Consider the following 60948-nt stretch of genomic DNA (forward strand, 5'->3'; position numbering starts at 1 on the left):
AAAGCGAAAGGCGCTAGGGAGATGGATGATAGCTGGGATGATTGGCTGAAGCTGCAGAAGATCAGTGGATGGTGTGAGATGGAAGCTGGAGGATGGAGGATAGGTCTATAGATTGGAAGATGGAGTTGGATGTCAAGATGTGACCAAAAGCATGAGGATGATAAGCTAAGCTGGGGATGGCTGGATTACGCATGATGCTTGTTTGCCAAGTTTTCATCATGGTACTTGTCCAAGGTGCTTGAATTGCCAAGTTTTCACCAGTGGACGCTTTATTTTTTATTTTTATTTTTTTGACTTTTTGACTTTTTGAATTTGGACTTAGCTAGAATGATTTTGGCTTTCTTCAGCTATTTTTGGCTCTTTGGGATTTTTCACTGGCTATTGGAATGTTTAATTTTGTTGCTAGCTGTTGGTACACCGAATGTGTGATTTATGTAATAGATCGGATTAGATGGGATTGATGGTAGGAGATGGAGGGATGAAAAAGCTGGAAAGGAGCATGAGATGGAGATGCTTGTAGGATCAACATTGGTACATGTTGGGATGGGTGTGAAAAGAGTAGATGGGGAATAGATGGTAGACGGGGTCTTGATGGAGGATTTGTGGAAGTGTGCTTGGGGATATAGGCACCCAAGATGGAGTTAGGAGATGGGGGACACGAGTCACTAGATGGGGGATTAGCAATGGTGGATGCCATGATGCATTGGGTTTCAAATTTTTTCTTTGGGATCCACATGGTTTTGGATTTTCTTTTCATAGGCTTTTGCATTGTTTTGCATTCTTTGATTGGATTTTGCCTTTTTGGAGTATGTCTTTTAGAATAGACATATGATTGCCTAGGATGTGGATTTTTAGCTTTATGCATTTTGAAGTTTCTATTCACATTGTTGTGGCAAGCTTTGGGAAGATGGTTATGAGAAGCTTTGTGAGATGGAGAGGATATGTAGGAGCTTATAGTTGGAGGATGATGGATGATAGGTAGAGAGATGTGCCTTTGTTGATCCTAAATAGGAATGAAAGGAGTGGGAATTTTATGCTGGATAATAGGAGGATGGCTGATGGTAGATTTTGGTACATAGGGACCCAAAATGGATTTAGCAGATGAAGGGGGGATATGGTAGGTTGTTTTCAATTGCAAAGATGGTGGAGGGGAGATGACATAAGATTTCTTGAATGAATGATGGGAGGATGGCATGGTGGGCCTAGAGATAGGCTTGGTTTGGGGATGGCATGTACCAACACTTTTAGATGGTGAGCCTTTGGATACATATCCAAGACCATGAAATCCTGGATTCTTTTGTGCAATAATAGGCTTTATGATTCCTTGCTCTTGTGGTCCTAAACCTTGACCTTGATAATGCCATTGATTGAGCATTTGAACGAGCTGAGGAAACGTTTTTCTTGTAGAAAATGGTAGAAGTTCTTTATTAGATGTACTACAATGGGGAGATATTGTTCTTAATTCTTTTGCAGAGAGGGGGCCACCATGGATGAATGTAAGTGAACCAAGAGGGTAGATTATAGATGGTGGAATAGCTTGGATAGGTGGTAAGATGGAAGCATGGAGCGGAGGAGATGGTAGGATAGGATCTTGATTTAGCTGATGGGATGAAAAGATATCCTGCAGTAGAGGAGATATGACTTGAGGTTTTGGAGATGGAGGGGATGGTGATTTCAATATGGATGGGAGACATGGTATGATGATATCTTCATTTATTCTTTGGGGAATGTCAACATGCTTTTGGGTAAGATCTTGATAGGATTGGATTCGAGTGGATGGTGCGATAGGAGGTGAAGGGATGGATTCTTCAAAGGCAGTGGATGGATAGATGGAAGATTCAGTAGTGGAGATGGATGAGTAGAAGATGGATGCATAAGGGTCATTACGGGAGATTTGGGAAATACTTGGAGGTGATGTGGATAGGATTTGGAGGGATTTGATAGGCAATGGGATTTTGATGCTTGCAGGAAGTGGAAGGATTTTAAGAAATTTGATGGATGGTATGGGGATGATAGCTTTGGGAGATGGAGGTGATATTATAGATGGGGAAGCTTCATCACTGACTACTTCACATGGTTGGATTAGATAACATGGCTTATCGACTGTTGGAGGTGGCTTTTCTTGTATTTCCTCTAGGAGATTCTTGGGAGACTCATTTGTCAGAGGTGGAGGTGGTGGATTGATAGGAATAGCTGGTGTGATGGGGGTGGAAGATTGGAAGCTTGGTTGATTGGGTGATGGAGGAGAAGCTGGGATATGAGATGGCATGACTAGATAGTTTGGAAGAATTCTTGGATTTTGGGGGATGGTTGGCAAAATGTTTCTAAGGCTTTCAATATACCCGTCATAGTCAACAAGATTTTCATCATCATTGGAATAGGAGGTGGCGGGAGCAAGGACAATGTGACCAAACTCATCATGATAGAATTGGGACTTCATGCTTTGACGATGAGTTTGATGGGGATGAGGTCTTAAATATGGATGAAAATAGAAGCTCATGGTTGGATTTGGATTAAGCTCAGATTTTGGATTGGGCTTGCAAATATTTCCTAGGGAAAGTCAAAGCTGCATGAAAAACCTAAGGAGGATTGGATGGGGATTTTAGGCTTTTCTAAGGATGGAAGACTTCAAGGGCATGCTGTCAAAAGGTGAGGGTTTTGCTTTCCTATGTGCAGGATTGGTGGCTATGTTAACTTGAGGATAAACTAATGATACTATGGGTATGACACGAGATTGACCACTTGTGGATCCCAACCTTTCACTCAAGGTGATGAGGGATACAAGTGACAAAGTTGGATTACCCTAGACAATGCTCTGTTAGAGGGATAACCTTGGTGAGATTGGTTGATTGGTAGGATTGATTGGATAGCAAACTCTGGCAGAGTAACAACAATGCCTTAAAGGATTCGATGATTTTGGATTGGGTTGCTAGCTGGCTGGGGGATGATTTGGATGGACTTTGGATTTGGGATTGTTCTAAAGTAAAGAACTGGATAGATTCATTTGCGGTGGGGGATCTTGGATGATATTCTGATGAGGTAGTGACTATGCTAAGTATGCCTTGAGTTGGGATATTTTTGCTTTTCTAGGATTTTGACCAAAGTTGGAAAACATTCATTCAAAAGCTATGAAAAAACAAGTAGACAAAAGTTTGGAGCAAGCATGTCAAAAACACCGACATCCTAGGAAGCTTTCTACAAGGATGAAATTTGGTTTAGCTAGGGAGTCCTCGATATACACAAGGTACGTGAGGCCCAAATTTGTAGATGAAAACAAAAAGATGTCACATAGGTGAGAGGAGCGGTAACCCACTTCTCCTCTTTCACTTCTCAATGGTATAAAGTTCCTTGAGGCTTAGCCTGAGTGACAAAATCTTGATCCAAGAGAGGTGTCTTTCAATTCACCTCCCGATTCTTATACTCTGTCGGAATGCTGGAGCTGAGGTCATCCTAAGGGGTGATGAAATCCCCAAGCAGGCCTCCTAAAAAGTGTAAAACATGACCACATACATGATCTTGGTTTTAAAAGACACGCATTCATTCCAATTGATAATTTAGATTTTGTAAGCTATGATTGAAGACACTTGTGATTATGGCATATAATGTTCATTCCAATTTGACAGTGTCGTTAGCATAATGGAAGTCGAGAGATCGCCAACATAAGAAATGCGAGCGTCACTGAAAATGAATCAAAACCATGCAATGTTCATTGATTGTTAGGCATTCAAGATTGAGTGTGAGTTTATTTTAAGCCCAAAAAAAAATATGTGAAACTCGATTTGTCAAGCGCACGCCCGGAGGCCCTCCACATCAAGAGTTGTTCAAATTTTATGCCCAAATGAAGTGTTAGCGAGACTAATGTGCATTCAAGGAATTTTCTAACTTAGAAAAACCACTAAAAACCCAAGTGAGTGGAGTTTGATTTGCATGGAGCACTTAACACCCTCTTAGGTGGACCCATCCCCATAAATGGTGCTGAGATTGCAACCAATGGTTGAATTGATGGGTGATTAGAAAAGAGGTGAGTCCAAGGAACTACTCAAATTGATTTTTGCAAATTTGTATTTAACTTAACAAAGTTTCTTAAATGTCTAAAAATCAAACTTTACCTAAATTGCATGTGGAAAAGAGATTTATTTTGTTCAATTTTAGAAGCTCCAAATGAAGTGTTTGATATTGCAATGGTTAATTGATCCTTGGCATTCAAGATTGGATTTTTTTTTTTAATCATGCATTCAAGGAAAATTTGATTTTAATCCATGGCATTCAAGAGTGTGTTTAGCAACATGCATTCAAAGACAAGTGATTAAACATTCAAATTTTTTCCTTTGAGCATTTAAGATTGAGATTTTGTGTGTTGTTTTAAGAAGTTTGAAGTGCTTTGTTTTAACCTTAGATCATTCAAGATTGTTTTGGACTCAAAAGTGAAAATGACTCTTTGGACTTTGGGTTTCATTCAAGATTTTGTGTTCTAGTTTGCATATTTTAAGCCCAAAAATGATATTCCTAGATTGTTTTGATGCATGAAAAACTTAAGAAACATTCAAGATTTTGCAACAAGACATTTGTTTGGAACAAATAACAAAGCTTTTAGGACAATTTTTGGCAACCATTTAGGACTCTTAGTTTTCATGAGATTTTTAAAAGAACTTTAAAATATTTGCAAATGAGGTTCATTTTATCCTTGATTGATGCTTTGAGTTTGATTTAAATTTTAGTGTGCACTTAATGTTGATTTTGAACATTTTGAAATGGAAACTTGAAGTTCTTTTTAAATTTCCAAAAATGAAGTGTTCCTAACTTTGCATGAATGAATCTAAAACCTTGATGTTGCAAGGATGCAAATGATGGGATTGGTTTAGTTTCACTTGTTAAAAGATTTTTTCTTTTTTGCAAATTTTTAATTTTTTAATGGATTTAAGTATGATTTGGAGGTTCATTTTAAGCACTAAAAAGAAGTGTGTATGATTTTTCTTCCTTAAAAAAAAATGGCCAAGATCTCCCACAAGAAGAAGAAGAAGAAGTAGATGGAATAAGAAGAATATAGACAAGAAGAGGAAGAAGAATTCCAAGTGCTTTGTCCACCTATAAGCTTGAAAAATCTGCAAATACTATGAGATAGATTATGAGTTCCTTTGTCTTTTTCATGCTCATGTGGACCTACAAAACCAATTTATACAATCCTACAAATCACAAAAATAAACAAAATTAGCCAAAATTAGCAAATGACATACAAAACTTGACTAAAAAAGCTAATGAAGATGACGCATGCAGGGTCCCACCAAGCGTGCCAAAATGTATATGAGCAATGTTAGTATGCTAATAGAAACCAAATTTAAATAAAGCTTCTACAAACTAAACAAAATTCATAAACTTCAAGATAGACTAAGATGAGCTCTCAATTGAGAATATGAGCCATTAATGGGCTCTCTCAATAAGAAGCTCTCTTGTTGAGTGGCTTTGTCTAAATAGATAGGATGTATGCTCAATCTTATGCTTCAAAAAGGGCTTCAAATGGAGTTGTAATTTGGGTGCGAGTGTATGGTTTTGATGTAAAATGGCTTCTTAAAATGGCATTATGAGTTTACTTCATGGATTGTGTTATTTTGCAAAGGGGAAGGATTCAATTTATAGGCAAGAGGCTTGAGGGATTGAGGGCTAAGATGCAAGGATGGGAAAAATCTCATGGAGGGCTCAGATTGCATGAGAAGAGAGCACATTGATTGTGCTTCCTTACATCCAATCAAAGAGTGACACATGTCACAAGGTGAGAGGATGGAGGAAAGGGGAAGGATGAGTCAACAAAGGAGGCTCAATGGGATAAAATCTTCATAAAGACCCTCATAATGGCTTGTAAGAGCAATAAAAGGGCTTGGAAGAGTCATTTATGGCCTAGTGGGCTTCATAAAGTTTTATGGTTGAGATATTTTGAGGGAGATGAGAGAGTTTTCGACTTGGTCTTGATTAGGAGGGTTTTAAGCTTGCTTAGGATTGTGTAAATGATTAGAGGATGGATTAGGATGGTTTAGGATTAGCTTAGGGATAGGCAAGTGTATGGCATTTAATGAGGGTGGGTGAAGGAGGAGATATTTGTTAACTTTGGCCTGGGTTAGTAAGTTTTAACCCATGTTTAGGGAATTTGACAAGGTTAGGAGGGGATTAGGATTAGGTTTAAAGACATCTTCTAGAAGAGTCTAGACTTTGGATGAGGATAAAGACTTTCTAGAATAGTCTAGAACTTCCTAGGATGAAGATGAAGACTTTCTAGAAGAGTCTAGAATTTCTTAGGATGAGGATAAATTAGATTTTTAGGAAATAAATAAAGTTTTATTTATTTCAAGAGTTTGGGTTGAGGAGATATTTATTAAAACTTTTTTAATAAACATGAGGATTAATATTTAATCTTAATTAAATATTTTGAGTTGGGATTAGGGGTAGGAAATGATGGGATTAGCTTTTAATCAAAATTAAAGAAGGATTAGAAGATTTTGGAAGAGGTTAGTGGTCTTAAGGAAATTGGCCAAGTTTTGGGCAAAAAATAATTTTTTTATTTATTTTGGGTTTTTTGGTCAATTTATTAATTAAATAATTAATAAATAAAGAAATAATGTTTAAATAAGATTTAAACATTTTTGGAAGGGATTCCTTAATTAAATATTTTTAATTAAGATAAAGAGATTTAATGACATAAAAATAAATAAATTAAATAAATAATTAATTAATTAATAAATGATAATGTCATCAGGAATTTTTCAAAAAAGAAAAATACTTTATTTTCTAAAGGTTTTTAGGTGTCTACAGGTATTATTTAGATCACTAAACCAATTGTCATTCCTGCAAGTAGCAAGTTTGACATCAATGACAAAACAATGATTGAGAGCATTCTTTTCTAGTTTTATTACATTTCATTCTTGAGCTTGTTCAATCATTTCCAACAATCTCCCTCATGATCTTTTCAATCATTTCCAACAATCTCCCTCTTAGTTATCACCAAAATTATATGCATTTTCTGCTTCTTTCCTGACTGTTGCATCTTTACTACTGATCTCATATATCTCCCTCTTTCATATATATCTCTCTCTTACTTTGTATTGATCAATTTTCTGCATATATCTCCCTCCTTAACATAAATGCCAAAGATGTAGCATATTTAACATGCGAAGTATAAGCTTTGCATCTCATGTTTTCTCCCTCTATCACCATGCTTGTGACTGATTTGGAGTTTTTTCTTCTGCTATCATCCTCTGCATCATTCTTCTGATTTCAATGATTTGTTCCTGTTGATGCAGGGATGCTTCCTTGTTGCTTTAAACTGAATGAGTTAGGGGCGTTACTCACAACTTTCTTTGTGAGAATGTACTCCAACTTCACTTGTTTGTCTTCTACCAACTCTTCGACATAGTGATACTTAATTGCAATATGCTTGGTTTTTGCATGCATTATTGGATTTTTGGATATGTTTATAGCACTTTTATTATCACAATACAATATCAGAGGTTTGGTTACCTCTTCTTTCATTCCTTTCAATAGATGTGTGAGCCACACAATGTTTGTAAAATTGACTGCTGCTGCCACATATTCTGATTCTGCAATGGACTGGGATGTGCATGTTTGTTTCTTGCTGGTCCAAGTAACTAGCCTTTTACCTAAAAATAATGCTCTTCCACTTGTGCTTTTTTTGTCATAAATATTGCCTCCCCAATCTGCATCTGTATATGCATTGAGCTCAAACTTCTCATTGTTTTTGTAATATAGACCAAAGTTATCAGTTCCTTTAAGATACCTCATTATTCTTTTTACTGCTATGAGATGATTTTCTTTGGGATTAGCAGAGAATCTAGCCACTATTCCAACTACTAATACTATGTTTGGTATGTTGTGTACAATATATTGTAGTTATCTAATCATGGATCTATACATTGGTTGATTGACTTTAGCTAATACATCATTTTTGGATAGCTTATTTCCTGTTGCCATTGGTGTGCTGACTAGTTTGGACTCCTCCAATCCAAATGTTTCAAGTATCTCTTTGATGTACTTGGATTGTGTCACAAATATACCATGTTTTAGTTGATGTACTTGCAAACCAGAAAAAAATTTGATCTCTCCAAACATAGACATCTCAAACTCATGTTTCATTTTGTCAGCAAAACCTTTGTAAAACACTTCCTTTCCTCCAAAAACTATGTCATCAACAAAGATTTTAGATACAATTATATCCTTACCTTTTTTTGATTTGATGTACATGTTGTTATTATCATCAGTTCTTTCAAACCCTATTTACAATAGATATTTGTAAAGTCTCTCATACCATGCTCTGGGTGCTTGTTTTAGACCATAGAGTGCTTTATGTAATTTAAAAACCATATCCCTATTGTTCTCATCAACAAATCCCTCTGGTTGTTCAATATAGACTTCCTCTTCCAATATTCCATTTAGAAAAGTAGATTTTACATGCATCTGATAGACTTTAAAACCTTTATATGCAACATATGCAACTAAAGTTCTTACTCCTATTCTAGAAAAAGGGGCAAATGTTTCCCCATAGTCTAATCCTTATTCTTGAGCATAACCCTTGCATACTAGTCTAGCTTTGTTTCTAATAACCTCACCATTCTCATCTAGCTTGTCTCTGAATACCCACTTGGTGCCAATCACATTCTTGTCAACTAGTCTGGGAACCAAACTCCAGGTTTTGTTCTTCTTTATTTGATCAATGTATTCTTTCATAGCTTTATACCAGTCACCATCTTTTAATGCACCATATACTATCTTAGATTCAAATTTGCTGATCAGAAAGGATTCATGTCTTATTCTATTCCTTTTCATTGGTCTTGCATCTTTGTCACTAATTATCTGTTTAGGAGGGTGATGTCTTTTTACATATTTGGATAATCTTGGTTCTATCCTTGTTTCCATGTTTGATCTTTCAATTCAGGCTCACTATACACTTCGTTGTCAGGTTGTTCTTCATCTCTTTCATGTGTACTAACTTCAGGATTAGAATGTGCATTTTCTTCATTTTGCAACTTGGCTTCTGAATGTAGCTCGACATTCATTGGTTGTGACTCGACTGAAACAAAAATTTGTTGTTGAATCCCAATTTGATTGATAGCATCCTCGTCACTAGGCATTCCTTCATAAGAATACACAAAGGTTCTATATTCATCCATTCTCTTTGGTTCTTCAGCTTGGACTTCTAAATGCTCATCAAAGTTTACATTTGCACTTTCCACAATTTTGTTAGTGTTAGTATTCAAACACTTATATGCTTTACTTCTAGTGGAGTAACAAAAGAATATGCCTTCATCACTTTTTGTATCAAATTTTCCATTTCTAGCATCTTTAAGGATAAAGTATTTGCAACCAAATACTTTGAAATGTTTTACATTGGGTGAGTGACCATATCATAATTCAAAAGGTGTTGCACTTGTACCTTTCTTGACTTGTACTCAGTTCAGTGTGTGAACATCTACACTTACAACTTCTCTTCAGTATTTTAGAGCAATAGTCTTTTCCATCATTAATGTTCTAGCATAGTCAATCATAGATCTGTTTCTTCTTTCAGCAATTCCATTTTATGGGGGAGTTCTAGGAGTTGACGTTTGTCTCTTGATTCCTTTGTCATTACAAAATATCTCAAATTCATTTAATGTGAATTCACCACCTCTGTCTGATCTCAGGCATTTTAAAGTCTTTCATATTTCCTTTTCAACTCTAGCCACATACCACTTAAACATTTGAAAAACATCAATTTTTTGCTTTAAGAACATAATAGTCATCATCCTGGAATAGTCATCAACAAAAAAGATTATATATTTATCTCCTTTGTAGCTTTGTACTTCCATTGGACCACATAAGTCAGTATGAACTAACTCAAGTACTTCTTTAAATGTATAGTTTTTACTTTTGAAACTTGACTTTGTCATTTTTCCTAGCTGACATTGTTTGCACATGATATTGTTAGGCTTCTTCAATTTAGGTAAACCTCTGACTTTCTTCATTTTACTGATATTGACTGGATTGTCAAAGTTGACATGACATAGCCTTCTATGCCATAACCATTCATCATCAAATTTTACAACAAAACAAGAAACATCATCCATATCAAGGTAAAAAATATTACTTCTTGTTTGATCTCCTTTTCCTATCAGTTTACCATAAGTATCATAGATTTTTTCAATTTTGTTTTCAAATTCTACTTTGCATCCTACATTGCCTAACTGTGAGCAAATTGTAGTTTAGTCCTTCAACATAGTATGCATTATCACATTAAATTTTCTCTATAAGCCTAATGGAGCCTTTTCCTTTTATTTGACATGGAGCATCATTACCAAATCTAACACTATTTCCATCATACTGAGTAAAGTTAACAAACTTACTTTTGTCTCCTGTCATGTGATGTGAGCATCCACTGTCTGTGATCCATCTGTCATTCTTGTTCATACAGGTTACCGGTGATGTAGGTTTTTCTTCATTAGATTGGTCCTTCATGGCTACATAAACAACTTCATCATCATTATCATCAGAGTTCTCTTTAAAAATATAACACTTCTTGCCTTTGTCTTTATAATCTCTCTTATCATCTTCTCTTTTGTATTTGTACTTTTTTACTTCCTTGTAATCCTTTTTCTGTGTACATCTATCAACAATATGTCCTACTTTATTTCAATTGAAACAAATGATAGGCATCTTACCTTTGAATTTCCCTTTGCCTCTGTGAAATCTTCTAGCTAGTAATGCTTCCAATTGTTCCACATCTTTCTCATCAGTGCTACTGTCACTGGATACATATTTCATTTTTCTTCCTTTCTTTGATTTCACCTATTCAGCATCTTTCAGTGATAGCTTGGCCTTGAAAGCAGATTCAACATTTTCAGGTTTGTAGTTGTCAAAGTTAGATAACTCAAATGCAGTGAGTCTACCTACTATACATTCAAGACTTAGATTGTTTCCTGGTACACATCTTAGCTCTTGTATTGCTGATACTCTAATAGCATAGATAGGAAGCAAGGTTCTTAAGAACTTACTATTGACAATATCTTCATCCAATTGACCATTCAAACATCTTATTGCACTGATCACTTCCTTTATTTTGGCGCCATACTAAGCGTCATTCTCATTTTCCTCCATTTTCACATCATCAAACTTTCCTCTGAGGCTTTCTCTTTTTTCTCTTTGGACATTCTGATCTCCTCCATAGATGTATGATAAGGCTTTCCACATATTGAATCCAGTGTCACATCCTTTGATATCATTGAATTCAACATAGTTGAGTGCAGAAGCAATTCCTAGCATTTCCTGATTGTGTTCCTGTTTGTTTTTCATGTCTTCTGTAGTAAGAGTGCCAGTTGGATCAACATGTTCAATAACAATTGAATTTTGGGCATAATCTCCTATAGATCCAAGATGTAGCTTCATCAAACTTTTCCATGCAACAAAGTTATCTTTGTTGAGCTTGGCAACTTTTCTCTTAGGCATTTTGGTCTTTTCTGCTTCTAGCCCCTTTAAACTAAGTTAGCAGCAAGGCTCTGATACCAATTGTTAGAATTCTTTAGAATAACTAAGAGGGGGGGATGAATCAATTATCCAAGGTCTAAATTCCCTAATAATACTTTTTCTCAAATTATAGTGAGCCCATAAACTTTTCATCCATCCAAGCTTAAATCAATCATCTTAGCAAGTTACAACAAATCAACATGCAGGAATAAATTATGCAAGATCAACACATGACACAGTGATTTATGTGGAAACCCAATTTGGGAAAACCCACCAGTAAGATGCTACTTGATTTTCACTCTTCTAAAGTGATGCCCTGTTAAAGGCCTGCCTTGTTAAAGGCTTACAACACACTGGTAAATGTGACCTTGTTAGAGGATTTAACCATATAGTTAAGAATGGGCCTGGTAAAAGGACTTTAGAACATTCACTTGGAATGTCACCCTGTTAAAAGATTTACAACATGATTATTAAACCAACCTAATTCCATAGGGTTTAAATTATCTGTTACAATTGTTAGAGAGTAACAATAATGACTTTTTGATTTGATACAACTTACAACATATCTTTCAGATTTTAGATCACACTTCAGTTCAATCCTTTGCTTGGCTTTAATCACTTCAGTTCTGATAGCTTGTCATCTCAAGCTTCATCTCCTTGAGTCTTCTTACTCATCATACCAATGCAACCATATCTGTGGTCATCTATTGAAGTAGAGTAATTGTGTTCTCTTACTCCTTAGCACCTCCTTTAGCACTTTATGCTTTCATGCTTGACCTCCTCCTTGCTTTGCTTCATGACCTTATGACTCCTTAAATAGAAATCTAGAGTCCCTTTCTCGCTCGATTCTTCCTCTCCAATTTTAGGGTTTCAGGTAGATTAGGTAGGGTACAATGTATCTACCTCATATCTTGCTTTTATCTAGAAACTTCATCTAGAGTCCAGTTGTATTCTCCAAAAACATTCTACATGGTGTTCTGTGCCACCAGCTCATCACTCTTATCTTCTATTTAATTCATAGAATTCTAGATAACAACCTTGTTAGCTTAGATCTGATGAATCTTCAATTTTTGAAATAATGTAGCAACTTGGCACTAGTGATTTACTAATGCTGGGCACCTCTGTGTTACTCGGCACTTGTATTTTCTCAGCACCTGATCTTCGCTCAGCATCTGATCTTTACTTAGCACCTAAAGATCACTTGGCATCTGAAGATCACTTGGGATCTATTCTTTACTCGACATCTGAAGATCACTCGACATCTGTTCTTTACTCCACATCTGAAGATCACTCAGCACATACTCAAGTTGAACTTGCTCGGCTTCAACTAGGAATCTGTTCGGGACTAACTAACTTGCTCGGCTCTCTTTTTCTAATGAACTTAGTTAGGCTATACAAATGACTTAGCTAAAACCTTACATTTTTTATGTGTTTTAGTGTTCCCATTCTCTATGTCTTAGAGTATGTCATCAATACACTATTTCATCAATGGCTTAGCTGATCCTTGTACTTCATTACATCATCATAACTTCAACCTTTCTCTAGGTATTCTAGTTACATCTTATTGATTGCCTCCTCCTTGTCAATTAACCATTTGATAGTATTTGGATCACTAAAGCAATTATAATTCCTACAAGTAGCAAGTTTGACATCAATGACAAAACAATGATTGAGAGCATTCATTATCAATTTTATTACTTTTCATTCTTGAGCTTGTTCAATCATTTCCAAAAATCTCCCTCTTTGGCATTGATGGGAAACCAAACTGATCAATTGATCAACTTAGTTAACACAAAAATTATATGTGTTTTCTGCTTTGTTCCTAACTTCTACATCCTTACTACTGATCTCATGTATCTCCCTCTTTCATATATATCTCTCTCTCTTACTTTGTATTGATCAGTTTTCTGCATATATCTCCCTCTTTGACATAAATGCCAAAGATGTAGCATCTTTAACATGTGAAGTATAATCTTTTCATCTCATGTTTTCTCCCTTTGTCACCATGCTTATGACTGATTTAGATTTTCTGCTTCTGTTGTCATCCTCTGCATCATTCTTCCGATTTCAATGATTTGTTCTTGTTGATGCAGGGTTGCTTCATTGTTGCTTGAAACTGCTTGAGTTAGGGGCATTACCCCCAACTTGTCTCTAAGATATTCATAAGCATCCTTGGGCAATGGTTTGGTGAAGATATCTTCAATTGTGAATGTACTCCAACTTAACTTATTTGTCTTCTACCAACTCTCTGACATAGTGATACTTAATTGCAATATGCTTGGTTTTTGCATGCATTACTGAATTTTTGGATATGTTTATAGCACTTGTATTATCACAATAGAATATCATAGGTTTGGTTACCTCTTCTTTCATTCCTTTCAATAGATGTGTGAGCCACACAATGTTTGCGCAATTGACTGCTGCTACCACATGTTTTGATTCTACAGTGGACTGGAATGTGCATGTTTGTTTCTTGCTAGCCCAAGTAACTAGCCTTTTACCTAAAAATAATGCACCTCCACTTGTGCTTTTTCTATCATCAATATTGCCTCCCCAATCTACATCTGTATATGTATTGAGTTCAAACTTCTCATTCTTTTCATAATATAGACCAAAGTTATCAGTTCATTTAAGATACCTTATTATTCTTTTTACTACTATGAGATGATTTTCTTTGGGATTAGTAGAGAATCTAGCCACTATTCCAATTGCTAATGCTATGTCTGGTCTGCTATGTACAACATATTATAGTTTTCCAATCATGGATTTGTACATTGTTTGATTGACTTCAGCTGATACATCATTTTTGGATAGCTTATTTCCTATTGCCATTGGTGTGCTGAATGGTTTGGACTCCTCCAATCCAAATGTTTCAAGTATCTCTTTGATGTACTTGGATTATGTCACAAATATACCATGTTTTAGTTGATGTACTTGCAAACCAACAAAAAATTTGATCTCTCCAAACATAGACATCTCAAACTCATGTTTCATTTTGTCAGCAAAACCTTTGCAAAGCACTTCCTTTCCTCCAAAAACTATGTCATCCACAAAGATTTCAGATACAATAATATCCTTACCTTCTTCTGATTTGATGTACATGTTGCTATTATCATCAGTTCTTTCAAATCCTATTTGCACTAGATATTTGTGAATTCTCTTATACCATGTTCTGGGTGCTTGTTTCAGACCATAGAGTGCTTTATGTAATTTACAAACCATATCCCTATTTATCTCATCAACAAATTCCTCTGGTTGTTCAATATAGACTTCCTCTTTCAATATTCCATTTAGAAAAATAGATTTTACATGCATCTGATAGACTTTAAAACCTTTATATGCAACATATGCAAGTAAAGTTCTTACTCCTTCCATTCTAGCAATAGGGGTGAATGTTTCCCCATAGTCTAATCCTTCTTCTTGAGCATAACCCTTGCATACTAGTCTAGCTTTGTTTCTAGTAACCTCACCATTCTCATCTAGCTTGTTTCTGAATACCCACTTGGTGCCAATCACATTCTTGTCAACTGGTCTGGGAACCAAACTCCAAGTTTTGTTCTTCTTTATTTGATCAATCTCTTCTTTCATAGCTTTATACTAGTCATCATCTTGTAATGCAACATATACTGTCTTAGGTTCAAATTTTTTGATCAGACATGATTCATGTCTTAGTATATTCCTTTTCATTGGTCTTGCATCTTTGTCACCAATTATTTGTTCAGTAGGGTGATGTCTTTTTACATATTTGGATAATCTTTGTTCTATCCTTGTTTCCATTTTTGATCTTTCAAATTCAGGGTCACTATGCACTTCGTTGTCAGGTTGTTCTTCATCTCTTTCATGTGCACTGACTTCAGGATTAGAATGTGCATTTTCTTCATTTTGCAACTCGGCTTCTGAATGTAGCTCAACATTCACTGGTTGTGACTCGGCTGAAACTGAAATTTGTTGTTGAATCCCAATTTGATTGACAACATCCTCGTCAACATGCATTCCATCATAAGTATACACAAAGGTTATGTATTCATCCATTCTCTTTGGTTCTTTAGCATGGACTTTTGCATGCTCATCAAAGTTTACATTTGCACTTTCCACAATTTTTTTAGTGTTAGTATTCAAACACTTATATGCTTTACTTGTAGTGGCATAACCAAGGAATATGCCTTCAACACTTTTTGCATCAAATTTTCCATTTCTGCATCTTTAAGGATAAAGCATTTGCAACCAAATACTTTGAAATGTTTTACATTAGGTGAGTGACCATACCATAATTCAAAAGGTGTTGCACTTGTACCTTTCTTGACTTGTACTTGGTTCAGTGTATGAATAGCTACACTTACAACTTCTCTCCAATATTTTAGAGCAATAGTCTTTTCCATCATTAATGTTCTGGCACAGTCAATCACAGATCTGTTTCTTCTTTCAGCAATTCCATTTTGTGGGGGAGTTCTAAGAGCTAACCTTTGTCTCTTGATTCCTTTGTCATTACAAAATATCTCAAATTCATTTGATGTGAATTCACCACCTATGTCTGATCTTAGGCATTTTAAACTGTTTCCTATTTCCTTCTAAACTCTAGCCACATACCATTTAAACTTTTGAAAAGCATTAGATTTTTTCTTTAAGAACATATCAGTCATCATCCTGGAATAGTCATCAACAAACAACATTATATATTTATCTCCTTTGTAGCTTTGTACTTCCATTGGACCACATAAGTTAGTATGAACTAACTCAAGTACTTCTTTAGATGTATAGTTTTTACTTTGAACTCGACTTTGTCATCTTTCCTAGCTGACATTGTTTGCACATGATATTGTTAGGCTTCTTCAATTTAGTTAAACCTCTGACTTTCTTCATTTTACTGATATTGACCAGATTGTCAAAGTTGACATGACATAGCCTTCTATGCCATAATAATTCATCATCAAATTTTGCAACAAAACAAGAAACATCATCCATATCAAGGTAAACCATATTACTTCTTGTTTTATCTCCTTTTCCTATCAGTTTACCATCCGTATCATAGATTTTTGGAGTTTGGTTTCCAAATTCTACTTTGCATCCTACGTTGCCTAACTGTGAGACACTCAGCAAATTATAGTTTAGTCCTTCAACATAGTATGCATTATCACATTAAATTTTCTCTATAAGCTTAATGGAGATTTTTCCTTTTATTTGACATGGAGCATCATTACCAAATCTAACACTATTTCCATCATATTGAGTAAAGTTGACAAACTTACTTTTGTCTCCTATCATGTGATGTGAGGATCCACTATCTATGATCCATCTATCATTCTTGTTCATACATGTTACTAGTGTTGCAGGTTCTTCTTCATTAGATTGGTCTTTCATGGCTACATAAACAACTTCATCATCATTATCATCAGAGTTCTCTTCAACAATATAACACTTCTTGCCTTTATCTTTATAATCTCCCTTATCATCTTATCTTCTGTATGTGTATTTTTTGTCTTCCTTGTAATCCTTTTTCTATGTACATCTAGTAGCAATATGTCCTACTTCATTGGAATTGAAACAAATGATAGGCATCTTACCTTTGAATTTACCTTTGCCTCTCTGAAATCTTCTAGTTAGTAATGCTTCCAATTGTTCCACATCTTCCTCATCAGTGCTATTGTCAGTGGATACATATTTCATTTTTCTTCCTTTCTTTGATTTCACCTGTTCAGCATCTTTTAGTGATAGCTTGGCCTTGAAAGCAGATTCAACATTTTCAGGTTTGTAGTTGTCAAAGTTAGATAACTCAAATGCAGTAAGTCTACCTACTATACCTTCAAAACTTAGATTGTTTCCTGGTACACATCTTAACTCTTGTATTGCTGATACTCTAATAGCATAGATAGGGAGCAAGGTTCTTATGAACTTACTATTGATAGTATCTTCATCCAATTGACCATTCAAACATCTTATTGCACTTACCACTTCCTTTATTCTACTGCCATACTGAGAAGCATTCTCACTTTCCTCCATTTTCATATCATCAAACTTTTCTCTGAGGCTTTCTCTTTTTTCTCTTTGGACATTCTGATATCCTCCATAGATGTATGATGGGGCTTTCCACATCTTGAATGCAGTGTCACATCCTTTGATATCATCAAATTCAGCATAGTTGAGTGTAGAAGCAATCTCTAGCATTGTCTGATTGTGTTCCTATTTGTTTTTCAAGTCTTCTGCAGTAAGAGTGCCAGTTGGATCAACATGTTTAATAACAATTGAATTTTGGGCATAATCTCCTATGGATCCAAGATGTAGCTTCATCCAACTTTGCCATGCAAAAAAAGTTATCTTTGTTGAGCTTGGGAACTTCTCTGTTAGGCATTTTGATCTTTTCTGCTTGTAGCCCCTTTAAACTAAGTCAGCAGCAAGGCTCTGATACTAATTGTTAGAATTCTTTAGAATAACTAAGATGAGGGGGTCAATCAATTATCCAAGGTCTAAATACCCTAATAATACTTTTTCTCAAATTATAGTGAGCCCATAAACTTTTCATCCATCCAAGCTTAAATCAATCATCTTAGAAAGTTACATCAAATCAACATGCATGAATAAATAATAAAAGATCAACACACAACACAGTGATTTACGTGGAAACCCAATTTGAGAAAAACCACTAGTAACATGCTACTTGATTTTCACTCTTCTAAAGTGATGCCCTGTTAAAGACCTGCCCTGTTAAAGGCTTATAAGACACTGTTAAATGTGACCTTGTTAGAGGATTTCACCATACTATTAGGAATGGGCCTGGTAAAAGGACTTTAGAACATTCACTTGGAATGTCACCCTGTTAAAGGATTTACAACATGGCTATTAAACCAACCTAAGTCCAAAGCGTTTAAACTATCTGTTACAATTGTTAGAGAGTAACAATAATAGCTTTTTGATCTGATACAATTTACAACATAGTTTGAAAATTTTAGATCACACTTTAGTTCAATCCTTTTCTTGGCTTTAATTAGTTCAGTTTTGACAGCTTGTCATCGCAAGATTTGTCTCCTTGAGTCTTCTTACTCATCATACCAATGCAACCATATCTGTGGTCATTTGTTGAAGTAGAGTAACTATGTTCTCTTACTCCTTAGCACCTCTTTCATCACTTTATGCTTTCATGCTTGACCTCCTCCTTGTTTTTCTTCGTGACCTTATGACTCCTTAAATAGAAATTTGGAGTCCCTTTCTCGCTCGATTCTTCCTCTCCAATTTTAGGGTTTCAGGTAGATTAGGTAGGGTACAATGTATCTACCCCATATCTTGCTCTTATCTAGAAACTTTGTCTAGAGTCTAGTTGTATTCTCCAAAAATGTTCTACATGGTGTTCTCTGCCACCAGCTCATCACTCTTATCTTCTATTTAATTCAAAAAATTCTAGATAACAACCTTGTCGGCTTAGATCTGACGAATTTTCAATTTTTGAAATAATGCAGCAACTTGGCACTATTGATTTACTGATGCTCAACAACTCTGTGTTACTCACCACTTGTATTTGCTCGACACCTAATCTTCACTTGGCATTTGATCTTTACTCGGCACCTAAAGATCACTCGGCATCTGAAGATCACTTGGCATCTATTCTTTACTCAACATCTGAAGATCACTCGACACATACTCAAGTTGAACTTTCTCAGCTTCAACTAGGAATCTGTTCGACACTAACTTACTTTCTCGGCTCTCTTTTTCTAATGAACTTAGTTAGGCTCTAGAAATGACTTAGGTAAAACCTTTCATTTTTGATGTGTTTTAGTGTACCCATTCGTTGTGTCTTAGAATATGTCATCAATACACTATTTCATCAATGGTTTAGCTGATCCTTGTACTTCATTACATCATCATAACTTCAACCTTTCTCTAGGTATTCTAGTTACATCTTATTGATTGCCACCTCCTTGTCAATCAACCACTTGATAGAATTTGGATCACTAAAGCAATTTTCATTCTTGCAAGTAGCATGTTTGACATCAATGACAAAACAATGATTGAGAGCATTCTTCTCTAGTTTTATTAATTTTCATTCTTGAGCTTGTTTAATCATTTCCAACAATCTCCCTCATGATATTTTCAATCATTTCCAACACATAGTCAACTCTTTTAATGAATTACTTGGGACAAGCCCCCATAATAGTTGCAGACTTAAACCAAAAACAAAAAGAAGGACTAGAGTGTTCCCTCTAAAACTACCAATAGCCACTCAATTACAAGGTGAAGAAAAACTAAAATAGAAAATCACCATAATAACAAGGGAACAAGCTGAATCCATCCACACCTGTCACAACTCTAAGAAAAAACATAGGACCAAATAAGACTATATCTCTAGCCTTGGAAAACATAGTACATATACAACTTTTCTACATTCCACATCAAATCATTTAGCTATGAAGTTGTCCATTATTCACATGTTTCGCATATGCTCTCTCGAGCCATATCTCCAATGATAAGAAAGATATACACACAAATAATAGAAGGAGAGTACCTGCTAAACCCATTGACCATTGATTTCCCCTAGCAACAAACTACCTCCATAAGATTTACCCTCACCTCAATTGGTCCTCTAGTTCAATAGGAAACGAGAAAGTGAAAGAACAAAACATAGGACACCTTCATCACACATGCATCAGAAGACCTGAAATGACTACCTCGATCAACTACACTCCACCACCAAATAGAGGAAGCCTTCTCCTCATAACATAGACAACTAGAGGAAACCCCAAAGAAGAAAGAGGAAAGAGGAAAAAGAATACCCAAATGAGGAAAACAAGTGCATCCCACAATAGTTCCAAACCAAGGTGGTTGATTAACAATAAATATTTTTCTCTATATGATCTAGAATTTGAGAAGAATCTTTAAATTCTTTCCTAAAAATCCTAATATATATTTCCAACCAAATATTATAGATAAGGAGAGAAGGAAAAATATCCCAAATACATGCTAGTGTTTATGATCAAGATTTAAAAAGGCTAGCTTTGAATTGGAGAAGTAATGAAGAAGAGATGGAATAACACCATCCTAAATTTGTGAAATAACTAGTACAATGTTGCTATGCAAATAAGCAATGCAAGAAAAAATTATTGGACAATTCATGAAATAACCATAGAAAAAGAAGGGAAGCCTATTGTAATTCCCAATCTATCCAATCATACGCTAGTCAAAACACACTCTTGAATGGTAAGCCAAGTAGATTCCCCAACCTTGGTCCAGTGACCCCCAAAGTAATTTCACAAGCCAATTAGGCACAATATTAATCTAGGAATCAAGCCCTTATCTTGGCACCCCAAATTTTAACCTATATTGATGTTTTCTAAGGGCATCCTTAGCCACCATGACTTGGGAGAGGAGATCAAGGTTGGAAGAGTTATCTTGAATATTTCTTTTAACATTCTAAAGTTTAGTACTCAGATGGTTTTCAATATATCTATAGTCCTTAGCCCTTTTTTGGCCAATAGTCTGAAGGAATCTCTTCTAGGCAGGGAGATTCTAATTCCATCTATCCACATTGGAAAGGTGATGAAGGTTAACTTTATTGATACCTCTAATGATCTGAATAGTAGCAAGGACATCCCCATCTAGGAGGAGGCTGGAATTCAATATAAACTTATGACAACTGACCTTAGAATGCAGAGGGACATTGATAAAATTGACTCGAGTGAAGATAGGGTGATGATCTGAAAGAGTAGTAGCAGTGACTTGAACAATATTACCAAGACGATCAGGGAGAAAGGAGAATGAGTGTTTATTAGCATAGAGATGGTCAAGTCTAGAGTAGATCCTAGACTAACCCTGTTGAAAGTCGTACCATGTTATGGTCTTTATTACTCGCAATAGGGTCAAACAATTTTTTAGAGTTAACAAATCTGGTCCAACAAAAATTTTCATTTTCTTTCCAGTGAAAGGGGTTGCCCCCAATTTTATCATCTTGAGACTCAATCATGTTAAATTCTCCACCAAACAGCCAAATAATATCAGGAAGAGTGATCAACCAATCACACAAACCAATTCTTTCTTTAGTGTCATTAGAGGCATATATGGAACAGATACCAAAAAATTTATTATCCTGTTGGAAGATACACCAAATAGCTCTTTGACAAGGGGAACAACTATTCTCAATAATGTATTTTCCCCATTTAGGGTTAATAAGAAGGGCAATACCTCCTCTTCCTCTATCATGATTAGTATAAAACTTAATGTCATCTTTCCATAAAAAATTAAGATTAGATTCAAGCAAGAAACCAATAGCTTTAATTTCTTGCATCATAAAGATATCTATAGAACGAAATGATTTAATTAGATGTTTAACAACAAAATTTCTATTAGGAGACTTGAGCCCCCTAATGTTCCAAGATAAGCAACTCAGTTGGAAAAATTGCTAGGGGTAGAACACGCAACAACATCAGCTAAAAGTGAAGTCTTATTCGAGGACTCTCCTAGCTCCTTCCCAGAAGGTTTGTTCTTGGAACTAGGAGGCCTACCTCTTTGTTTAGCTACTAGGGCATTAGTTCTAGGAACTTCATCATTTTTGGATTGGGAGTCAATTTTCATAGATGGCATACCAGAAGAGCCATTGAGAAGAGGCATAGCATGAATAATTTTGAGGATACAACCAACCTCAATTTCTTTGAAGACTTTCTAAGGGATCTTCCGCGAGGTATCCTTAGAAGGGGAGTGAATAGTAGCGACCACATTTTGTGGATTATCATTGTTTTGCACCATGACAGGGCTAATAATTTGAGAGCCCTGACGACTAACTAAATTATTAGGACCCACGATAGGGCAAGGAAATCGAGGTCCTTGAGAGCCAACAATGTTGTTAGGACCAGCACAAAAGGCTTTCTGTTGTGAAGTATTATTGCCGCAATGCTTTTTTTTTCTTTTGAACAATGATGAATCCATCATTCGAGTTGAGGTCAATAGCCAAATTCCCAGAGGGGTTCACTTGAGGGCCGAGTTGAGTCTATGAAGAAACTAATTTGGATGCAAGAGTAGGGATAGTAGTAACCTTAGGTACATTCATCTTATTAGAGGCGGGAACAGGTCTTACAGACTTGGCTAGGGGATTAGGACTCAGTGGGGTTGTCTTTTTAGTAGGGATTTTTTTAATGATGGGGCAATCGTTCCTAATATGCCCCTCTTTATGATAGAGGAAACAAGCATTAAGCCCACCCAAGATTTCTATTGGATAGACATAAGATTCATTAAGGATATTAATTGCAATATTAGCAGGGATTTCTTTGCCACGAAGGAGAGAGATTAACATTCTGGCATCCATATGAGGAACCAACCTCATAGAGTCATCCATGCGAATAATTTTCTCAAGAGGTTCCATCAACTGAGGTAAAAATTGCCATAGGAAAGGAGGTACATTTTTAACCAAAATCCACCTCGAAGCAGATAGGACTAAAACTTCATTGTGCACCGCTTCTGGTGACCAACCTAGAGCCCTAAACGAGATAGATCTCACGGTCTAGTATTGTTCCTTAAGGTTCTCTTTTTGAGCATTTGGGTTAACAACAAGAATCACATACAACCCTTTTTGTATTTGCCGATAGAATGATATGTGAAACCCTAGCTTATTATTCAAAAAATTATGAAACCAATCATCCATAAATTTTCATGGAGGACATTTATCCAAATCAACAACTGAAAAAAATATAGTAGTGTTTCTTAATCTAGATTTCTCCTTAGCAATCTCATCCAACATTTCCAAGTTAGGAACAAAAGAAAAGGGAGCAATGGTATCCAAGGCGATCTTACCATTTTTGAAGGCTTTATTGGAGCAAGGGCTGGCAAACTCAAACCTAGCTTTCGAGCTGATTTCTGTGGAGTGAGCCATAACCTCAAAGAAGGACTTGGGTCAATTGTTATGAGGGTTAGAATGATAGGGTAAGCCATTAACTCCAGTAATATTAATCACTAGAGATGCAGTACTAAGTACAGGCTTGTTGTAAAGAGTATTATCATCAAACATGTTAGTATCGTTAAGAGTAGGGGAGGGAGAGATATCATAGATTTTTAGGATATGCACGGATGCACCCAATTGGTTTCTGCCACCCCCATTGAAATCACTGGATGAGGCCACCATGCCGATGGCCAACACCACAGACCCCACTTCTGTTGCCGTAGAAAATAGATCACTTTGCATACAAAAAGATGCTCAGAATTCGCTATTCGCTTAGAAAATTCGCTATTTGCTCATCGATTCCTCGAGAATATGATCATTTCCTTCAATTTTTTTTTGAAAGATTCTTTATTAACATGATATGCCCATGTAGTGAAACACTTATTCAAAATAATACAATTATTTTGAAGACAAAATTGATAACCTATTTTATATTCATTGATTTGGATTGTTTTTCTTGTTGATTCTAATTTTTCTATAAAATCTGACTTTGTGATATTTTATTATGATGGGAATACATTTTTTCTCTACAATATCACACATAATTCAACCATTTGCTTTAGTGTAGCTAAAAATGAGATTAATGATTATTTTAAAAAATAAGAATAATAACTCATTTTTATTATGTTATAGACAATTATAACTACTAGTTTTTTATACCAATTTTCATATTAATATAATTTTAAAATTTATATTATTAATTTATATTTTAAAAATTTATATTATTAGTTTACATTTTCAAGAAAATCTTTATATTAGAATATTATTGCATATTATTTAAGAAAACTATTAGTAATTTATATTTTTAAAGAAAATCTTTATACTAGAACCTAATTATATATTATTTAAAAAAAAAACTCTTTTTAATTTATTTTTTGAAGAAAATTTTTATATTATAAGCAACAATTTAATCTAACCAAATAATTTTGTTGAAATTTTGATAGAGGCAAGAAAGTGAAATTCACCAAAATAAATATTAATAAAAATACCTCTACTTAACAAGCTCGAAATAATTGAAAGATAGTAAGAATTAAAAACAATAGGTGACTGTAGCTAATAATAACACTCCAAAGCTCCCAGCTGGAATTTTAGGTAATTGAATATTAAACCTACTTTTGTAGTCCTCCACAAAATATCATTTTACTTGCAAATAGGAAAGAGAAAACACCGGCCCAAGCTGATACAACTATATTTTAATTATACCAGTGCTTTCTAGAAAGCCTAGGTTTAATAATTAGAAATTGAAAATCCTAGGAAGCATATCCTAAATGAAAATCATCTTTTATCCTGTGTCGTGCGTGGATATATTGAAAACAAACTGGTTCAGAGATCCCCTAAAGTAATTACCAAGTTTTACCATTGTGAAGTTTCTATTTATTAAAATAGATGAGATGTGATACGTATTACATGAGGAGAGAGTATATGTCACAATTAAATATAGAGAATTAAATGGGATTTCAATCATGATTTGGAGTTTTTACAGCAAAATGAAAACATCAACAACCCTAAGGTAGCCCTAAGTTTCCAGATACGCCAAACACATCATCATAATTTTGACCACCAAGGCCATCACGGGTCAATCAAAATGACGTGTGTGTCTGTAGGGATCAAAACGTGTGTGGCAAGGGCCTAAATCATAGATTGTAGGAGAGTACAACTCTATCAGTAGTAGAGAGCGACCTATGAGTCTAATAATTGAATTTTTGTCAGAGCTTGTTGACCAAGCTCTGGCAGAAAAGCCTTGGCTGTCTTCCCACCATAATAGGGACCCCCAAGTAAGTCAGAGGGAGAAACTCAATCTAAAATCTCAGGATATTAGCAATCCTCCACTAGGCTCAGAAGTGTTGAAGGTAGAGGACTTGTGGTTGATAATTTTATGCCTAGAGGCAACCAAATAAGTATCCTCAATTCATTCATCCAATATCATAATTTTTTGTATAAATTTAAAATGAAAATTACCTTTTTAAATGATTTTTAGTAAACTCAAATTCCTATTAGATTTTTTTAAAACTATTTAAATAGGGTTCACTATCACAGACAACTATTTTGTAAAATGAAATAATTTTATAATTTTGATTTTATCTTATATGACTCTTTTTTCTCTCATAATTCATTTTATTCCATAGTATTTTAGAGACAAATTAGCAAGTTATATCATGTGTTGATAGAAAATATATTCACAAATTACTATTATTATTATAATATAGATATATATGTTGTCACAAAAGTTTGCCACTTGCTTGAGGTATGACCCTCAAGCGACCTTGTGCAACATGGAAATGACCTCCAAGTGTGGGACTTGCACTTTGAGGTCGAATCTCTAGAGAAGGCCTGTTTCTTTTGCTATTAGGATGCACCTAACTACACTTGGAGAGGAAAAGAGAGAAGGAATTCATAAAATCAAATCTACCTATTGTAACCTATGCGGTGATGCACCAAAATAGAATGTTCAAACCAATCTCTACCTATATATGCACTTTTGAACCATCATGACACCAAAAGATATACACATCCATTTTTTTTTGCCTAACAATCACATAAAGATAAAAAAAACCCAAATAAAAACACAAGGAAGAAGAGAATTCACTTATATATGATCATTCATAGGCCAAAAAGAGATACAATCATGCAAGATTGCAAATATCCACAATACACCATTAAGAGGAAAATAGTTCTTGCACAATACGTCAATGGCTGAAGGAGATAAGGTAGAAAGTCATACAGTTCAAAGGTAAAAGGGGAGTTACAGTGACAAGCCAGAGCAATGTTAGAGAAATAGAGAGGGTTTGACCTTTAACAAAATTTACAAAATTTTTCTTTATAGCTCAAGCATTACTAAGATATTTTCTGCCCTAAACCTAAATCCAACCACTACCATTTAAGATTGCGGAGGACAATCTTGCAAATCAAAAAAAAATTTGATCATGGAACAACTCCAAATGCAAAAGTGACCAAAATTAATACATCCAGCTATAAGAAAATCAAATCCCACGTGATTTAATCATCACAATAATTAAGAGGCATGGAGATGCATTAACGCTATAGAACGAGGCACAAAATATTGGTTAGCATTGGGGAAATAATCCTTGTAATGTGTCACGGTCGTAATAAAAAAATGTGTACTTATGTCAAAGAAAATGCAGGATGGGATAACACGCAAGTTAACTAGCCGTGAAAATAAAGAGTTGACCTACATGAAATAAATTTGATTTGCCTAGAAAAGATGTGAATTGTTGATGTAGATCTTCCCTTGAAATGAATGGCTCATATGCTGCAAAAATATCCTTCATTAATGAATAAAACCCAACCAAAGATCAAGATCTTCACCTAACCACACTGATGGTTGAGATGCACTCATAAAATATCCAAAGATTCTCCAAAGATCTAACAACCATCGTATCTTTGCAAGAGCAAAGGGAAGAAATGCAAAAATATGACCCCCATCTGATTAAAAGCAACCAAACATAAGAAGGATCTACAATGTGGTATGCAACAGTAGGATGGCACATTTCTTGAATATTTAGTTGAAGAGATAGTAGCAATTTTACAATTTCAAAAAGAGCATAAAAGTCACTTCTTGAAATAGCGAAAATGGTTAATGTGCCTGGTAGAAAACATGCATAAACTCACACCTTGGCACATGAAGAAAAAATGCGCTGACTTGATCAATGAAGGCATTGAACTAGCTTGGTACATGAAGGAATTGAACTAGCTTGGCATATGAAGAGATCGAGTTAACACGAGATGTTAACCCGACCAAAAATTGTGTTAACCCACATCAAAGAATCCAACTCATTGAAGATCTTTCAGATCGATTATCAATGATGGACTGAATGGGGGGCAAAATGACCAACAATATATAATAATAATACAATTATTTTTTACAAATGGAATGATAACCTTTTAAAACCTAATTTTGATAATCATATATATTTGATCTTTTAATTTAACATTTTCCCCCTATGATTTTGGTGACATATTTATGGTTAAGATTATTATAATATATAATCTTTTTAATAGTTCATCTATTTTAATCTATGCATGGAATTTTTTCAATCTATTTAATCTAATATTAATTCTCTACAAATATAATTTACATTTAATTATTCTTGTGAAATTTGTCTTTTTACATTAGAAAATTGTAAGAAAGTTACTATTATTTTTAAGAATATCTTTAATAAATCTACCATCAATTTAATATCTATTAATGAATACATAAAAAACAATTAAACTTGTAGAATATATTGAGAGACTTCAAAATAAAGATGACATGTTTGATTAGAAATTGATAAGAATGATTTGTAGATTTTCATATTAAAAAAATTGAGTGAAATAAGTTATAGAATGGATAATAAATTATTTTTAAAAATTATTGAAAAATCTATTATGTTTATAAAAATGATTTCTTTATTTCATAAATAAATTTCAAAATGAAAGAAGCTATAGATTTGATAAAATGTTATAAGAAATTTTATAAACAATTAATTTACTTTGAAGGACTTGCAAATTTCCTATCTTGACAAAAATGATGTTTTGATTTGTACAATAAGTTTTAAAATAGAAGTAATAGTATATTGATAAAAAAAATCTAATAGAAAAAATATTCAAATTTTTTACTTATATATTTGAAAGACTTAAGTTGAGAGAAGTTACATATCTGAAAATTTGATAAGTCATCATAAATATAGAGTTTTTTTTTTTTGAAATAAAAAATATGTTGTCTTATTCATAGGAAATCTAAATAAAAAAAGTCTTAATAGTTACAAAATGAGGAGACAACCAAGATTACATCCAAAGAATGAATTACAATAGTAACAACTGTACATACTGTAGAAACCAAAATTTACAAGATTCTCTATAAAAGGATAGAATTAGTTCTCCAAAGAGATATTTGAACAATCTGCCTCATTGAAATGGACATTCATCCTGTTGGCTCCTGATTTAACATAATTTGAATCACCAAGTATGCAACGCAAGAATGCATCTATGGGCAGCTATCTCCAATAATGGACACAATTCACCAAGAATCTAGGCCAACTATAAGGCTACACTTCTTCACTTCAGGCTCTACAAAACCTAGGTGGGTGAACCTCTTAAGATTTGATTATGTGACCATTGCAATAAACATAATCAGGATCTAGAATAATATATGAAACCCCTAAATCTTCTATACTTAACCAAGAAATCACAAGCATGAAATAGCTAATAGCATGACTCATGAAACTAGTAAGCTAAGTGAGGGTTAGACTTTAAATAATTTATCAACATAAAAGGGAAATACAATTGATTAATGATGTTGATCTCAGCAAAACATGACATGAACAACATAACCCTATGATCCTTCAAAATGATCAGTGCCTCATCTATTGGGTAGTCACATAAATCCCTAACACACATCCTTGAAAGTCATTGACATATGCTATACATCAAGACTTCTTGATCTATCTATCCACTTTGTGAATTAGACATCTACATCTTTTTGAATCTCATACTCGATCTATCCCTTCATGAGATCTACAATCCTATGATGATGAATCAAGAATTTACATAACTCTTTGAGTCATAAGAAAAATAAATCAACATATACAACCAAAAGATTGCAATTGAGTTTCATACTCTTTGTTTACAATACACAAAGATCACAAACAACATGAATGGGAGACAAGTTATCAGAATGAAGACTAACTTGCTGCTGAATTTTATTTAATTCTTTGAAATAAATACAAGAGATGCACAAAATTGAAATGCCAAAACTACCTAATAGGTTAGAACTATCTGTATAAAACTTAGTTCTGCTCAGTACAAGAGGAATTGCTAAAAAATGGTATCTCAGTAGTGAGTGATTTTCTCCCCAAAACTGAAATTCACAAATGGTATCACAACAGTTAGTAGTTTTTCTCCAAAAATTGGAACCCATAATATGAGAAAAAAAAGAGAATGATATAGAGGAGTGAATTTTCAGATCTGCTCTATGTCTGACATCTGTCCACTTGAAATTCCATCTCCTAACAGAGAAATAAATCTCTCTAATCTCTCTTTACAACTGGTAAATTAAATCCTTGATCCCTTTTTGCCTCCCAAACTATAAAGTATCTCAAATACTTGAGGGAACAATAACCACTTTTGATGCCAGATTTGAAATCAAGGCAAAAGCATAAATAAGTTAAATGGCCTCTAGAATGAAATATAATCTTTTCAAATTTATTTTTTCCACATTCAAGCTTCAATAAGTTTTCATATCTGCTTTCTAACCAATTTTGATGATCAATGATGAATTCTGCCCATACTATTGAGAATGCCTTGGAAAACATAAATTTTCTTATAGCATGAACCAGTGAGAACCTATGCAAAAATTGACTTCATATTTAGAAGGTTCATTTCCTCCCAGTTCCAACAATATATTGAAGTGCCTATTGTGATGAAAAACTTCCCCAATTATGCCCCTTTCAAGTTCAAGCTCATATTCATGGTTTTGCATAGCATTTCACAAAAAATTGACCCTTTATAAAGTTTAAACTATATCATTAGATCAAACTTTATTTAAAATGAACCTATACGTGCATCTAAGAAGGAATGTTAAATTTTTTTTTTTAATGAAATTTGAATTTTCTTCCAGAAATCCATTCAATCAATCCTTGTTGACCACCCTGGTGACACATGTCGAGTCTTGATTTTCTCATTTCATGCACAGTCATCTAACCCTTCCAAGTGGGTGCCATATGACATTACTTCATTGGTCCTCTATTTTGCCACATTAGCATGCCATGTTATCATGCCACATTATCGTGCCACATCATCAATCGCTATGTCGCTATCCTAGTTAGCATTCCACCATGTCATCAATGACATAGTGACATAGAAACATGTGTCACCTACTACCACCTTAGCACCTCAGGAATCATGCCACATTTGAAGCCTCCACCACTTGTCACTATCAGACTCGTCCACCTCACCACTACATCAACACTATGTGTCAAACATTGACTGAGTTACCATGTCACTATGTTAACTAGCATGCATCTTTGTCTTGGTGACATGGTGACACCTGTTAGATATGCCACGTGTCACCATACTGTGAGTTTCAATCTTAATCTAACACGTCACAACCTTCCTTAAAATTTGTGTGTTTGGTCCAATAATCACCAATGTCATCATCTCATCGTTACATAGATTGTTAAGCTTCCAGTTGTCAAATTTTGGTTTGTTTTCAAATGCTCGCCAAAATTTCACCTTATTGGGAAGTTGTTGGCCGAAACTTCAACTTTTTGGGAGGTCACTAGCTAGAATTTGAACTTTTTGGTAGGTTGCCATGTCACATGCCAGAAAGTGTCACTATTTTCCTATGGCTACATGGCACCTTCCTGGATTTTAAACTTTTCTAGTGCCTTTCTAACTTTTCCTTCCGATGAGCTTCTACTTGCGTGCTAGTTGGAAATATTCGTAGGGCATCTCCAGTTGGCTTCATCATTTGGGTTAGGCCCCAGAACATGAGCTCGAGGCTTCTAAAGCCACATTTCTTTTAGATACATAGCTTTCTCAAGGCTTTGTATTTAAACATATGATAAACCTGTTACCTCCCCAATGTGGGATATTAGATTTTTGACATTTTCCCCCTCATAAAACTGCATGCCTTTGACCGCTTGCGAGTTTTATATGTATTTATCTTCATGCTCATTATGGGCTTCCTCATCATGCAATGTGCCTTGCAAATTTGTTCAAGCCTCCTTAACTCCTTATGTGATCAGTAGATTTAAGGTAGCTCTTCCTTTATTTTCAAACTATGGCTTTCTCTACATGTAGCGGCCTATCTTCCCATCTTTTCCTTTGGCTGGCAGCTTCCACTATACCAAGTGGAGCTTCCCCTCACCTTTACTCCCCAAGTTGGCTCCCTACATGGAGTACTCTTTGATTGGTCACTCTCCTGAATTTAACTCTCCACCATTGTTGTCCACCCTTATGTTTTGAAATTTCCTCTGATGTGACCTTCTTGGGAAATCACTCACATTGAATTTAGTAATCTCAAGATTCTAAAGATGCCCTACAAACTCTAGAATTTTCTTTTTTAAATTTTGTTCTGACTTAGAAATTGATTGTCACTTAATATCAAGCTCAGGATTTAATTTTTGGTAATTTCATAAATCATGATATTGTTCATCAGTAGCTTTTTTAATAATGCTTTGCATGTAGATTCTCCATGCATCCACTTGCATTGAATCTTATCACGAAGATTTTGAATGTTAAAAAGTTTCTCCTTGAGCATTTCCTTGAATTTATTGCAGTTTTGTAAGAGTTTATTGATTTTGTCCTCAATATTCAAGATTCTCCATTTGTTGAATGATACAATGTTTAGCTTCGAAATAGTCTTCTGGGCTTCAATGTTTGACATAAGATCACCAACTTCCTTTCCCATATTCCTTACCTTGGTGGATTGTCTCCTGCAGTTCAATGTTAGAGCATGCTCTGCACTCAAAGCTGTGGGTCTCCCCTTCATTTGTGTTAGCTGCCATGTAGATTACTCCTTCTTTTGACAACATTATATCAACCTCAAGTATATACCTCAGCTCCCTTTTAAATGAAAGCATTATATTATTTAGGGAAGATTAAAAACTTCAAGACATCATATTCAATAAGATCTATAAAGTGCATTGGATTAGCAAATAGCCACAACAAGGAGATCTTTAAGTAAAACCCTAAAAATTCTTCAAATATGAAGCTGAATATTAAAATTTGATCAAGAAACCCATGACATTCTCACTATATAATAAACATCCATTGATCATTCATAGCCTTTATAGTCAATGTTAACTTGATGGGATCAACCGGGCCCAAAACTGGGTCTGGCTACATTTTTTTTCGTTTCTGAACAATTGAATCCTCAAATTGATCTACTAAGATCTTCAAGCTAACTAGAATCAAAACCAAGCATTGAATTATCCTTAAAAACTAATTTTTACCCTTTACTTCCAACTATCATTTTAGTGCTAGAAGGTCCTTTGACTGGCCTTAAAAACTGACCAAAACACTTGATCAGGCTTTGGAATTGAACATTTTGATTCTTTGATCTGCACACTCCTACCTTGTCATATCTCATCTCATGATGAATTATCAGTCAAAAGATATTGGCTATCGAAGTTTTCATCTCAGAGTTACTTGAAAGAAAACATGTCAGAAAGCCATAAAATGTGTTTGGATTTGACTTTGAAAACTGGGTAAATGAACACTTATGGAAACAAAAACTAGGGCGTTGGATCATTGTCACAAGAAGAGTATAAATCTATGATTTGGTCTCATGATGAATAACAAGACGCAAAAGGTACATGATCAAAGTGGGCTACTCAAAATTTGTAAACTAGAAACAATGGTAGAAAAGCATTTTTTGCAAATGGAATTGACCTAGGAAAGTGTGTAGACGGATTCATTAAGACTTAAAAATTGGCATACTTGAAGTACTTTCAAAGGAGAACACAGTGATGCAATCCATTCAATATCATCTATCATAGATTTTGAGATATAACATCACAAATATGGGTTCTAACAAATGTGCCTTTCTTGACACCAGTAAAACTTTACAAATTGCATTTGGAATCACATTTGAGAACTAAACAAACATATTCATCATAAGCTCAAAATTGAAACATTGAAAGTATCTGACCTCTAAAATGTAACGCAAAAGAAATTTTCTCATTTGGTCAAATGAGTCAAAGTTATAACAGGTCAAAAATGGCCTTCTAGAATTTTGCACAATTTGTAAATGCATGAAAACAGTAAACTACCAACTTGAGGGATTCAAAACCTAGTCAAATGGATTCAAAATGATTTGAAATATGAAACATAGGTTCTTTGATGTGCATACTAAATATCCCCAAAGTGGTGGGTCATATAACATTTCTGGGTTAAAGATATTCAAAGGAAAACATAGCCTCATGTCGTTGTTTGACACTTTGGCAAAAATGCAAATTTGACAATTGCTCAAAATAAGATCTTACGGAATGGCTTAGAATGGCAATTTATCATCATGGAAAATAGACACACTAAATGAAAGGTGTTAGAAATATTAAACACCTCATGGGCCTTAAATGGATAGCCATATACATATGCATCAAAAAACATTTAAAGGGCTTGATTTTCTCAAAATTCTCAAAATCAGGGCTACAATTTTGACTCAATTCTAATTTTTTTATACATAGATTGGGAGAATTTTATTCTATAAATAATTAGACTAACATTGGCTTTGTCTTGGGATGCATGTCCCTTGCAGGCATTGAAAGGATTCAAATCTCTGGAAGAAGCAAACCACACACTTAACATCAAAAACTTCCTCTCGAACAACTTTATTGAAAGAAAGAAACAACTACTCCTACTATGTAAAAATGATGACCCTGGGTCACTGAACTTCAACAAAATGTCTTACCTCTATCATAAATCTAATTTTCATCTAAGTTGAAAACATATCTTCTATCAATTTCACCAATTAGATTAGCATCTTGAAACATAACACTTGGAAAATTTGAATTCACATCTTCATTATCATAATGCATACACACATCAACATTAACCTTGACATCATGCTCACTATGAGACAAAACATCACCATGCTTATGTAAAATAGAATCATTTTGAAAATCATCATCCACATATGACTGATGCATGCTCTCCACTAGAAAAACAAATGATTCATAATCTACCTCGTTAAAAAAGTTGCATGTGTCAAAACTTTGCAACTCAGCTTGTGTAATCAGGTGTGAAGAATATGTGAAATCTGATTGGTGCCTTCATGCAGTCATGTCATTCATTAAATCAGATTTACTTTTTGCTGAAACCTCTTCACACTCAAATAACTAATTAGTTACCAAGTCTGAAAAACTATCATGACAGTGCTGACATAAATCACGCTAATTGTAATCTTCATCAAAAAATTCATTAGAATGAACTTTGAACTTATCATCAACATATAGTGAAAACTTAGAATCAGATTTATCACATCTAGCCTTTACTTCTTTGTTATATTTGAAACCAATTTTAGTATAATCAGCATGATAAGAATTTGAAACAAATTGAAACTTCTCCTTATTGGTACTCTCCTTATTAGAAAATTCGTCATGTGTATTGATACTTGATCTATTATCACATACACCTCCAAAACTTGATAGCATATATTTTAATTTTATATCAAATTCAACATCAAACCTTGGGGAAATGACCTCACATCGAGAAGAAATACCACAAGGGACAACATGAGCATCCAGAGAAACGTTTGCATATCTTTCAAGATCATGAGCTAGTAGTTCTAAAATTTCATCAACACTTAACAAGACTTCATCACAAGTCTCTTCTCCTAGGTTCTGATCATAAACTGGCTGATCTAAAAAACTTATAGCAGTAGTACCATTAATATGACAATCTAAAAAACTAGAATCCATATTACAACATATTAGCTCTTCTTTGCACAATACTTCTTTACTAGGTGTGTCATTCTCATCTTTACCAAAAGAAGAATTATCCGTACTATTGTTAAAATTTTCCACATCTCATGTATATTGTCACATGATTCATTTTCAATCACGTAATCATCTTCATCCTGCTGACTAAAATCATCTAATTCAGTAGATCTAGAATCCATCTCTTCATATTCACAAGAAACATTGTCGTTATCTATGGATTCACTAGAATCACCATTATTTTCAACACATTCACATTGGCTATTTAAATCATTCTCAAATTTCTTGAAAAGACTATCAACATGAAAGATCTTTTGTACCCTCAAATGTGATGGCTAGTTAACTAAATTAGGCATAAAGACATCTAAGAAAGCAACAAGCCATGAAGATTCTTTGGGTCTTAAAGACACATGCAACTCCATAAGTGCTGATTTAAACCATTGATAAACCTGATCATCTTCTAGACCTTGAACACCTCCTACCACATTTCTTAGAAAACTATTGTGTCTTTCAATCATACCATGAATCTCAAATTGCACTGGTTCAGAGATTTGACTTCAAATCACCACTCACTTAGTGAGAAAGAATATATTAGCTTGCACAAAAATACAGGCCAATCCAACATTTATAATAAGTATGTGAAAATACTAATCAACAAGATGGAATACCAAATACTTGATAGGTTGAAGCAACAATATAACTCTGTGATCTGACAACAACTTGGTAAAATGCCAAGTGACTTTGATACTACAATTTCTTCAATTCAGTCAAACTACTACTATTAATGAACAAAGATATTGGGGTGCATGATATTTGAGTTAGAAAGTTGGAAAACACATCAGAGAACTTACTGCTACAACTTTTTCCATGCATGTCTTTTGTTGTATTCAATCTCCTTCTTTCAAATTCTCAAGGTTTGTCTACCATTCAAATTCAATATAGTCCCTAGTAGAGTCACCATTTTGTTGGCTCTTGATTTAATAGAATTTGAAACACCAAGTATGCAAGGAAAGAATGCATCTATAGGAAGCTATCTCCAATAATGGACACAATTCACCAAGAACGAGTTCAATAAATCTATAAATCTATAAATTAATAAATCGATAAATCTATGTTTAATAAAATATACGGAAGAAAGAGTTGACCAACTCAATTTATTTATTTGATATTATTTTTCCTTTTAAAATAAAATTATAATCTATTTAAAAGATTTCAAACTTATCATTGAAATTTTCTTATAATAATCTTACAATAAAAATATACTTAAATAAATAAATGTTATAGAAAGTTATTTAATGAATAAAATTTAATCTTCAATATTAAATTAAAAAGTATTAAAAATATAAAACCATACACATTATTATAGCTTTAATTGATTTTAGTAATTCTAAATTTAAATTAAAAAGTATAATACTAAATATTGCATGTTTCAAAGCTAAAATAGTAGATAATAGTAATATTTGTATAGTAGATAAATAAAAAATATTTAAATAAGTTTTTTAATAAAAAATTTATTTACAAAACTTTAATTACATACATTCACAAGTTATTTAAATTAAAAACTATAACACTAAATATTACATGTTTCGAAGCTCAAATAATAGATAATAGTAATATTTGTATAGTGGATAAATTAAAAAATATTTAAATAAGTTTTTTAATAAAATTATTTATTTACAAAACTTTAATTACATACATTCACAAGTTAAATTCTTTGTGTATTTTTAAAAATAAAGAAACTTACATAATATTTTCTATATATTTCTCTTTATAAAAAATGTTAATATGTACAATTTATAAAGCTTACAAAATTAAATGCATTTATTTGTTTAGGTTTAGATTATTAAATCCTAAATTAAATTTATTAGAATACTTGAATTGTTAATTTACTAAAACTAAATATTATAATTAATAATTTGTATGTTTATTATTAAAGATAATTAATTAGATAATAATATGATGCTATTAATTTTTAATTAATATTACTAAAATATTTATTACTTTATGTTATATATATATGTGTGTGTGTGTGTGTGTGTGTGTGTGTGTATCTATGTATATATATATATATATCTATGTATATATATATGTATATATATATACATATATACATATATATACATACATATATATATATATATATATATATATATATATATATATATATGTATATATATATATATATATATATATGTATATATATATATATGTATGTATATATATATAAATGTATATAGGTATATATGTATATATATGTATATATATATATGTATGTATGTATATATATATATGTATATATGTATATATATATGTATATATGTATATATGTACATATATACATATATACATACATATATACATACATACATATATATATACATATATATACATATATACATATATATACATATATATATACACATACACACACACACACACACACACACACACACACACACACATATAATACATTTGATATGAAAATCTAGTTCCTTAAATTTAGACTAAATATTTTTTTTAAGTATGTAAGAATTTACTATTCTCATATTTGCATTTAAATAAAGTATTGGCCAACTATAAGAAAACTAAGTATATAAAGAAAGTAAAGTAAAAAAAAATTGAAAGAAAATAATTCTTTAACCATATTTTGTGTCCAGAAGTGCCAAATGTTCAGTACTGCTATGAGGCCGGCATAAATATTTGGCCAAATAGCCAACGTCTTCTGATTGCTTTTATAGTTTTAAAAAAAAAACATTTCTTATTTAATGTATTGAGCCGTGACTAGAATAGTTTTAAAATATAAATATATATATATATATATATATATATATATATATATATATATATATATATAATTGACAGAAACAATTTTAAAAGACAACGCGTTGGTTTCTTTGATGCACCAAATGATTTAATACGAAGTCATCTATATGGACTATGTCCTCGTCCATACCTTCTGATTACTTTTATCATTTTAAAAATTAATTTAAAAAAAATCTATTTCCACTATATTAGATTATTTTATTTTTTGAGTCTACCGTAGATAGTGGATCAAGATGGCAATTGTTTGGATAATAATTGACTAGAATAGTTTTAAAATACAGGGCATTTGATTTCATTGATGCGCCCTTTTATGAGTATGTTCAAATTATTTTTAATGTTTTAAATAACTAAATTTAATATAGAAAAGATAAGTGATGACTTAGTCCGACATTTTTTGTATGGCATCATCTGTATTGAATGCATCTTCCCTTGTACCTGCTTAATTCTTTTCATTTACAAATAGTTTTTAATTGATTTATTTGTATTAAAAAGTTCTCTTAATTGACTTATCTAGCCTTCCTGAAACATTGGATCAACATGCCAGTTGTTTACTTGTGAAATTAGTTTCTCCCATAACTACAAAATCTTAGAAGATTAGTGAGAATTGACTATAAGGGCAATACTTTAAAATTTACACTGTAATTAACTATTGAGGAGACAAACTATTTGATTATGTTAATGTTTTAGTATTTTCTTTTTAAGTTTACGATTTTAGATGGAAGTAGGACTAACTGATTTTTGGTTTAATATATATCTAAGTTCTCTATAATTCTTTTTGATTTAATATTAATATAAGATTAAATTCATTAAGAAAGAAAATCCTAAAACATTAACATAATCAATTTTTTTGTCTCCTCAACAGTTAATTATTAGAGAGAGTGTACATTTTTAAAATGAAGAGCACATGGTAAATATATAACAATCTATTTGCATTTGAGTTGTTTCTGTTTCTAGACCCTCTTTTCATTTCCTCTAATTCGTTCACCCAATATCATAATTTTTTTAATACATTTAAAATGAAAATTAGTTTTTTAAATGATTTTTAGTAAACTCAAATTACTATTATATTTTTTTAAAACTATTTAAATAGGGTTCACTATCACCAACAACTATTTTTTAAATTGAAATAATTTTAAAATTTTGATTTTGTGTGAATCTTTTTTCTCTCATAATTCATTTTTTCCCACACTATTTTAAAGATAGATTAACAAATTATATCACATTGATAGAAAATATATTCACAAACTATTATTATTATTATATAGATATATGTAATAATAATACAATTATTTTTTACAAATACAATGATAACTTTTTAGAACCTAATTTTGATTATTATATATATGTGATCTTTTCATTTAAGATTTTCCCCCTTTGATTTTAGTGAAATATTTATGGTTAAGATTATTATAACATATAATCTTTTAATAGTTCATCTATTTTTTCTTTCAATCTATTTAATCTAATATTAATTCTCTACAATTATAATTAGCATTTAATTATTCTTGTGAAATTTGTCTTTTTACATTAGAAAATTGTAAGAAAGTAAATCTACCATCAATTTACTTTCTATTAATGAATACATCAATTTTTTTTTTTCTTTATAGAATATATTGAGAGACTTCAAAATAAAGATGACATGTTTGATTAGAAATTAATAAGAATGATTTGTAGACTTTTTATATTAAAAAATTTAAGTGAAAGAAGTTATAAAATGGATAATAAATTATTTTAAAAAATTTATTGAAAAATATATTATTTATTCTTATGTTCATAAAAATGATTTCTTGATTTCATAAATAAATTTCAAAATGAGAGAAGCTATAGATATGGTAATTTAAAGTTATGGGAAATGTTATAAACGATTAATTTACTTTGAAGGACTTGCAAATTCTCCATCTTGACAAAAATGATGTTTTGATTTGTACAAATTAGTTTTAAAATAAAAGTAACAATATATTGATAAAAAATTCTAATAGAAAAAATATTGAATTTTTTATTTATATATTAAAGACTTAAGTTGAGACAAGTTGCATATCTCAAAATTTGATAAGTCATCATAAATATAAAGTTTTTTTTTTTTTTTTTTTGAAATCAAAAACATGTTGTCTTATTCATAAGAAATCTCAATAAAAAAGTTTTAAAGTTACAAAATGAGGAGACAATCAAGATTACATCCAAAGGATGAATTACAATAGTAACAACTATACTAGACACCAAAATTTAAAAGATTCTCTATAAAAGGATAGAGTTATTTCTCCAAAGAGATATTTGAACAATCTACCTCATCCAAAGGGATATTCATCGAATTAATTCATTCGAAGAGGACATGGGTGTAGATTAAAGACTTCAAAGACAATAAAAGAGATAATCCTAAGTTTCTACGGAAGTAACAGAAAAATAACTCTATTAACCTACATTTTGTTCACTAGATCACTCACAAATAATAAGTGATATAATAAATAAGAATAAAATCCATCCAATATATAAAAATTAGCTGACCCTACTTAGATAAGAAAGAATTGATATATAAATCTCAAAAAGTCATTATCATTACACCAAAATTTCTAATGACAAAATAAAGAACATATAAACAAGTATATGATCACATTCCCAACAAATGACATACAAAATCAATAATCAAACATGCTTTTGCATATAAAGGTCAAATCTCATCAAAATGAAAGATGCCATCTCATAAGTAACAAAGAAAGCGAAGAACATAAAATAAACAATATAATGCTTACTATTGAATAAAAAATTTTACATGATTAGGTTTCCAAGTCCACATTAGAAAGTGTACAAAGTAAAAACCAAGTGCCACAAAAAATATTTCATCTTCTCCTAATAAAACCAACATGAACTAGAATGAAATCAATTGTGTCTAGATCAATAAAAAATAATTTAAACAAAAAATTCCTTAAGGTCAAACATGATAATGAGAAAAAACTAAAATAAAGAGCCAAAGTCAGGGGTTAGAATTAACAATCATGCAATGTCTAAAATCATGCTAAAAATGTAGGGTCACTATCAAATTTTAAGTATGATTGTTCTTTATCAAGGGAAAAGTAAGCCATTTTATCCATTGTACTATTATTCACCATTATTATTTTTGGATTTCATTACAGAAAAGAATTTGAAGAAAAATATTAATAAAGTCCTTGAAACATACTATAATAACCAATTACATGAATTACCAGAAGTGACAACTTGAAAAATTATAATAGAGTCACCTAAAATCTTGAGCTTCTTAATATTTAATGAATAGGCCAATTCTAAACCATACTTTAAAGCCATGAATTCTACAAAGTTATTAGTGCTACTACCAATGTGGGTACATGCAAGCTTGACATTAGAGCCTTGGATTTTACCAATGACAATTTCAACTCCACAAACCCTTAGATTCCTCTGTCAGGCTCCATCAAAATTTAACCGAAATATATTGTTAGAAAGATTTTCTATTCCAATACAACATGTGTATTTATAGATTGAACAAAAGAGATATATCCTAGAACTAGAAACTTGTACAATAACTGTCAAAAATTCAACAGAGTTTTGTCCAAACAAGAGAAGTTCCACTTATTACTCATAGTCTTATAAAGGTCAATTTTTATTAATAGAAGTAGCAATTAATGGTTGCTGACCCGAAGTACAATAAAAAAAATAGACACCAATAATAGAATTACCAACGCCTAGTAATGAAAGATGTAACAATTAGATCCCCCTCTATCAAAGGCAAAGATCAACAAGAAACTAACCTGCCAACCATGGTCAACTCTTTTAATGTTAATTGGGACAAGCCTCCACAATAGTTGCATACTTAAACAAAAATCAACAAAAAAGGACTGAAGTATGCCCTCAAAAACTACTAGGAGTCACTCAATCACAAGGGGAAGAAAAACTAAAATAGGAAATCATCATAACAACAAGAGAACAAACTAAAGCCATCCACACTTGTCAGAGCTCTAAGAAAAAATATAGGAACAAACAAGACTATACCTTTGGGCTTGGAAAACATAGTACATATACACCTCTCTACATTTTGCATCAAATAATTTAGTTATGGAGTCATCCCTTTTTTGTGCATTTCACATATGCTCTCTCTAGCCATATCTCTAATGATAAGAAATATATACTCGCAAATAATAGAAGGAGAGTACCTATTGAACCCATTGACCATCGATTTCCCCTAGTAAGCAACTACCTCCATAAGATTTCCCCCCACCTCAATAGGGTCCTCAACTTCAATAGGAAATGAGAAAGTGAAAGAACAAAACATAGGACATCTTCATCACACATGCATTAGAAGCCCTAAAATGACTACCACAATCAATTGGATCCCACCACCAAATAGAGGAAGCCTTCACCTCATAACATAGGCAACCAAAGGAAAGCCCAAAGAAGAAAGAACCAAGAGGAAAAAGAATCCCCAAATGAGGAAAACAAGTGCATCCCACAATAGGTCCAAACCAAGAGGGTTGATTAACAAATATTTTTCTCTATATGATCTAGAATTTGAGAAGAATATTTAAATTCTTTCCTAAAAATCTTGATATATATTTCCAGCCAAATATTATTGATAAGAAGAGAAGAAAAAATATCCCAGAAACATGCTAGTGTGGATGATCAAAATAAAAAAAGCTAGCTTTGAATTGGAGAAGTAATGAAGAAGAGATGGAATAGCACCATCCTAAATTTGTGAAATAACTAGTACAATGTTGCTATGCAAATAGGCAATGGAAGAATAAATGATTGGATGATTCATGAAATAACCATAGAAAAAAAAAGGGAAGCCCATTGGAATTCCGAACCTATCCAATCATATCCCAGTCAGAACATACTCTTGAATGGAGTAATGGGCACCCTAGAAATGCCCTAAAACCAAACCAATTGCTGAAATAGATTTTTTATGCAAACTGAAGATTTAACCAATGCTGAAATTATATTAGTTCTCAAAATGATAAAATCAAGTACAAAGCAATGTATTCCAAAGGAAAAACCCCAAGGGAATGATTTCTAGAATGTTACAATAGAGGATGAACGTCCTCTATTGCTAATAAATATATGTGAGTCCCACATCCAAGCTCTTATTAAATGCCATTCACAAAAACTTAATGCTCAACAATGAGAATCTCACCTATATTTATCCTTTTCCTTCACCCTTCTAGAAGGAACAAAAAAATTAATTAATTGCAAGTGCTAGAAGCTTCCCCCTTCCAATAATTAATGCACTCTCTAGAAAATACTCCCTTGTAATACAATAATTAATTGTGCTTCTAGAAAATTAAATTACTAGTGGTTTCCACCTTTCCACAAATTAATACACATTCTAGAAGCTTCTCCCTTGTAATACAATAATTAATTAAATTAATTAAATATAAAGTCACCTTTTAATTTTTAATTTTAATTTATTTAATGACTTTATAAGAAATTAATTTAATTTCCTCTTATGCTCCACTTAGAATTTGGAGAATGTGAAGGCTAAAATGGGGTCATTACAACTCAACCTCCTTGAAATTTCTTGTCCTCAAGCAATCTCAGTCCTATTTTTTGTAGCACCTGCTCACTCTCCCAAGTAGCATCTTCCTTTGGTAGATATCTCCATTTGACTAAATATTCTTTAATCAACCTTCTTTGCAGAGTCCTTTCGCTAGTATCCAGAATAGCCTTAGGAATTAATACAAACTTTCCCTCCTCATCTAATGGTGGTAATTCTACTCAAGGCACAACTCTCTGGCCAATCGCTTTCTTAAGCCTTGACACATAAAACACATTATGTACCCGACTACCCTCTAAAAGGTCAATCTCATAAGCAACCTTGCTCACTTTGCAAATCAATCTGTAGGGGCCATAAAACCTAGGCTTTAACTTCTCTAATCCACTTTTTTTGAGTGATGACTATTTGTATGGTTGCAGCCTTAGGTAAACCATATCCCCAACCTCAAAACTATGCTCTATCTGGTGCTGGTCCATATACAATTTTTGCTAATTTTGGGCTTGATGTATATTCTCCTTAAGCACCCTCAAAATACCTTGACTATCCTACAAGAAGTGTTTTGCTTTGGGCACTCTATTATCTCCCAAAACTAAATCCATGAAACTAGGTGCTTCATAATCGTACAGTACCATGAATGGAGTCATCTTGATGGACATATGATAAGTGGTGTTATAACAGTACTCTCCCATATGTAGCCATTTGAGCCAAACCCTCTATTGTGCAGTCACATAGTTCCTTAAATATCCTTCCACCCATTTATTCACAATTTCTATTTTCCCATCTATCTATTGATGATAACTAGTGCTAGGTGTAAGATCTGTTCCACACAACCTAAATAGTTCCTGCCAAAAAGTACTCATGAATTTATTGTCTCGATCACTGACAATGAAACTAGGTAGCCCATGTAACCTGAATATCTCTCTAAAGAAAAGATCAACCACCTGTGCTGCTATGTAAGTGGATGGAATAGCAAAGAAGTGAGTGAACTTTTTCAGTCGATCAACTATCACATAGATGCAATCTTTCCCTTGTACTTGTGGTAACTCGGTGATGAAGTCCATAGAAATACTTTCCCATTTCCTATCCAGAATGGTCAAAGGCTGCAACAACCCTTCAAGATATATGTGCTCTCCCTTATTCTGTTGACAAATTGCACACTCCCTGACATGCTTCTGAACATCTTCCTTGAGCCCTTTCCATGTGAACTACTCATGGATCTTCCTGTAGGTCTTAAAGATCCCTAGATGTCTAGCTATAGGTGCATCATGAAATGCCTTTAGTATTACCTCCCTAAACTATGATGAAGGAATCAAATATATCCTACCCTAAAACTTTGTCAATCCATCCATCACCGCATAACAATCATCATGTATGGTTCCTACAATTACTTTAGAAGCCTAAGTGTCCCTTGCATACTCTTTTGTGATCTTATTTCTCCAATCTTTTGTAATCTTAGCTAGAGTACAAATATGAGGTCTCCTAGATAAAGCATCTGCCACCACATTCTTCTTACCTTTGACAAACTCAATGTCAAAGTCATAGGCCTGTAACTTTGTAATCCACTTCTATTGTCTTCATTCAAATCACATTGGCTCATGAGGTATTTGATGCTATTGTGATCGGTTTTGATAACAAACTTTTCCCCAACTAGGTAGGACTAAAACTTAACCAATACATACATTATAGCCAACATCTCCCAATCATAGATGGAATAGCTCCTCTCCACTCCATGAAGCTTCCTACTCTAAAAAACAATGGGATGCTTCTCTTGCATCAAGACCACCCCAATCCCATCTCCTGATGCATCAGAATGAAGCTCAAATGTCTTTGTGAAATCTGGTAGAGCTAGTATTGGACATGATGATATCACCTTCTTGAAATGATCAAAGCTTATCTAAGCTACCTCTATCCATGTGAAGGCCCCTTTGCTTGTAAGGTTTTTCAAGGGTGTAGTGATCTGTGAAAATCTTTTAACAAATCTCCTATAAAATTTGCAGAGACCAAGGAATCCCTTAAGTTGTGTAAGATTTGTAGGAGTAGACCAATCAATAATAGCCCTAATCTTTTTAAGATCTACCCAAACTCCATATGCACTGATGATATGCCCAAGGTATAGTAGCTTAGTCATCCCAAACTCACACATAGATTCCTTGGCATATAGTGACTCTTTCTCCAAAGTGGATAGCACCATCTCAAGATGTTGTGAATGCTCCTCGCAAGTCTTTCTAAAGACTAAAATGTCATAAAAAAAAATCAAGACAAATCTCCTAAGCTACTCCCTAAATACCTAATTCATGCAACTTTAGAATGTAGCAAGGGCATTGGTTAGCCCAAATGGCATAACCAAAAACTCAAAGAGGCCATAGTGACACCGACAAGCTGTCTTCTCAATGTCCTCCTCCCTCATCCTAATATGATGATACCCTGACCATAGAACAATCTTTGTAAAAAAGCATGCACCATGTAACTCATCAATCAACTCATCTATTTGTGGGATGGGATATCTATTCTTAATGGTCTTCTTGTTTAATGCCTTGTAATTGATGCACATGCACATCCTCCCATCCTTCTTCTTTACCAACACTACTATTGAAGAAAAGGGGCTCTTACTAGGCTTGATATGCCCAATTTCCAACAACTTCTTAATTGCCTTCTCTATCTTATCCTTATGTTTGTTAGGATGATGATAGGGAGTAATCATGACTAGTTTGGCTCCCTCCTCAAGCTCAATAACATGCTCTATTCCCCTATCAAGAGGAACCCCATGCAAAATCTCACCAAATACCTTAGTGTTCCTGTCAAGTATTTCCTAGATATTTGGTGGATGACTCTTCGCCTGTGGCTCTTGTGAAGTTGGCATAGTGAAACATTTTGCTGCCCACTCTATGTTATTATGTAGAAAAGGTCTCTGCATTCTCTTCAGGGAAACTACTCTACAAATCCCATTTGAAAGTCCTCTAAGTACAACAGTTCTTTCCTCATGCTGAAACTTCATCTCCAATTTTGCTAGGTTAAGTGTGAACTCTACTAGTGAGGCCATCCATACCATGCCAAGGATGACATCATAGTCTCCCTTGTCTACCACATAGAACTCATCTTCCAACTCATAGCCATCTCCAAACCTAATGTGAAGATTAGATATCTTTTGAGTGCATAATAGTTTGTCACCATTAGCTACCATAACTCTAAATCTAGTGTGCTCCTTAGTCTGTAGAGCTCTCTTGGCTACCAATTGTGCATTTATAAAATTATGTGTAGTCCCAGTGTTAATGAGTGAGATCACTTTCTACCCTTGGATAGTACCTCTAACCTTACATGTGATTACCTTCTAAGCCCCCATTAATCATGCTAATGACTTCTCATCCTCAGGAATCCTACTCTCCTCTGTAGTGCTATCCTCATCTGAATCAGAGTGTTGATACTCCCTCTTTGACTGTGACTCTTCTATTGAGAAATACTACATATGATTTTCCTTAGCCTTGAGAGGACACTTACAAGATAAATCCCAAGGCTCTCTAAAATGAAAACATAACTTCTTCTTTCTTAAATCATTCAAGGTGTCATTATGCAACTTATCTCTTTTTGGCTGAGCATCCTTATGAAATGTTATTTTGTCCTTCTCCTTGTCCTTTTTTATATAATAATCCATGTGCTGAAATCTACTCCTTAATGAAGAAGGTGCTAAGTCACAAGCCCTTTTAGTGGCCTCCTGCAATGTAGCTGGGTCATGCCCCTTGACCCATCCTTGCAAGGGTTTTGAGAGTCCATCCATAAACAAAACTAACAACCTCCTCTCTAAAATATCTATGACCAACACAACTAACCTCTAAAACTCACTGATATACATCTCAACTGATCCCCACTACTCGAGTTATGCCAACTCCTTAAACTATAATTCAGGATCCCTAGTATCAAATCTCTCTTTGAGCCTCTTAGTGAACTCCTCATAAGATGTGATCTAATTATGTCCCAAGGTTACCATACTAGAAGGAAAGATCCATATCAACATTCAAGATGCAAAGGGATCATTAAGTGTCTAAAGAAATTATAGAACTTACTGAGCTAGGTTGGGTTGTAAGATCCTACTGAGCAAGGTTGAGAGTAACTAATCATTGTGTAGACACTGAGTCATGATTGACTATATCAAGCACTAAGATCGACTCAAGTGGTAGATAGTCTTTCACTAAGTAAGTGATCGTACCAAGCATTTATGGTGATTGAAAATTGAAATTTGTTAAAAGGGAATGAATTTAATTCATTATCACCATGAATTTTAAAAGATCTATTTGTTGAGAGAAATTTCTATACTTCCAAGAAATCTGTGTGATTTGTTGCTGAATATTTTTCATGTTTTCGTAAACCCTACTAAGCATTGCATCCTCCAACAACAAAAACAAGAAGGGATTTGAGATGTTCATTCAAGTAGTTGATTGGAAGGCACTAGATTTCAAGTTAAGTCCAAAAATGTGGAAATGCTTGATCCAACTTGAGCTCAATCACAAATTCCACCAAAGGTACTACTAATTAATGATATTATCTCATATTTTTTTTTTTCAATTCAAGACATTGGAACCCTAGAAATGAATGAGGCTTTGGAAAAGTTGTGTGAATGGTGTGTTGAAACCTGAGCATCAACACTTAGAGACCAAGGGTTTAACCCACATTCCACATATGCCCCGAGACTTCCAGATAAAATGGATAAGGTTTATCCTTAGCTATGTACACAATAGAAAACTATGGTTGGAGTAGTGTATTCCAATACTAAAGAAAATGATTCATCAAATCATAGGGCTCCCAATGTTGAACAAGGCAAAGATTACCAAAACCCTAAGTTAGGTAGAATTGGAAAGCAAAACTCTTGCTGAATGGGATGGAAGAGGCATGAAGATCAAGTGTGTAATTGACATGGAGCTAAAATTTGGAATCCATGTGATAGAACATAAGATCTATAGCTCTAGTTGTCTCAAAAACATGTCATGTGAGGCAGTTGATCGAGTTCTCAAGGTGGTGAAGAATAACATGTCCTTTGACCTTGCTGAGCTTATGCTAAATTGATTCAACAAAAACATGGAGAGCATCAGGACTTTGAAGAATAACCTATGTAATTTTGGTTCACTTTTAACTTATTTATTCTTCTTTGTGCAAAATTTTTTTCCTTCAAAAGGCTCAATCATATGGAGAAAAGATGTACCAATATTATATCATATTAATGAGTATAGAGTAGAGACAATTATTTTGATTCATTCAATGAAAAGATGAATAATAGATTCAAAATTCCTAAGAAACTTATAGAAGATTGCAACAATGATGTAGTTTCATGGTAGACTATGATAAGGTATTCATTCAAGTAGTCAAACCTAGAGTTGTGTGGGTTAAGCCTCTAAGCTATGAGGCTAACATTGATGGCACCAAGGACATCATTGAGGCACTATTGAATGAACTTGTGGATCCCATGGCTACATATTTTGGTACTTATGATGAAGCCAAAGCCATAATAGAACTTGAATAAAGCTTCCTCAAGTAGTTAGCAAAGGAAAGAAGAGGATAGCAAAACTAAGGCAAGAAAATTCTATTCTCCTATTGACAGAAGGAAAAAGAGATGATGTTGAAGAAGATGATGCAGAAGATGAGGAAGAAGAAACTAAATTAGAAGAAGAAGAACCAATCAAGAAGAAAGGTAAGGTTATCATAATCAGACCTAATAAATCATCTACTATAGTATTCACTAGAAGAGCATCCAAATCAAGAAAGAAGTTGAAATTAGGTGAAGAAGAAGTAGAGGATGTTATTTTCGAAAGGCCTCCACCTACATTTTAGGAAAAATTAAAGGAGATTCATGCAAGATTTGGCATGGAAAACTTTAAATCTCTTAGATATGAGACAAGAAATGTAGAAGAGAGGAAACAAGTTGAAGACATGATTATGTTCAAGTTAGGTAAATGGAAATATTTACTTGATCAACTTGTGCAAAAAATTCCCAATGAACTGATGGAAAGAATCAAACAAAGATGGGGGCATGCTAACAAGATTGCAAAAGATATATTTGAATAGACTCTGAGGTAGCTCATGTTGAGTCTTAATGATAAAGAAGTAAAAGAGTCCATGAAGAGGAATGAAGAAAAACTTACTCTAAAATTCAACACTTGCATGATATTGGTTAATGACATTGAACATGTAGTGGAGAAAACTACAACTACATAGAAGAATATTTACAATCTTCATCAAAAGAGAGATTTTGTTGTTCATGTTAGTGATAAAGATGATGATGAAGATGAAAAAGATGAAAAAGACATTAATGATGAGGAAGATATAGAAGAGCAAGAACTAGAAGCTACTAAGGAGAATCTCCTTGAGATTCAAAGTATTGAGGAAACTAACCCAGAGAAAATTGAAGTAGTGATTATCGCCTCATTTCCTCACTCTTCAAGAAAATATTTAAAGCCATCAAGCTCATAGAAAGCTTCATCCAAGTTGGTTGTAGCAACCACTACAATTCTAAGCACCCAACCAATCTTTTCACTTGTTCAACTAAGTACTACATTGACTAGAGTGATCAGCACTTCATCTACTGAGCAACTAGTGCTTCCTCCTTCATCAGATTTGGCTACACAATGACTAGGTATTTCTACTATCAGTGAAATATCTACTTTTGTTGCTAGTCCTTCTATTTCTATTATTATTACAATTCTAAGTGTACAAATAGTTAGTACAAAGATAGTTGAGAGCAAGCCTCAACTGAGTACCAAAGTTTCAAGCAAGGACAAAGGTAAAGAAGAAGACATTGATCTTGATGAGGATATAGTTATTTCAAATTGGGATATCTCTACTTTGAATCTTGATCAAATGCACATTGTAGGTGAATGATTGTAGAAGAAAGCTAAGCAAAAAAGGCAAGCAACAAAGGCCTATGGAGGAGAAAAATAGCAAAAACCAAGTGCTAGAAGATGCAAAGAACATACTTGCAGATGCACTCAGTACTGGGGTTGATAGTACTCAACCTATTTTGGTTTAGTTAGCAGAAGTTGTTCAGAAATTGAATAAAGATCTGAATGGGAAGGCAAAGTTGTTGCAAAGAGCAGAGAAGAAATTTGAAAACAAAGTATTGGAGCTTGTTGCATAGAAAATTGCAATATATCAAGTAGACTTGTCTACTATTATCAGCTCATTAGAAACCTCTACCAAAAATGTTACTTCATTTTTTAGAAAGTTATGTGATACACCTATCTTCACTAAGTAAATCAAAGATAAACTATCTAAGGTAGATGAAGATTTGAAGGCAAGTGCATGCCAATCGTCACTTGACCCATGCTATAGTTTAGCTCATTATTCAAAGATCAAATTTTTGACTAATATGTAGGAAAAATTATTAAGGGACGAAGCTAGGATTAGGGTCACACTTGTAGACATGCAAAGCATGATTCTTTTGAACATGGATGCATTGTAGAAACACATTGCACATGCCAAAACACTCATCCATGACAATAAATTCTCCATAGTTGATCACACAGTGGAGTTATTAGTAGAAGTACATATTGCATTACATGCAAGAAAAGTGTTACAAGAAAATTGGGACAAGATAATGTCACTAATTTTAATGGTACATTCTAACTTCTTGTCAAATTTTGGCATTACCATATAGCATAACCTTTGGCATTAATTTCAAAAAGGGGGAGAAAATGATAAGATGCAATAAAGGGGGAGAAGATGAAAAGAGAAGATGTAATATAAAGACATGAGATATATAGTAAAGTAAAATGTATATATATGTATGGGGAGCATCATAATATTATACATATACATGTACACATAATCAAAAGATATTTTTAACAAAAGCAATTTTGAAAAATCTCCAAAGCAAAGTATGTTATCAAGTTAAACACATAGGATGGAGACTAAAGATTGTTTTGAACTTAAAATTTTGAGAATTCAATTTTTGATTGATAAGTGTTTTTCTCACTAATGCCAAAGGGGGAGATTTTTTATATTATAGTAAAAAAAAATTATTAATGACCAACACTTAATTAAATGGTTAGCAACAACCAAGCTTATCTTGCAATTTACAATGTTAACCAAGTAATTCAAGTTCTACTAAGTTCTATAGTTGCTACCAAGTTCTAGAAATAGTATTCAATTTGTACTGAGTAGTATCTATCGAGTTGATGATTATAAGTGTAAATCAAGCTTCATAGTGTTTACTGAGTTGCATAGTGCAAACCAAGTTCTCTAGTGTTTATCGAGTTCACATCATTAGTGATGTAAATCTAGTAATGTCTGAGCTAGGATGTGTCAACCAAGTAATTTAGTTTATACCAAGCTCATAGTGATAGTGTTGACTGAGCTATGCAGTGTTAACCAAGTGATTCTATTTATATGCTAAGTTTCATAATGTTCATTGAGTCACCAGTGTTGAATGAGTTCAGACTACTTGGAAGTGATTTGTATGAACTAAGGTTCTACTTCTACAGAGAGCATGACGATGCCAAGTGTTGACAATGGATGCCAAGTATTAGAACCTCACCAAGTTTGTCTTTAGAACCCAAGATCTAGCAGTTGGGTTGACTTTGTGTATTTTGGTGAAACTTGAATTGTAGCTGACTTTGATGAATTGTAATTTAAATTGGTCTATATGTAATGTGTTATATCAAATTGAAAGAGAAAAATATATATGGGAAGCATTAAGAGGAGAAGTGTGAAGTAAGAAGGATAAAAATAATATAAGAAGAAGAAAAGATTTATATATCACAAGGTGATCATTACACTCCAAAGGAATCTCAACCAGCAAACCAAACTTACAGATTAGAGATCAGTCGCTGGTTAAAATACATATGAATGATTAATTGGTAGATTAGGTTAAAATACATATGAAGGATTTATTGGTGAATTAAGATTAAGTTTTATTGGTTCCTAATTCACCCCTCCCCTCTCAGTAACCTAGCCTATTTTATATTTCCAACAAGTGGATGCAGGGCTTCGGGGACAACCATTCACGTTTCAAATATTTCAAAAAATTTAAGAAGGCTTTTATTTAGAACATCAAGAACTCCATTCATTTTATGTGCCCATACGATATGTGTACTATTGCTAGATTGTAATTTGTATTGGCAATTTTCTATATTTAACAAAAACAAGATCTGATTATGTTACATTTCTTGGCAGTTATGCACTCAGTGATCTTGGAAGTAGCCATATGGTGTGGGTTTACTTGTTGCTAGATTAGATGAAACAAGACCTCATCTTTACTAGAACTACCCTTCTAGAAGTTATTTTGAATATCAAGCATATGCCATTGGTGCTCATTTCCAAGCAGGCAAAACTTACTCAAAAAGAAGATTCAAGACATTCCCAGACTACTCAAGTGATGAACTTCTTCGACATGGTATAATGTTAGTCAAGGAATTCTTGCAAGAAGGGAAAATAAATGGTGCTAACAATAATGTTGCTATTGTGGGACTTGGAGAGGCATTCACTATTCTTGATCATAAAATAGTTCAAGACATCATTGATTCACTAGAGGATAAGAAAGATGAAATTCCAACTTATGCAACTCTAATTGAAGGTGAACAAGGTGCTATACAAGATGATACTTATCAAGGTGTAACTCCTATAGAGACCTAATCATAGGAAGAACATTTTGGTTGATATTCTTCTTTTGAAAATGTTAGGTAGGTGTTACCAAAGCCGCCAAAGAAAGTTTCTTATAAGATTTTGCTTTTGACACATCATTTTGTTATCATTTTCAACTTTTCTATTGTAGTTGCTATAATTGTCTTATTATATCTAATAATTTTTTTCCCTCTACATTATGCTGTTAATCTGTCTCTGAATCCTCATAATTGTGCTTTTTAATTGCATATTCAGAAGAAATGACTTTCCTAAAAGGGATTTTTATTTAGTTATGCTATTAGTGGAGGGCAAGAAACAATTTTGATAAATCTATGATGAAGTTTATCAATGTTGCAATTGGTTATGATTGTTATGTTTTTCTTGCCTATTTTTGTGCTTCATTTCCTTCGATGCATTCGATCATGACTGAGTAACATGGTTTCTACACTAAACAACTTAGTCTCAGGGAGAATATTCTACTATACCACTGACATATTCCTTATAATCGACAAACTTCACATTAATTGATACATCACACCTGATGATGACATTCAACAACTATGATGGCCTTCAAGCCACTTTACCCTCTGTGGCTTATTCTTTTTAAATACATCAAACATTTGGTTCATGTGGGACTAATTCTCACATCACATGTGCCGACCGCTAACCTTTGACCATTGGCTTCTTGACATCGGCCACTACCATTTGTAACTACCAACTTCCCCTCCGATAATTGAAAAATCCCTTTCGGTGATAGCTCAGCTCCCATGTTTGAGCCTCGACCATGTTAGCCACCACAATAGATTTGAGACGATAGCTTCCTCATCACTAACATCAGACACAACCAACACATCCTCTACCACATCACCCACCAATGTCAACACAACATCTACCATATGACTACCATATTAGCACTATACGGATCTGACATGTCATTCTACAGACTACCACATCATGCAACTGGGCCTTTTTTTGCTGATGTCATCACAACCATGAGCCTAAATTTGACAGCCATTTGACCATCATGAGTAGGCCAATTACACTGCCATGATGGTTTCTTAGATGTTAAATTTAACCTAATATTTTCCTAATGTCATCAAGGCAGACCCCTCACCATATGGAGTTTTGATTTGATACTCAAACTTTGGGAGACCATATCTCAGTCATCCAAACTCCAAACTAGGTCTATTTTTTCTTTATTTTGGCTAGAATTTCCTAAACTTTTTAGTGGTGCTACTATTTTCTAGTTTTGGTCCATGATTTTTTCAAAAAATTCAATTTTTGGTGACTATACCTGTCTAATCCTGCATTTTGCAACTTCATATGCTCTGTATAGGCTCATCTAGATACATTTTTTAGGTTTCATTTTTATTTAAAGTGCATAATTTTTTGTCTTCTTTCTACATCTGTAATTAGACTATAGGCTTGTGTGGATAGAAATACCTTTTTCAAAAATAGGTCATTTTTTGCATTGTATTACTTTAATTAAACTTCATAATTGTTGTATATTTGAGCTACATTGCTAATTATTAGATTTGAACTCCAAGAGGAGGTTTTAAATAGAAAAATAAGAAGTCCACTTAGGCCCTAAATTGGCAAGTGACTATTGTAATCACACTACATATAAAGTGCCAAACCATACATTGTGGCGAGGGGAGGGGGGGGTGTTTCTTCGATTGTTTTTGCATTTTGTGGGTGCACACATTAGCTAATCTCATGGAATCATCTCACAAGTGTTAGTTTGGTTTATAATTGAAGTTGACAAAAAGGAACTATAAAAAATGGAGTGCTTTGATGATTGATCATCTAAGAGAACATAAGTATTTCCTTATTAATGTTCTAAAGAACTGCCCTCTTACACTAATTAGTCACTTATTAGCATAATTCTTCAAGATATTTTTATAAATATCAGTATGGATTTTTTTATTATACTTTGAAAGGAAAGTGAACCTTATGACCTTTGGACATGTCTTTGGAAAGCATATGGAGATCCACAAGTCCCTCCACTCCTAGAGGACATTCTACCTCTAGTCACTCCAGTTATGGTACGTACAACTCTAGTTGAAATCCTACCTCCTGATACTCCTATTGCTTCTATTGATCTAGTTCCAACCACAGATGCTCCTGATTTAGTGCAGTAGGAAATACCATGTCTTCCTATTTTAGCTTCAAGGGATGACTTCCTTCTAGACATTGCAGTGTTGTTTGTTGAGTCTTACATTGAAGATGTGGGAGACATTATTGATGACATCCACCTTTTTTTTATTGAGGAGACTTCTTCTTCACTTGTTGAGAGGGAACACTCTAACCCTCAACCACTTGATCTTTCTTTTGAGACTAAAATGATTGTGGACACTTCTTTTCAACAAATGGAGGACTCTTTTACTTCAAAGGAGACATATCAGTCTTTGGAGATTGTATTCTAGTTTCCTCAAGCATCATATCTTTTGAGGATTCTTCCTACTAGTTTGGGAGCATTCTCTAATACACCTATGGCACCACTTCTTCCTACAAGGAGGAACTTAATTAAAATTTCATGGTGCAACTTCTTTAGTCATCAAGGAGCTTCTTTCATGGGTGTGCATTCATCATTGAGGGGAGGCTACATTGCTTCGCTTCCTACATCTTCCTATCTACAATGTGAAGTATACATGCACCTATATTTGGTGTGTCTTCTTCCTAAAGGGAGAAATTTTGTTTGTAGGCATTGGATTCTCTTTTGTCTTCATTCTCTATTATGCATGATATATGTCATAATGGGGGGGCCTTGATTATTCCATCCATCCATGCATCTTTCTTTATTGTACTTATCTATCTTTTTTTTTGTGTGTGTGTGTGGGGGGGGGGCGCGGGGGTTGGGGGGTTTCCCATGAGGTTTTCCCTCTTTCTCCATTTTTTGAGATATTGCATTGCATTGTATGTACAACATTGCATTTGTACATGGGTACCTAACATGGCCTAGTAGTCGAGACCCATCATATTTTTTGTGAGCTTAAGTGCATTCCCCTAAGTTGCACTTAAGTGGGGGTGTTAGTGTAAATAATTAATTACTATTTACACTTTACTTAAGTTTACTTGGATTAATGCATTATTATATTAGTTGTTATGTAGACACCTAGGAGTATGCATTGTCATATGAGTTGTCATGTAGAAAAACTCATGTGCTCAATGAAGGATAATCCACTCTTGGTGGACATGTGCTTAGTTGTGAGGCTTATCACTTTGCTAACTCCTAGTCATTCTAGATGCCTTTATATATAGGAACTTCTAGTGTGTATCATCAATTATACATTTTCCATATTGTTATTATGATTATACATTATTGGTCCATATTATGCTAAGTTCTTGAGCTTCTTGATCTCGGTGTCATTTTTCCCTAAGGAAAATTCTTATATGGTATCAAAGCTATACCAAATTCTTACAAATTATAGATCTTAGAGTTATGATTAGATTCAACAAATTCAATGGATCTAGCCATCTTCTATTTTTCTTCTTTCTTCTTCAAACTTCTAGAAATATTTCCTCAAATCTTAGTCTTTGATCACTTAACTAATCCTTTTCATGCATTAATAACCTAGCTCATTAATTCTTATCATCAACACATTTTGATTAATTCAAGAATTCAATTATGTCAACCACAAATCTTGAGTCTTTCTCAAACTATTAGTTTGTTGACACTCAGTCATAACTACGTTCTACTGCTCGATCATTACTGAATCACTAGGTCATCACTAAACTATCTTGCTTGGTTTGTACTATGTGACTCAATCATCACTATCACTCAATATTCTCTATCATTGAGCCAATATTGATTCTTGGCCAACATTGTTATGCTCGACAATGCTTAATTTTCTTAATCTTTTACTTGAGATACTCGGTTTCTTCAATTAATTCTTTTTTCTTCTCAACTGATCTTTCTTTCTTGCTTATTGTAATGAATAAACAACATATTATCTTGTCAAGTACTAACTTATCAAGTGCCCATTGTAATTCCATCACACTTTCACATCTCAACTCAACCTTTTACTAAGTCATCTCATGATCTATTATTTTCAATTCCTCTTCATCAATCAAATGATATGACACTCTACACTACTAGTAAATATCTTACTAGTAAGGTTTGCCATCAATGACAACATAACAATTGTTCCATAGTTGTAGTTCCAACAATATATTCTCTAGATGTTATTGTATGTAATTTATAACATGTATTCTTTAATTAATCATATATATGACTATAGAACTACCTTAGATGATGATGTATATGTATATGATGTTTATGCTCTTTGAGCTTCTAATCTTGGTTGTGTGATCTTTTTTTGTCATGAATATTTTGACTCATACTCTATGATTTTTCATAATAATACAAAATTAGAATAAATAAGATAAAGACAAAAAATGAGAGATTGCACACTAAGAACCTAATAAATATTGAGTGGGGAGATAGAGGGAGGAGACTAAAAGGAAAGACAAGGACATGAATCAAGGCAAGACAAGTAAAAATGATTTTTTTTTTAAAATAAAATCAAGGGCAAGTAAAATAAATTAGATGAGAAAGAAAACCAAAAAAATTAAATAAACAAAACTAATAAAGTCTAAAAATAAAAATGAAAAATAAAAATAATAAAAAAATGTAAAAAATTGTTAAAAGAAATTTAAAAAGAAAATAATAAATAAGTCATTTCAAACTAAAAATACCATTTATTAAAAAGATTATTGTATGTATGTGAGGGGAACACATGAAAACAATATTAACTGCATATATATTACAAAAAGAAATACATATTAAGATAAACATAAAACAACAAATATATATAATATAAAAATAAAATATTAGAAGAATAGAAGAAATAATTCATGTAAAAAAAAACAAAATATATAAAATCATGACAAATATATATGAGTAAGAATTTAAATAAAAATAATAAAATACAAATGAGTCTTATACAATCAATTTTATGATCTTCATAAGTTTTAACACTAATTTTAAAATAATAACATTCAAATATTCACATTTATTAAAATTGTTGGTAATTGCTTCTGGATTAGATTGTGTTGGAAAACAAAGTGTGATTCCAATCTAATCCATAAGCAATTACCAACAAACAATGTTATAAATAAATTATACATTCCACACAGTTTCACCATGCACATAAACCCTTTGCATCTAATGCTATTGAATCTTTATTTATAATAACCTAGATTTTATTTTATTACAAATCACAATGTGTTATATCTATTTTAATATACTTTGCAAATGAATTTAAAGATTTATATTTTTTTAACAAATGAATATTGCATAAATGAAAAAAAATTGCATTGTCTAGTATTTCCTCTTTTCTATCCTAGAGTCTATCACTTAGGTCTTGTGACATGCTCAGTAGGATTCAATTATTTGCTTCTTCTCCTTGAAATACTTTATACTTTTGGTCAACTCTTGGTGAGAGTAAAGAAATAGAACTTAAGGACTATTGAGGCTTCAAGGGGGATTGAGAAAAAGATTTTTGCTACTTTCCTTTTCATTATAGCTTTCTCCTCTTTCTCTTCCGCCCTAACACCTCCTTGAAGGACTGTAGGTGAAAATCTTTCTAGGCATTGTATTTAGGTTCTGATGATAAATATTTTCTTCAAAAGTTACGCAGCCAAGACCATTCTTAGAATATTTAAACAGATATCCTGTATTTAAAGACCCCACTTGGTGTGACACATGAACCGAATCAAATTTGAATTTATATATAAAATTGAATGAACAATGCCAAATATAAGACTAAAACGAAGAATGAAAACAAGAAACATTTCATGATGTAGAATTAAAATGAAGAATGAAAACAAGAAACATTTCATGATGTAGAATTTCCTATTGACAGAAACAATTTTAAAAGATAACGCGTTGTGATGCACCAAATGATTTGATGTATAAAATAGTGAAAACATATGAATTGCTATCATTTATTTATGAAAAATCTTAATAAGAAGTCATCTACACCTTCAGACTGGGCAATAGCTATTTGACCGAATATATTTCTCGCGTTTGTTATATAATATGATTTCTAAGGAATCTACGTAGTTTTCATGGGTTCATAAGCTTATCTTTTCCTTTGAACTTATGCAGGATGCAATACCACTTGGACATATTTTAGCATACTTTGAAAACAATTGTTTGGAAAGCAAATTTATTATTATCTAAAGATTTCATATACTCTTTGATCCCTAGATTAATATCCTATCACAATCATTCAATCATTCATTTGGCATATATGCTTGACTTTACAACTAAATATAGTTTTATTAAGTATCTCATTCACGATACGTGGGCTCCTCATAAAAATATCAAACAACAAGAGTTTGTGATGGGTGAAGTTATTTGCGAATAATTTTACAATAATTTGTTTCCACTTTTATTTCGAGGAAGTCGTAAAGAATGATTGGAGGTGTAAACCGAATTGAACAGAATTCAAGATGCAATTATTAAGTGGATTTGTTGAGAACAAACAAAGGGGTAGCTGGATGATGGTAGGCTATTAGGTTAGAATTTTGGATCCTATCATTGTCACGTGTAAAGTAAGTCGTTGCCACGTATGTCACAGAATGTGAATGGTACAAGTTAAATAGATGGTGTTAGGTAACCTAGTATTATAAAGGAAATTTATGAACTTCTATATACGCTGCCTTGTGAAAAGGCCTAGTCAGCTGTCCAATTAGAGAGACTTCATTTATTTCTTCTACTAAGGGTCCACTATTTCTCTTTTCCCATAACTTATTGGTGTTTTTTAATATTTATTTTTTAGGTTTTTTAAGGCTAGATAAGCTTATGAACCCATGAAAACTACCTAGATTCCTTATAATTCATATTATATAAAAAATCTTATTAAATGAAGCCACCAAATGCCCATGTAATATACCGTTGACTGATCGTATGTATTTGTCCCTATTCCTGGACCAAAAAATCATTTGGGACAGGGAGTACTATTAAAATAATTATTTTATTTCAATTATTTTTATTGTTGGCTTTATTTTTTATGGTAAGTCTTTTTAGTTGTCTTATATTCATGTTGGCGGATGCTTTATTTAACAACGATATTTTTTTAAAAAAAAATTGTTACATTTATTTATTTGTTTATGATTAAAAAAACTTGTCTTTTTAAATTAGTAAATGTGAACTTTGAAAATATTAGAATAAATCAATTAATGCAAATGAAATGACAAAGTTGAATATTGAAATGATCGAAATAGAAGAAAATAAATAATATAAATCTATGTTTAATAAAATATATGGAAGAAAGAGTTGATCAACTCAATGTATTTATTTAATATTATTTTTATTTTAAAATGAAATTATAATCTATTTAAAAGATTTCAAACTTATCATTGAAATTTTCCTATAATAATCTTAAAATAAAAATATACTTAAATAAATAAAGTTTATAAAAAATTTATTTAATGAATAAAATTTAATCTTCAATATTAAATTAAAAAGTATTAAAAATATAAAACCATACACATTATTATAACTTTAATTGATTGTAGTAATTCTAAATTTAAATTAAAACTATAATACTAAATATTACATGTTTCCAACCTAAAATAGTAGATAATAGGTGATGGTGCTCTAGACAGCATCAACTTTGGGCTTGTATTATCACTCATAAATATTTTCATGGTGCTGATCCTTGCTCTTTTTCTGCACTTCCTCTTGAAGGTCGTGGCTCAATGGTTTGGCATACTTTGAAGACAGGTGCAATGTTGGTGAAGAGGGGTCTGTTCTGGATATGTAAAGGAGGTTCTCAGGCTTTGTTTTGGTCTAATGCTTGGGATGGATTCCCTTCCATTTTAACCATATACCCTCATCTTCAGCCTCTTTGTGACTCTTTTCTTGCCACTGGATGGGATAAAGTGGCTCATTACAAGACTCCTTATCAATTGGGACCTGTTGTTGGTTACAGATGGAAGCATTCCTCTGATTGGCCTCCTGGAGGTACAGACATGGATCATCAGGAGCTTTCTCAAATTCTGGCCTCTAGAGAGTGTTCTTCTTTGCTTGGTCCAGATGTTTTGGCTTGGGGCGGTACCTTGTCTGGTAAATATCATGTCTCTTCTGGGTATCAGGAGATAACTAGACAATTATGTGGGGATGCTGAGGTCCCTTGGTGGAAGCAAGTTTGGAATAAAGTTTCTTG

General features: G+C 33.2%; 1 pseudogene; it reads left to right on the plus strand.

Annotated features, from left to right (window-relative positions):
• Positions 1 to 26100: 26100 nt before the first annotated feature.
• LOC149560024 (proteasome subunit alpha type-1-like) lies at positions 26101 to 52783 on the plus strand (annotated as a pseudogene).
• Positions 52784 to 60948: the final 8165 nt, after the last annotated feature.

The sequence above is a fragment of the Cupressus sempervirens genome, chromosome 4 (genome assembly GCF_028749045.1).
Source record: "Cupressus sempervirens isolate cs-2001-9-10 chromosome 4, ASM2874904v1, whole genome shotgun sequence".
Lineage (NCBI taxonomy): Eukaryota > Viridiplantae > Streptophyta > Pinopsida > Cupressales > Cupressaceae > Cupressus > Cupressus sempervirens.